The sequence below is a fragment of the Rattus rattus genome, chromosome 1 (assembly GCF_011064425.1).
Source record: "Rattus rattus isolate New Zealand chromosome 1, Rrattus_CSIRO_v1, whole genome shotgun sequence".
Classification (NCBI taxonomy): Eukaryota; Metazoa; Chordata; class Mammalia; order Rodentia; family Muridae; genus Rattus; species Rattus rattus.
In genome coordinates this window covers 199,366,604-199,437,855 of record NC_046154.1, presented here as the reverse complement: position 1 = coordinate 199,437,855, position 71,252 = coordinate 199,366,604, and the positions used below count along the sequence as shown (strand labels likewise).

The 71,252-nt window shown below is 47.9% G+C and overlaps 2 protein-coding genes across 2 annotated transcripts in view; one reads left to right on the top strand and one right to left on the bottom strand.

The window, feature by feature from the left end:
- Rassf3 (Ras association domain family member 3) overlaps positions 1-8,739 on the top strand; it is a 472,172-nt gene extending 463,433 nt beyond the window's left edge. Inside the window, exons 2-5 of the mRNA XM_032913117.1 lie at positions 3,244-3,351; positions 4,175-4,397; positions 5,766-5,875; positions 8,335-8,739. Coding sequence (XP_032769008.1) covers positions 3,244-3,351; positions 4,175-4,397; positions 5,766-5,875; positions 8,335-8,484 — 591 coding nt within the window. The 3' untranslated portion in view covers positions 8,485-8,739. The remainder of the gene's footprint in view (positions 1-3,243; positions 3,352-4,174; positions 4,398-5,765; positions 5,876-8,334) is intronic.
- Positions 8,740-24,231: 15,492 nt separating this feature from the next.
- Positions 24,232-58,034, bottom strand: Gns (glucosamine (N-acetyl)-6-sulfatase). Its single transcript, XM_032913106.1, has 14 exons — positions 57,755-58,034; positions 52,013-52,072; positions 48,647-48,853; positions 46,974-47,039; positions 46,483-46,581; positions 45,416-45,583; positions 43,290-43,372; positions 42,218-42,336; positions 40,253-40,356; positions 34,447-34,548; positions 30,477-30,584; positions 29,696-29,806; positions 28,209-28,369; positions 24,232-25,546 (listed from the first exon to the last, which is right to left on the bottom strand). The coding sequence occupies exons 1-14, from the start codon at positions 57,920-57,922 to the stop codon at positions 25,468-25,470; spliced, it is 1,635 nt and encodes a 544-aa protein (XP_032768997.1). The 5' UTR covers positions 57,923-58,034; the 3' UTR covers positions 24,232-25,467.
- Positions 58,035-71,252: the final 13,218 nt, after the last annotated feature.

Sequence of the window (71,252 nt, the reverse complement as noted above, 5' to 3'; positions counted from 1 at the left end):
TTAAAGGCTTAAACAATCTAGAAGTTTTCCAAGGTTGCCGTCCTTCTCCAGTTTGGGCCCTATCTGAAGTCAGTGTCATTTCCCGCCCCGCCCCTACCCCGTCTGTGCACCCTATCTCTGCACTGTCTGCAGTCCAACCACCTTTGTGTGCCACATACATTCACCGGGGCTACCCAGGGAACAGGCGCCTTGAGACAGGACAGCTGCATCAAGTCCCCCTGTCTCCTACCCCACCCTCCCTCAAGCACAAGCCTGTATGATTTGTTTAGAGTAGATACCCTTCCCCCACCCCCACGCACCCCCACCCCCAAATTTATTCTTTAAAAAAACCCAGCTCTGAAATGCTCTGGGCTGTCAATTTCCCAGGATTTACTGTCCGGTTGACCTTTGAATAACAGAGTGCTCAACCCAGAAGGGGTCTTGTAGGCCCTGAGCTCCAACCCTCCTGATGCTTCCTACTCTTCCTTCGGTTTAGCCTCTGAGAAGTAAAGATAACTGTATGTATACGTTCTCCATCCTCAGGTGTGGGCTATCCTGGGGTCATGGCTCTTTTGATCTTTCTCACAGTGCCTGTGGGCTTCTGGTCTGAGGGGCCTTGTCTTTGCTATCTAGCACTCCCTCCACCCCTTCCCCTCCTTTCCTTGGGATTCTCTCCCGTGTGAAGCCCCAGATACACATGCAGTGTTGTTTGTGTGCAGCCAGTGGTCTGGGGGCCCTTTAGCGCCCTTGATCCCTCACATGGAGCGCTGTCCCTCCCTTGGCCTTGAGAAAGAGCAGCCATCAGATCAGATCAGATCAGATCAGACCAGATCTTGGCAGGCAGTGCTGCTCAGAGGTCAGGGGCTCTTCAGATAGGGCCTACTCCAGACTCGTCACTTAGCAGGAAATGAGCAAACAGACTCCAACGGGTGAGCAAGCCCTGAGGCCCAGTGGTTGACTAAAGAATGTCAAGATTGGAACCTGGTCTTGCGGGAATGCTTGCAATTCTGTATTCTGTATGGCATTCCTCCAGCGGCTTCCATAGCGACCATTCCTGGTGTCTGTGCCATTGCCACACAGTGGAACAACTGCCTGTACTACCCACCCAGCTGTGAGCATGGTGCGCTCTGGCGAGCTGGAACAGGCATAGATATCTTCATACTGTCCTTTTCCAGTCTGCCCCTCAAGTTTGAATCGAAGGTACACACGTTCTTTGCATTTTCAAATGTTTGTCCACATCAGAGCCTTGGAGGCCGATTTAGGGAAAAAAGATTTAGGGCCTGGATTAAGGTAGAACTTGTTCAGGTAACTAGTGGGGACTTTCCTGTCTATACCACAGAGACACTAGCTAGCTCATTTTTCGAGGAGGCATTAAATGAAATACCCATGCGGAGAGACTTACAGGCTGCCAGACAGTTGGGTTGGTGAGCGTTGCCCGGCTTTGGGAACTAGCAGCTAAGTTTCTTCTGGCGAGTTAACTCGCTTGCTAGGACTCAGTTCTGCATGGACACTGGGTAATTTCGCCAGCTTTGTGGGTGGTTACGTGATCCAGTGTGGTGCCTGGCATCCTTGGCTCTCCAGACGCTACAGTTGGGATTATGGGTACATGGATTCATCTGTCCTAGTTAGGTTTCCATTGCTGGGATAAGACGATGGCCAAAAGCAACTTGGGGAGGAAAAGAGTTTACATTTTCTTAGAGTTTGTAGTGCATCATCCAGAGAAGTCAGTGCATCAGAGCTCAAGGCAGGACTGATGGTGGAGGCCATTGAGGTCTGCTTACTTACTGGCTTGCTGTACTGTCTGGTTCTGTGTGTCAACTTGACCCAAGCTGGCGTTATCACAGAGAATGGAGCCTCCCTTGAGGAAATGCCTCAATGAAATCCAGCTGTAAGGCATTTTCTCAATTAGTGATCAAAGATGGGAGGGTCCGTTTTGGGCAGTGCCATCCCTGGGCTGGTGGTCTTGGGTTCTATAAGAAAGCAGGCTGAGCAAGCCAGGGGAAGCAAGCCAGTAAGTAACATCCCTCCATGGCCTCTGCATCAGCTCCTGCTTCCTACCCTGTGTGAGTTCCTATCCTAACTTCCTTTGGTGATGAACAGCAATGTGGAAGTGTAAGCTGAATAAACCCTTTCCTCCCCAACTTGCTTCTTGGTCATGATGATTGTGCAGGAATAAAAACCCTGACTAAGACAGACACTTACCTGGCTTGCTTTTGTAAAGTGCCCAGGACCACCAGTCCATGTGTGGCTCCACCCACAGTATGCTAGGTCCTCCCACATCAATCACCCAATCAAGAAAATGCGCCACAGGCTGACCCACAGTTGCGGGGTGGTGGGGGGCATTTTCTCATTTGAAGTTCCTTCTTCCCTACCTCCTTCTACCCTGTGTCAAGTTGACATAAGATCAGGCAGGACACATATGCATTGATTGGGATCTTTAGATAATAAATTATTAGTGATTTCTAAAGGATCAGGAAAGAACTTAACCAGTAAGCATTTCCCCTTTTGCATTATGGGGAAAGAAAGGCTGAAGAAAATAGGGTGTGGGGACAGCATGGTGGGGTAGAGAGAGCCTGGTCACTTATGTTATTTAGAAGGTAAATACACCCTCTGGTAGTGGTGCACAGTCTGACAGGTTGGTTACTATTGCCAGTTACTTAGTATTCATTCCCTACTTTCTGCTAGTGCGTACTGTAAAGCTGTAGAGACCATGGCATTAATAAAATGTACCTAGGAGAAGCTTTGGGTGTGCCAGGCATGGTGGCTCACAACTTTAATCTCAGCAGCACTCAGGAGGCAGAGGCAGGCAGGTCTCTGTTAGTAGTTCTAGGCCAGCCTGGTTTATATAGCAAGTTCCAGGCCAGCCAGGGCCACACAATGAGGCCCTGTCTCAGAAGTAAACATGAAGGTAAACGAATACCCCTTAGAGGTCGAAGTGCCCTGCAGCCTAGCAGATGTTCTGCAGAACTTTACTTTTACAGAAGGAATCTGGCAAAGGCAGATTTGCGGACTAACATTTATTGAAGTGCTGTTTCCAGCTGCTGGTGCATTGACTTCATTCTGCTACCCCTAGGAAGACGGGTGTGAAGAATGAGGCGTGCGTGGCAGATGAACCTGGTGTGCTTGCCGATAGACTAGAGTTGCCTGTGTCTCAGGGAGAAATGCGTCTGCTGCTCTTTTGTGAAACACAGATGAAACCTGGTTTATCTGCACTTCCCCCCACTGTGGTTCTTCATGCATGATCACGGACGGTTTTTCTTCTAGGATGTGGAGAAGGAGAAGGAAACACACAATTACCTCAGCAAAGAGGAAATCAAAGAGAAAGTGCATAAGTACAATTCAGCCGTCACAGATAAGCTGAAGATGACCTTAGTAAGTACTCCTTCCTGGTTCACCTGGCTCTCACTGACAGACGGCTGGGGGCAGGGAGCTGGCTAGGGACGGGGTATGAGCATGTGTGGGTGTCTGTCTGTCTGTGCAAAAGTACAAGCTGGCAGGGCTGGCAGGTTTGATCCCTGAGACCCGTGAAAAAAAGGCCAGATGGAGCGGTGCACATCTGTAATGCCGACACTCCTACAGAGAAATGGAGAATTGAGCTTTCAGGACCATTCTCCTGGAATACCCAAGAGCTGCAGTAGCAGCAGCCACAGCAAGAACACAGTGAGGGACCCCGCCTTGACCAGGTGGGAGTGTCTGACCCACTGGGCACAAGAGTGTAGCAGCAGTGCCATCTGCTGTGTCCCCTTGCCGCTGGGAATAAAGCTAGTCTATTTTCCTAGTGTCAACACCATGCTGACTTGGGTGTCTCAGAGCCCTCGCCATGACCTTCCTCTTTGTGGAAGGTTGGTGTTGAGCACCGAGCTGAGACACGCTCCAGGCTTCAGGGCAGCTCTGGTCTGGCAGGCGCGGACCACGCAGGACAGTGTCTTCCTCAATGGGTGCTGATCCATCACAGGAAGCTTTGGAAGCACAAACCTCAGGGCTAGCGCTCCAGGACTAGCATGTTTCCTCCACAGCATCCACCCTGCAGATCTTGTATTAATCCCCCACTGAGGGAGCCCCTCTCTGCTCTCTTTGGTGAAATCGTTTTCGAGACAAAACTGGGTAAAGACTGTTCGCCTTCCCATGGGGCTTAGCTCCGCTCCTTTCCCAGCCTGTCGACCGCCCGCTCAGTATGCCTTTCTTTACTCTCCAGAATTCAAACGGGATTTACACTGGCTTCATTAAGGTGCAGATGGAACTCTGCAAACCTGCCCAGACCCCTGCCAACCCCAGCAGCAGTGGCTGCATGAACACGCTTCATATCAGCAGCACGAACACCGTGGGAGACGTGATCGACGCGCTGCTCAAGAAGTTTCAGGTGACCGAGAGTCCCACCAAGTTTGCGCTTTATAAGCGTTGTCACAGGGAAGACCAAGGTACGTGGCCACGCTTCAAATGAGAGCGGTTCCTCTGTTCCTGTCTCTCTTACTCATTAGCAGAAGGAAGGGCAGCCGAGAGATGCCTCGTCAGAGGGAGCCACACTCTGATGTCAGACCTTTATGATCGCGTTAGGCCCGAGGGGCTTTGAGGCATCTGCGTGCAGCGGGCATGCGTGGAGGATTTGCTGCTGGTATTGCCGCACAGAGGGACAGGTTTGGTGAGAGTGTGTTAGTGATGAATTTGATGCCCTTTAACGCACCAAGGAACACTTAGGTGGTTGAAGTTTTCAGGAATGATTTACATTTGAAGCTCATGCACACGTGCTAAGGCTGCAGAGGCCAAGAGGCACACGTACAAGTCATGCAAAAACCAAGCAGTGTTGACCCCAGGTCTGCCTGAGCCTACATGAATGCCCAGTGAATAGAGCGCACATCAGGTTACCTCAGGAAGCGGGATGGGATCTCCCGGGCAGCAGTTGCAATGGAAGTTGGTGTCTATAGTCCCTGCAGTAAGTAGCAGTGAGCCACTTAAGTTTTCTCTGGGAAAAGCCTTAAAGCAGCCATCGAAGAAAATGTACTGACTTAGACATGATAGGAATGTCCCTTAGCTACACAGGGTGACACACAGCTTTTCCCAAGTGTGTACATTTGTTAAAGAAAGGCTCTTTGGAACAGAAAAATAGGCAAGTCAGAAGCCACGGGCTCAGCAGCCCCTGAGGAGGGGCAGCCGCCAGGAGTCTACAGTGCAGTTGCATCTGAAGTGCTGAGGGACATGGGGAAGACCTGACGACATTTTTAGCTTGCCAGCAACTTGTCCAGCACAGGTGGACATCAGCCACACAGTCTAAAATGGCAGTGTCCTGCTGAGCCGTCACCTCACGGCTGGTAAATCCTCCGACAGGAGAGTACATCCGTGTTGTCTGTAGAGATACAGTGTGCTCACAGGACAAGCTCCTGGCCTGCTGGGCCACCCGTCCTTAATCTGCAAAGAAGTTTGCTCCTGGGGCTTTGGATTTAAATTGTTTGGTTGAGTTGTTTTCGTAGTTTTTAGAGGGGTTAAGGTCCCTCTCCCTCCCCAAAGTGTCCTTTCTGAAAGGAGGGACAGAATCACTGTGCCCTATTTGATACAAATTCATTTCATCCTCTTCAATGCACGGCATCTGCTGGGCAGTTTGTGCCCTGTGGGTCTGTGGTGGTAGCATGAGAGAACGGTGATCTAGAGGCTCGGGGAATGTGGCCTGTTACTGCCGTGTCACAGTTGTATGTGTGTGGTGTGGCCTGTTACTGGCGTGTCAGGGTGGGCTGGGAGAACCGTCTCTGGCTCTCTGGAGTCCTCTGTAACACGCTGTTTGTCTCCCTTCCCAGTGTATGCCTGCAAGCTCTCCGACCGGGAACACCCGCTGTACCTGCGTTTGGTAGCAGGGCCCAGAACCGACACGCTTAGTTTTGTTCTTCGAGAACACGAAATTGGAGAGGTGAGTGAGGGATCATTCTTGGTGACATCAGACGACACAGAACAGCTGGCCTGCTTTATTGCACCAAGGAGATGAGGGGGCAGCAAAAGAGAACCCCTAGTTAGCTACAGTATAATTCTCTTAGAACATTATATTGCCGTGTGCTCTTCAGAGGTCGGCGGAAAGAACTCTTACTCATGCAGAAGCAATGTTCACTCCATGGGACTGTAATCTAGCTGGGCCTCCTCCATATCTGCTGCTAAAAGTCTCCAAAATCTCTGAAGGGAAAGAAAGGAAACCCAGCAAGATGCAGGCCTGGCATCCGCCGCCTCCTCCGTCCAGTCAGGTGACTCAGGACTTCTGTTTGCACGCGTCCTTCTCTCTCCAGGGAGGATGTACTGGGGCGTCCATGGAAAACCATTTAGGCTGCCGTGTAGATCGTATGCCAGCTCTCAGTGATCCTGGAGCAAACTCTGCAGCCCGGGTGCTCAGACTCGAGACTGAGGTATCCCGGGAACAGTCTGCGATGCTAAGAGAACAGGCTCGCAGTCAGGGGCCCGGCTGTGGCTAGGGAGGGGCGCAACACAAGGCAGAGCTTCTGCTATTACAGCCTTCCACTCAGAAAAGGGCTAGAAAGTAACACTTTCTTAAAAATAGTTCTTATTCTCACTGTGGATGTGGGCATGTGTGCCACGGCACGCAAGTGGGGATCAGAGGACAGCCTTTCACAGCACTGCAGTTACGGGTGGGCCACGGGGAAGAAGTCGGTCTCGGGTCACTGCGGGGTTTTGTTTATTTATTTTTGTTTTTTGTCTTTGTTTTTTTGTTTTTGTTTTTTGCGTGCAGCAATTTCCTTGATATTCACTGCTTTTTAAAGAAAGAACCTTTTGTATTTTTATGCTTTTTTTTTTTTCCTCTTTTCTTTTTTTTTCGGAGCTGGGGACCGAACCCAGGGCCTTGCGCATGCTAGGCAAGCGCTCTACCACTGAGCTAAATACCCAACCCCGAAACTTTTGTGTTTTAAATTCCATTTTATTGTTTTGTGCGGATGTGGGATGTGTGAACATGCACTTGTCACCTCATTCGTGTGGGGGTGAGAGGGCAACTGGTAGGAGCCGGCTCTCTCATCATGTAGGTCCCAGGGATCAAACTCTAGTTCTCAGGCTTGGCAAGAGGAGCTGTTAACCATCGAGACATCTTGCTGCTCTCTCTCCATTTTGTGTGTGAGTGTGCGTGTGTGTCTTGTGTATCTGTCTTGTGAGTGTGTGTGTCCTGTGTGTGTGTGTGTGCCTTGTGTGTGTGTGAGCGTGTATTGTGTGTGTGTGTCTTGTGTATCTGTCTTGTGAGTGTGTGTGTCCTGTGTGTGTGTGTGCCTTGTGTGTGTGAGCGTGTATTATGTATGTGTGTGTGTGTTGTGTGTCTGTCTTGTGAGTGTGTGTGTCCTGTGTGTGTGCCTTGTGTGTGTGAGAGTGTATTGTGTGTGTGTGTGTCTTGTGTATCTGTCTTGTGAGTGTGTGTGTCCTGTGTGTGTGTGCCTTGTGTGTGTGTGTGTGTGTGAGCGTGTATTGTGTGTGTGTGTGTCTTGTGTATCTGTCTTGTGAGTGTAGTGACTGCTGTGGGATGCTGTCAGTGAAGAGAGCTTGGCCTCCAGGACAAGAACCAAACTCCAAGTAGTGAGCTGCATTCAGCTGCCATGGGCAGGCGTAGGCCAGTGAGCTGGGCTTCAAAGTGGCTCAGTGAGACCTGTTAATAAACCTAGCATTGGGTGGGACGGGAAGAGGAAAGGTCCCGGCAGCCTTCTCAGGAAGGTAGGTGTAAGCTGAGGTCTGAAGGGTGGCCAGAGGATTGATGGGCCAAGCAAAGCAAGGAGAACGTGTGCTAAACTGAGGCACTGAGGAGGCTCAGGGCGGGCTGGAAGGCAGCGCATTCCTTACCTCATGTAAACGTTCAGGGGGTGCCAACTGGATATTTTAACCACACGTGCTTACCATGGCTGTGTGTGTGTGGGGGAGGCTGGAGTCAGGGCTGAGGGCAGAGAGGGCAAGAGTAGAGCGAGAAGGTGGGGAAGGAGGCTGCAGGGGCGAGGAGTGGTGAGGAGAACTGGGGCAGCAGACATGGAGAGAGCAGGTTGGCTGCAGAACTCTGCGGTGTTGAGGTTGTGGGCAGGGAGAAGAAGGCAAGACTGAGGATGGGAAATGCAGGTGTGAGGGGCTGATTCTCTGGAGGGTTGGACTAGGAGGGGAGGACAGCCACACCTCAGTCTTCTGCGGGGCTTCGTATCACATGCCCTTAAAACCAGCACTCAGGAGGCTGAGGCAGGAGGATCATGAGTTCAAGACCAGACTGTACAACATAGCAAAACCTTGTCCTGGTGGTGGGAGGGGGACACACCCTCCTTGGTTGCGGGGAGGACACTGAAGTGATTCTGTCTGGGTCATTCCTGGATCCTGTCACGATGGATTCCTCTTTGTCCCCAACAGTGGGAAGCCTTCAGCCTCCCAGAGCTGCAGAACTTCTTGCGCATCTTGGACAAGGAAGAGGACGAACAGCTACAGAGCCTGAAGCGGCGCTATACAGCCTACAGGCAGAAGCTGGAGGAAGCCCTGGGCGAGGTGTGGAAGCCAGGCTAAGGCTCCTCCTGCCAGGAAGGCACAGCTCGGGACACATGAGAGAGCCGCATTGATTGCCTCTCTCCTCGGAGAGCTGTCTTCGTGCCCCACCGTGCTAGGGTCCTCCTCTCTCCTCTGTACACACAGTTCTGAGCCTGGTCACGCAGCAGCCTGCGCCTCACGGATTGGCACAAGGGACTCTGCAAGCTTGTTCTGTTAAGCGACGTTACCTCTTGCAAGCTGTGAGCCGGTGGGCGTCAGGCGCGCCCTGGAGTAGTGGACACATGACCTCCAGGTTGATGTCCTCTGTTTTCTTCTAGTTGCTTTAATGATGTGATTTTGGTAAGCTTCAGGGTGCGACCATGAGCTTTAAGAAGCGATCTCTGAGTTCTTGTCCTACGGGGAAACTACCTGCTTGTTCTCGTTCTCCGTTAGAGCGGACTACCCACATGAATGAAAGACACGGGAATTTAGGAACTCTGGGGGAGTGGGAAAAGATTCCGGAAGAGTTTTGACAGTAAAGAAAGTAAAGAGCATGTAGGGGAAGATAGAGGGAGGCGAGGGCCCAGGGCCCGGGGAGGTGGCTTGGTTTCTAAGTTAGTGTTAGAGGAGAAAGGTGTTTGTCTGGAAAGGAGCTGCGAGCATTCAGGGTTGATGCTGAGCTCAGCTAAAGATTGCCTAATTTGCTAGTGGTAAAACGTGAGGTCAGGGCCAAAAAGCTTGGAGCTAATAAACCCAAAGGACGGATCCACGAACTGCGGCTGACCTGCAGTAGATTTGACCTTGACCAAGGTGGCCCGTAGGTTGGCTGGCCTCCACTGGATCTCACCTGAGCATCCATCCTGCGTGGAGTGGATGGCCTGGGGTTTAGCTTCTCTGTGTAGGTGGGGCCTGACCGTGTGCTGATTCCTGTTACCGTAGGTTCCCCCTCCCCCCGCAGAGGTTGCTCTCAGAGTTAAAAAGGAGTTGGAGTAAGGGCAGCTGCTTCCGCTCAGCTGTTAGCTAGAAGCAGCAGCAAGGCCGGGCTCACAGCACACTTTGTGACAATCGTCCTCTTCCCGTTTATCCCACCCTTCCTTTTCCCTACCCCATCACCCTTTTGCCCCCCACCAGCCCCAAATCATTCTCCAAAGTTCTTATGAAGTAGAAGACAGGGATGTTGATTAAAGGCCGCATCCTTGCCTCTTAAGAGACATAACTAAGGGCCCCAAGGAAGGAAAGTCCACACCCAGCTGGCCGCACAGCAGGCGTTCATTATGGAACTGTTCTAACACAAGTATGCATGTTCCTCCCAACCAAAGAGACGCGTGTGCAATAGACAGGCGTGATGGCCTCCTTTTCTGCAGCAGCCTGCAAATCAGAGAGCGGAGGGAAGGTTGTTCCGTGCTTCCGGAGGGGCCTTACAGTCGGTCTGTCTCTAGTCTAGATAGATTGTTGTTGTTTATAAATTCCCAAGGAATTGTTAACATGGTGACACCTGACGGAATCGTTTGGAAATTCCAAGGTGCTCCAGCTCTTTGCCTTTCTATGAACCGTGCCTTTGATGGAGAGTCTGTCCCTTTGAGGTGGCTCGCCCCCCCCTGACTTTTCAGAGAATGTCACCCCGTGGGAGGCAGATCCAAGTGTGGGTAATGCTCCTGAGACAATCGGATCTTCTAAGCTATTAGGAAGAGATGGGGGGAAACACAGCTAGCTATAAAATATGAATGGCACATCTTGTTTAATTTTGCATGTGATTTCTTTTCTGTGCATCAGTGAGGTTTAGTGACATTGTCATCCAACACGCTGCCTTTGTTGTTCAGGGAATGCCTTCATGGTTCTTGTACTGGTTTTACTATTCAGACTAAGGCTTGGGTTTTGCGTACGCCGCCACCAGCCACCTGGTCCCCTAATTACTCCTCCTAGCGTGCTTAGCGTCTGCGAAGCATTCGTTTCTCCGATTAAGACACTGTTAGACCCTAAAGTAGCAGCTGATGGGTATCTGTGAATTTTTTTTTTTTTTTTTACTTGAAGTAGACTGTATGAAGCAGCACCCTCCTCTGTCCTCATCCGAACCTCGCTCCATGGCGTGTGCCCCACACCTTGTGACTCGGAAAGGTCACTGGATGGCGCTCTGTCAGCCCGTGGCTCCTGAAGACTGATGTTCTCTCCCAAACACTGGTCACTACAGCAGCAGGTTTAAAGCCTGAAGGAAGAAAAAGGCTCCCGAGGCCAAGGTCTAAGAAGAGACCCCTGGTTCAGATCCTTAGGGAGCGAAGCTTTGCCGCCGTCCTGACTTCTCTTTGGAACGTGACGATGGTACAGGAACGGCGTGAGGGAGGCGGCTGCCGAGGGGCGTTTTAGATCGAAAGTTCAGAGCTATATTTATGAGTTTAAGTTTTATTTTTATAGGGCAGATTTTTTTTTCTCCCCTGAAATTGTGTCTGGAATGGCAAAAGTGTTTCTGTTATTAAAAACCGAAGTTGTTAGTTGATAAGTTCATATGTCTTTATTTATGATAACATGCCAATGTATGTGTAGTACATGTGATAAAACATATATTTGTCACGGTTTTGGAACAGTTTTTTTTTTTTTTAAAGAGAAGAACGAAGAACACGGTTCAGTAATGTTTACGAGGATATGGTATTGGGGTTTTTTTTTGTTTGGTTTTTTTTTTTTTGTTTTTTTTTTTTTTTTTGGAGAGGGGAAACACGCTTTTCCAAGTGTCATTTTTTGTTATTTTAGCTCCATGTCTACCTGTCCTGTACATCAAAATTGTTTTCCTTGTGAAAACAAATGTATGCCTTGGGAACTGTCAAAAGCCATGCAAACTTCTTGTTCCTACTACCAGCAGAAGCAGGCAGCCCTTAGAGGCCCCGGTCCACCCCTGCCATTCTTGTTTGGCCATATTTTTACCTGCATTAGGCCACTTCAACAGCAGACCGTATTCGGTTTTAGATTCCTGCAACTGTTTTTACAAATAGATGGAGAGGTTTGCTTGGATTTGATGGTGACAGTGTCCGCCTTGTTCGGCCTCCAAGGCTGCATAAAGTGTTCTGTCTGCCATGCTGCCCCCTAGAGGCCGGGCCATGGGAGAAGTAGTTTGCCAGATTCTTTCTAAAGGTTCTGGGTAGGCATTTCAACATGATTCCTGACTCCTCACTCCCTCACCTAAGACAAATCGTAGAAGCAAGGGTTTCTCTTCACTAAGGCAGGTCATGGAAGCAAGTCTCCCTGACTCTGTCTGTCTCAGATCTGGCGGCCGAGTGGTTACAAAGTGTTGACTGCTTTTTCTGAACGGAAAGAGATCAGTTCCCAAGCATCCATACCTGGGAGCCCACAACCTTCTGCAAATAACGATCTCTAGGGAGCTCTCAGGCCTCTGTGGGCACCTGAACTTACGCCACACACCCAAACGCATGCACATAATTAAAAATGAAAACTACTTAGAGAAAAGGAAACGACCCTGGGTTGAGTCCCACCCTGTCACTATGTCAATAGTATCGTTAAGAAATATAAAAGTTGGGGTTGGGGATTTGGCTCAGGGGTAGAGTGCTTGCCTAGAAAGCGCAAGGCCCTGGATTCGGTCCTCCGGGGGCGGGGGGGGGAGATAAAAGTTAATTATTTGTCTGAAGTGTAGCACGAGACTCCATCTCAAAAGGGGTCCTGCCTCTTAGCTGTGAGAAAGCGCGGCCGCCTAAAGAGAAAGATCCACCCGGAGAGACGGGCCCTGCTGGGCTTCCTCTCCTTCAATCCCATTTCAGTGTAGCTGCTTATGTGTCACTGCAGGCTCTGTGTAGTGAAGACCCCATCCCCACATAGACAGCTTCTCGGAGAATATGGCCTCTGGTCCGCTGACTTTCTTCATCTGTATCTTTTATAATAAACCAGCACATACAGGTGGGTAGGTGTTTCCCAGCCTCCTGGGATTGTTCTAGTAAAATGAATCTGAGAAGGAGCAAAGGGAACCCAGATCTATAGTCATGTAACCCCGGACTCTGTTAGTGTGTAGTGAGTTTGGGCAGGGGGGGGGGGGACGACTGGGTACTCAGCTCTGGAGGGAACAGGAAGAGGCCATCTTGCAGGTTCAAGGCAGGAGTCCTTGCTTGCTGGTGGGGAGTTCTCACACCTTCCAAGCTCACACCGTGGATCTGTGTTGTGAGAGTGACACACAAGAGGGACAGAATTCTGAAGGGTTTTTGTTTTGTTTTGTTTTAGTATACAAACATTGCATTGGGGTGCTGTCAGATGATCCTAATTTGGTGTCTTGTTTTACTGAAAGGGGAAGTCTGGTACAACCTGTCAACAAGGTGCCACCACGTACCAGGCCTTACTCAAAATGTTTCTATTCCACAGGCGATGAGTCAACGTGACTGTTACACTCATCCACAGGCAATGAGTCAACGTGACTGTTACACTCATAGGCGAGGCACACATTGCAGTCCCAAGGTATGGTGTGAATGGTTGTCAGGCCTTTGACAGCCTGGCTTCTCAGCCATCTTGTTCTCAAGCCTCCAAAGAGTGTTTAGCAAACTGATTTTCAAAGAACAAACACTACCACCCCTCTGAGGGGCAGATTTTGAAAGCAGGCTTGTGCTGGAACAAGGGACCCTTTCATGCATTTATTTACTTACTGGTGATTGAGCTTCATTTACGGAGGTGGGTTCATTAGGGTGGTGGCTCTCAACCTGTGGGTCATGACCCCTTTGGGAGTCGGATGGCTGTTTCTCAGGGGTGGCCTATCAGCTATCCTACGTATCAAATATTTACAATTCATAACAGTAGTAAAATTACAGTTATGAAGTAGCAACAAACAATTTTGTGGTTGGGGTCACCAGAACATGAGCAACTATGAAAAGGTCATGAAGGAGCCAGAGTTGGGGTCAATCTGAGGCCAGTGGGTAAATTGCACCACAGACCTCCGAGCACCAAAAGACCCTTCCTTCCCTTACAGGGAGCAGAGCTAGCTTAGTTCCTGGAACAACTGCAAGCCATCTATCAGATAAAGCTACCTGTTACTCCCCAACCGACCCCCTTGGAAAGTCCCAGACGGCCCACTGACCATGAGTCAGTTTGAAGGTCGCTTCGCCCACCAGTAGTACCCTGCCTAGTTACCATTGTTCAAATTCTGCCCTTAGTGTTAGAAATCTGCCCCTATCAAAGGTATCTAACTCCCTGTTAGAGTCTGCTCAGGGTTATCTCTCTCTCCCGAAGTGAGGCGACCCCAGCGCGTTGGAACAATAGAGCTCCTCTTGCTTTTGCATCGATCACCGGCTCCGTGAGTCTCATTCAAGGTGTCCTGGAAGATGTTCAATTCGGACATCACAGGTCACAGCCTTAGGAAGGCTGAGAACCACTGATTTAGGGGCTAATCCTAAAATACAGAGAAGCAACCGTCTTGGGTTTCCTTTAAGGTCTGTTGCCTGGGAGGAGTGGGCAAGGCAGGGAACCATTCCCAGTGTTCTTCTTGCAATTGGTCAGATAATTCCCCGAGAACCCAGGAAAAGAAGGCTTAGGAGCGGGCCAGGCAAGCCACCCAAACTTGCAGTGGGTTGAGCCACTCAACCACCTCAAGACCCACACCATCCTTTACAAAGGAACTAAGTGTTTGGAGTCTGCCCTGGGCTGATTTCCGATGTGTGCTTAATTCGGTGTTCTAGAAAGAATCTTGTCTAAAGAGTCAGCTGGGTGGAGAGGAAGGCTGGGGAAAGCCTGAAGGAGTGGGCCAGCTATAGAGTTCCTTCCGGGTGAGCCTTGTCTGACGGCGGAGTGGGTTTAGGCTTTGGCATGGTCTCTGGTTTGTTTTCATCTTGTTTTGCCTTGCTTTTTGGCAGACCACTCTCAGTTGATTGTAGAGAGATAGGGTCGAGAAACAGCTTGTGATTTAAAACTCTGGTTTCTGCGAAGACATCAAATAGGGTTCTCCTTTTGACAAGGCAGACTTCATTTGCAATCCAGTATAGAGACTCCGCCATCTTAACAAGCTCTCAGCCACACACCTTGGCACCGAGCTCTCCAGAAGCTCCTGTCTTTGTGTTTGAGGAAGGTGAGTTAATACTTTGAAATGTTTATACACACCGAAGCACAGGACTCTGAACTCCCCCCCGCTCCCCCGGAACTGGGGACCGAACCCAGGGCCTTGCGCTTGCTAGGCAAGCGCTCTACCACTGAGCTAAATCCCCAATCCCGACTCTGAACTTAATTTTAAGGCAGTCTCTTTGTTCTGGGGAGGGAGTTACTTTAGCCAGTCAAGTTTGTGATAATTTTATTATTTTGTTTAGTCTTTTGAGACAGTTTCTACATATTCCTGGCTGCTCTGAAACTCACTCTGTAGGCCAGGCTGGCCTTGAACTCAGAGAAGTGCACCTGCCTCTGCCTCCCAAGTGCTGGGATTAAAGATGCGTGCCGCCCCACCCAGGTGATGCTCAGTGTTCCTATCACCTTGCATATTTTACCTGTATTAGTAAATTCTGGGCTTGAAAAGAAACTTCAAGTCTCTAGGTTTTATTAACTGAACGATTTCCCCTTTCTGACAGGGTCTCACTTTGTAGCCCAAACTGACCTAGGATTTAGTGTGTGGCCATACTAGATTCCAACTTGTGGCAATACTCAAGTCTCAGCCTTCCTATAGTGAGATTCCAGAGTGACCGCCCCTGCCATCAACAGGAGCTAGGAAGTGCAACAGTGTTAGGAACTGGGGGGAATATGTGGAGGGGGGGAGCATGATGCCCCCACCTCACACCTTCCTGGGAACGAGGGTGCCATCCGTGTCATTATAAACAGTCAAGCATGCTGGAAATGATCCCAGCTGCTTTGGTAACAACTAAGGGGTCCAAAGAAGTGATTTAGAGCCAGGTCTTGAAGGGGAGGGATTACCAGGAGGGTTCAGAATTTGAGGGAGTCTTCTCTAAAGATGGTGAGCGGCTTCTGGGGTTCATTTGATTGCAGCGTGTCTTGTTTTCTACTGTTCTGAGGTCATCCTTGGCAAGGGGCACATTTAACATTTGTGGCAACAATTGCTTCCAAACTTGGTTGCCTGTTGTTTGTTTTCCTGTGAAATGGAGACGAGTTCTTAGGAGACTCAATCATGGTCCAAACCCTGGGGTCCATTTCAAACTCCACATAGCCAAGTGTGGAGGTCCGAGACTCTCTCTTCCAACACTGGAGAGGTGGAGGCAGAGGGATCAGAAGTTCAAGCCACTCTCCTCGGCACAGTAAGTTCACGGCCAGCCTGGGCTCCCTGAGACCCTGCAAGGATAGAACTGTGGGAAAGGCAGGGTTTGTCGGTCACTTCCCCAGGGCTGCTGTGAGGAGGAAGTGGGGCAGCAGATGTGGAGGTGCCCGCATACCTCGGAGTATCGGGGTCCCATCAGCTGCTATTTTCTCAGTCCTCGTTTGGCATTAAACATCCTCTCTGTCCACCCCCAGGAGGAATCCCTTTCAAAGCAGGAAAGCTTTTGTTTAGGCGTCAAAACATCGTATTTTCATGTTCAGCAGCATTTTGCAGCGTGCAGCATCCCTTGGATTTTAGATTTCATCTCCCTCCCTCCTACCTCTTATCCACTGCTGATTGTCTACGTGGTGGGGTTTAGAAGACCATGAAATACACCTGGATGAGTTTGTGTGAGGAGATTTCCAGAAAGATTCAAGCAAGCAGAGAACTCCATGGATCTGTGGTGGCCCGGGCCATCCCCGGCGCTAGGTTCTGAGGCTGGGCCATCCCGGGCACTGGGCCCTGGGGGCTGGTTCATCCTGGGTACTGGGCGCTGGGCCCTGGGGCTGGTCTGAGTAAAAGGGAGCAAATGAGCTGTGGGAAGGTAAACATGAAAGTTGGAGTTTGGATCCAGAGAAGCCCCACAAATGCCGAGTGGGTGTGACAGCTGTCTGAAATTCCAACTTCAGAGGGCAGAGCTGGTCCCCAGGGCTAGCTGGGTATGGATTAGTCATACTGGAACCACAAACCTTGGTTTCATTGTGAACTGTCTCAGCAAATAAGAAAGACTCCTGGCCTTTAATCCTGGCAGAAGCAGAGACAGGTGAATCTGTGAGTTCGAGGCCAGCCAGGTCAGCTAAGACTACACTGTGAGACCTTTTCTCAAGTAAATGAGTACCATAGAAGAATAAAGACACCTGAATCGACCTTGGAATTCCAGATAGTTTTTTTAAATTTAATTTTTGAATATTCAAGATAGGATTTCTCTGCATAGCCCTAGCTGTCCTAGAACCTACTCTGTAGACCAGGCTGGTCTCAAACTCAGAGATCTGTCTGTCTCTAACCTACATACATGCATGTGTGGGCATGCACATGCACACACCTCCACACATGTTCTCCCACACGCAAACACACACACACACACACATACACACACACACACACACACACACACACACACTTTCCTCCTCTCTGCAAGCCTTAAGTCATTTCCCTAATGTGAAAGGAATTTGGTTTTGTGGCATGTGGGCTTGAGCCACAGGTCTCAAGCAGGAGAAGCCTGCGTCCTTCTTTTGAAGGACACAGCCCTACCTGCAGCCCTACCTGATTATGCAAACACTGTGCATGTTGAGGTTGAGTTGCTAAAGGAACTGAAGACCTGGAGAGGTGGCTCAGTGGTTAGAGAGCACCTGCTGCTCTTCCAGAGGACCAGAGTTGCAAGGACCCAGGTTGGGCACCTCACAACTGCCTGTAACTCTGCCTCCAGGAGAGAGGGCACCTCCTTCCCGGGCAGCTGTACACAATGCTTGTACAAGCACACAGACACACAAATAAAGGTAAATGTGGGTGGTTTGGTTTTGTTTTTTGTTTGTTTCTCTGAGACAGGGCTTCTCTGTGTCCCTGGCTGTCCTGGAACTCACTCTGTAGATCAGGCTGGCCTTGAACGCACAGAGTTCCACTTGTCTCCGTATCCATCCCAAACTCTTGTGATGAATGGATCTTTTAGAAAGAGCTAACATAAGGTAATGCTTGTGGGGCGAGTGCAGGGTGCAACCTGGTGATTTATATTTCTTTGCAGTCCACCCATTTTGTCTCTTCTCGTACCCCCTTTGAAAGCTTGCTTTTTCTCTTCCGTTTCTGTCACCTTCAATTTTGACTTGAGAGAATTTTTGATCTTGGCCTTATGGGTTTGGCCAGACATGTGGAGGCCAAGCAAGGTGTTCATGCCAGAGGGAATTGGATCGGTGGCGTGGCCACTGCCAAGTGTTCTTGTTGGTATTTTAAAAATTTATGCCTACAGAAGGAAATTGATTTAAACATGGAACACTCGAAACTGTTGGGCGATTGGCTGATTTACAGCCTTCTGCCATGTTATCATAGAGGCAGTTACAGACATGTTCGTTCCTGACAACTTAGATCAGGGGACCTGGAGCAGTGGGGCTACCAGACTCTTGTGTCATTTCAAGGCCAAGGTGATGCTGAACGATCCAGACCACAGCTGGAGGCCAGGGTTTCCGTGCCCTTAAACTCTCATCCCCTCCCTAAGCAGGAGCATGGAAGCTTAACGTCTCTCACCACAGCACTCCTGAGGCCGAGGCTGAGGCAGGAGGAACATGGCTTCAAGGCTAGCCTGGGCTTCAGAGTGAAGTCCTATCTCAATAGCTCTCAGGGATAATCACAACAAAAACAGATGGTGACATCCTTGAGGCCAGACATTATTTTTGGTGCCCTTGCCGTCTTTCCTAGCGGGGGACTTCCTAAAGGTGTGACAACAGCTTTGTGGGCAGCTTGGAGATAGAAGGATCTGCCCTGGGCACACCCAGTTACAGCTTAAGGCCTGTCCCGCTGCAGTGTTTGCCCCTGGCTGAGCTCCAAGCAGAACTTTGGGGGCACTGTTGTCAGGACGCAGTTAGCCAGGATCATGGGCCTGAAGCTTCCCTGTTCTCATTCTGTGAGAGGATGCTCTGTGGCACTGTGGGCTTTGTTGTGGAAGTGCAGTAGAAGACTGAGGCTGCCTTGGGAGATGGCACAACCTTAGTTGACACTCAGTCCAGGTCCCTAGGAAGAACCCAAGGTGTCATATTGACCGGAGTCCTTATGTGGGAGACACCAGAGATGGAAAAGCCAGGGCACAAAGCAGCCTAAGTTGTAAGGGTGTGAGCAGACTAGAATCACCAGAACTGCCTTCCCAGCTCTCGAGGAGGCCACGGCGGTGCGCTGACAGGTGCTCCCCGCCCTGTAACAGCTTTTGGGAGCTTCAGAAACACACTGGAGAGAAGGGTGGTCTGAGACAAGCTGCCAGCCAGGGATCCCATTAAAATAGTTTCCGACATGTGCTGGGTACATTTAGCAACCAATCCACAAAGACACACTGACTCTCTTTAGTAACAATAGGTGGGGACGCATGTTTATTTATATTCCTGGGTATGTAATATGCATGAACTTCGTGGGGGCAGTGCTGGGGATTAAACCTAGGGTTTGGTGCACAGTGGGCAAGCGGTTGCATTGAACACCATCCTCAGCTCTTGGTTTTCTGTGAAAAGTTCTGACTACTGCAGGCTCCTGGAATGCTCTAGCTGTTTGGTTTTGAATTTTTTTTTTTTTTTTTTTTTGGAGCTGGGGACCGAACCCAGGGCCTTGCGCTTGCTAGGCAAGCGCTCTACCACTGAGCTAAATCCCCAACCCCTGGTTTTGAATTTGTAATCCTCCTGTCTCTCCTGGAAGGTACTGAGGAGGAAAGACCACCAGTGGTCATCATGCTGGGAGTACAGGGACAGGCCACTGAACCTGGACAACATAGTCTGTCCCCTTTGGAGATAAGTTGAACGTTTACTATTGGCTGGCTTTGCTCTGCTGCAGGTGCCCGTAACTAAAGAAGCCTTGGCCAAAAGGAGGGACAAATCCTGCAGGTTGCAGAATGACCAGAGCTTAGCAGAAAGCTGGATTGGGGCAGGCTGCAGCTCAGTGGTGGAGCAAGGACTTAAAATGTGTAAGAGTTCAGTCCTAGCAACCCTCCTGTCTTGGTCTGGGTTTCTGTTGCTGTACTAAAACACCAAGACCAAAAGGAGGAGAGGGTTTGTTTCATCTTACAGCTTCTTGTCCATCTCCAGAAGTCAGGACAGGAACTCACACAGGGCAGGAACCTGGAGGCAGGAGCTGATGCAGAGGCCATGGAGGGGTGCTGCTTACTGGCTTGCTCCCCATGGCTTGCTCACCTTGCTTTCTTATACCAGTCAGAACCACCCACCTAGGGTTGACACCGCTTGCTTTTTATACACCCAGGATTGTGGTACCGCCTCAGAGGCTGGGCTCTCTCACATCCATTATCAATCAAGAATATGCCACGGGCTTACCCACAGTTCATTCTGGTGGGGGGATTTTCTCAGTTGAGGTTCCCAAATGACCCTAGCTTGTGTCAAGTCAAAACTATCCCAACTTGGGTCTAAACCCCCATCTCCACCACCACCCCCCAAAAAAAGATGGTCTAAAAGGTTCATTTCCCCCCCCTTTTCAGACAGTTTTGCTATGGCCTAGAACTCACTACGCAGCCCAGCCTAACCCGGAACCCACAGCAGTCTTCTTGTCTTGACCTCTCAGGCGTGGGGATTACAGGTGCAGTATCCTCAATCCCAACGTTAAACCTGGGTCTTTGAAATCCTGACTTCCATCTTCGATATTTTACTAAGTAGCTTTGTGAGCTTTGAAAAATTTAGCTGGGGGGAGGGATCTGTCCAATGAATTTCATTGTTTTGAGACAGGTACTTACCATGTAACTCTGGCTGGCCTAGATCTTGATAATGTAGACCAGGCTGGCCCCAAATGCACAGAGATCCACTTGCTTTGGCCTCCCAAATGCTGGGACTAAAGGTGTGCACTACCTTACCTGACCCTGACATGAGATTTACAGGTTAAAAAAAGCATAGGTGCTTTTTATTTCAATATGCTCTAGGAACCTATTACCTTCAGTTAGAGTTGTAGGCCAAGAGGACACACACACACACACACACAGAGACAGACAGACAGACAGACAGAAAGAGACAGACACAGAGACAGACAGAGCTCTAAAGTGAGCAGCTTGGGTTTCACAGGGAGGTAGGGGGTGTTGGTCATAAAATTTTTTGTTACACAGTCTTATGTAGCCCAGGCTAACTTCAATCTCAATCCCTAGCTAAGCCTAGCCTTGGACCTGTGATCCCCTGGTTCTACAGTCCCTCCTGAGTGCTGGAAATATAGGGATGCACTGCCATGCCTAGCTCTACAGTCTTCCCTTTAAGACAGAGTTCTTTTTTTTTTTCTGGAGCCGAGGACCGAACCCAGGGCCTTGTGCTTGCTAGGCAAGCGCTCTACCACTAAGCTAAATCCCCTACCACTGAGCTAAATCCCCAACCCCTTAAGACAGAGTTCTAAGAACTCTCCTGAGCTATGGTACTGTAAGGGTTGGTGCTCATATTTCATACCCCCCCATTTGTGTGCATATGTGCGTGTTTGCTGTGTGTGTGTGTGTGTGTGTGTGTGTGTGTGTGTGTGTGTGTGTGCGCGCGCGCGCGCGCATGTGGACACCTGACGCTGACATTGGGAGCCTTCTCAATTACTTGGTTGAGGCAGAGTCTCCCTCGGCTAGCTTGTCTCAGGATTTCTCTCTGCTAGGATCACAGCTCAGTCTCCACACCCACGACGCTATTAGGGATCTAGTCTCATTCCACACACTGTGCTTGTCCAAGGGGCCATCTCTCCAGATCTTTGGTGGTTGTCGTAAAGGGTCTTGCTATGTAGCTAACACTGGCCTTGAGAGAGTCACCCTGAGTGTTAGAATTGTAACTGTTACCTGCCACACCTGGTCCCACTTCTTTTTTTCTTTTCTTTTCTTTTTTTTTTTTTTTTTCCAGAGCTGGGGACCGAACCCAGGGCCTTGCGCTTGCTAGGCAAGCGCGATACCACTGAGCTAAATCCCCAACCCCTGGTCCCACTTCTTAATCTTTTCTAATTACACTGACTCCTAAGCCACCAGGAGACCCCAGTTCAGGGGTTTTCAACTGTGGACTCTGTGGCTTATCGACCAGACTTCATTGTATACATATGACTGGTCTGGAAGAAAGGAGGGGAACAGAGACCCCTGTAGGGAATCTGGCTCCAAGGGACAGCTACCATCCAAGTTAGTTAGGTCTTCTCTGGTAGAGTCTGCGTTGACTGCTGTCATGCCAATGAGATAGAACTTATTTCCTGTTTCCTAAAGGATGATTTGCATGGCTTCCCATGCTTTTGTTTGGTTTTTCTAGGTGGTTTGTGATCATGCTGCACCTTTGTTTTCTGTTTAGAACTAGGTATCCCCTCAAGGATCTGACCCAACATTCTCTGCTGACATTACACATGGCCGAAGGAAAGAACGTCCAGAAATTGTCCTGACCTGCACATGTGAGCACACTTGGCATACATGTGCATTTATGTACTCACAGATGCATGACTTACACACACACACACACACACACACACACCACTTCACCTTAAATGCAGAGTTAGAAAGCAGCTCTTCTGACCACATCACGTATCACAGCAGTTGTGGATGGCTGCTCTGGCTTCTAGACTCCACTGGGTAGGACAGGGAATACATCCAACCAGGTGACCTCCTGCTTAGCCAGCTGAGAGGCGTTGGGTAAGAGCTGATTATGGCCCTGAATAGTTTGAGACTCATTTCTAAGGCAGATGAACAACTTTGATGGACGAGGCAGTCTTCCTCTGGGGCAAAGGACAGGCTTGCTACCAAACAGGTTGCTTCTACCTAGTGTTTCTCATTTATAACAAACCCACCATGTGTGTCCCCTCAGTGTGGGAATTACCTGACACCCACAGGGGTTGGGGAGGGACAGTGGGGTGGGGGTGGGAGACTGACAGCCTTGTGGTTTCATTCGTGGGCACAGTACCCATGGAGACCAGAAGAGGGTGTTGGATCTCCTGAGGCTGGAGTTACAGGTGGTTGGTGCTGGGAACCAAATCTGGGTCCTCTCTGCAAGAGCAGTATGGGCTCTTAACCTCTGAACCATCTCTCCAAATCATCTTTTCCAGACAGCAATCTGTTAATTTTTCCATGCCTCACATCTTGGTCTATAAAGCAACTCACGATGTCTGCGGATGGCCATTTGTGGCCAATTTGTTTTTCTTTTCTTTTTTTTTTTTAAACATATATTAATTAATTAATTTTATTATGTATACATCATACAGCTTTCTGCCTGCATGTATGCCTGCAGGCCAGAAGAGGGCACCAGACCTGATTATAGATGGTTGTGAGTCACCATGTGGTTGTTGGGAATTGAACTGAGGACCTCTGGAAGAGCAGTCAGTGCTCTTAACCTCTGAGCCATCTCTCCAGCCCCCAATTTGTTTTTCTACATCGGAACAGAGCTACCATTATCTACCAGGATTCAGTCTTTCTGTAGCCGAAGCAGCCTCACCACATTAAATTTACTCGAAGGGGATGGAACCCAGGACTTTTAGGCATAGAGTATAGCTCCTGGCTATTTTCATGTTCCACCAGCAATGTAGTTGTGACAGACTAGGATTCGATATCTGCCCCTTTAAGAAGTTTGACTCCTGCAAGATATCATTTTTCTTCTAGGGAAAAGGGTCAATCCCTGGGTTACCACAGTAATGTACTGTCAAAGGAAAGTTAGTCTGTCTTCTTAAAAGCTGCTCAAAGAGGCTGTAAATCATGGTTTTTTTTTTTTTTTTTTTTCCTTTTAAAAATAGTTTACGACTATTTGTGTGTGCAGGAAGCTGTGGGTGTCAGAAGAGGCATCTGATTTGCTGAGCTGGAGTTACAGATGGTTGCTAGGAATTGGGGGTCCTTTGTGAGAACAGGTGTTCTCGGCTACTGAGCCTTCTTCCCGTCCTCGGATAACTAGCAGGGGCTGGTATCCAAGAGCTGTCCAGGTGCAGGGCGTACACGAGGAGGAGGTGGTCCCTTCTCACTAGGTTAGTGGCTAATCCAGCAGCCAGAAGGTATATGGGGGGGGCAGTACTGACCCCAATCCTTTAATGACAGCCCTGGGTTTGGTCCCTAGCACCACAAGGCTGTAGAACTCCATGAAGCAGCCACCTTCTTGTACCTTGTGAGAGCTGCTACTTATGGACTAAGACAAAGGACACATTCCCACTAGAACAGAAGTTAAGTTTTAATTCATTGAAAAGTGCAGCAGTGAACAGGGTCTGTTGAAGGGCACTTTCTAAGTGAGCGGCTGAGATGACCGGTCCAGGGCAGAGGAGCTTCTACAACAGGTGATGCTAATAAAAGAATTTACAAAGTCCATTGAGCGGAAAGTGCTGGTGAGCTAAAGAACCCCAGGACACCCGTCTGTCCCGGTGGTGATCAGCTGACACTCCTTGCTTTTTCACGAGGGTTCTGGGCTGCCATCTTTCATTAGAAAAAAATAGGAAGATGAAGACGCTCCTAGGTTTGAGAACACTTCCCACAGATGGAGGTGTAACTTCCATAGCCACTCCTACTATTTTGATACAAAACCCTGGCGCTGGCAAGTCGAAAGGTGTTTGCGACAGTACCGCTTGCTGAACTCAGACTCTAATGTGTACCCCACATGGACCGGGGCATCAAAGGAGATGTCTAAACTGTGAGTCCAGAGAACGAGGCCGGCCTGCTGCAGTCTGTTACAAGCTGAGGTCTACTTGGATGTTTGCAGGGACGTTCCTTAGCTGGGAGGTACAGAGGATCTCATGTTCCACCACCCACTGTGTCACCTGCTTTGCGTGAGGGCATGGAGGTAGGAACACCTACTGCAGCTGATGGCTGTCGTCACTCTGACGTCACCTGCTCTCAGGAGCAGCCTTCAGACTGAAGACCAGGACGCACGGTCCGAGGCCTGGCAGGAGCTGCTCACTGTTACTTGGGAGCAACTGAGGCCAACTTCACTATTTCACTGATGACGTTTAGAATCCGAGTGGAGTGAATAATGCCACTTAGCCACAATTTTGTAACTTTTGGTTTAAAACTTAAAAATTTTTTCCCTCTAGAAGTAGCCACAGCAGAGGTGTCCATTCCATGCCTGCTGGCCTCTCTGTATCACCAAAGTTGCTGGGGTCACATGAGGTAAAGGAATAAACTCGGTGGCTGTCACCCCAACATGGCCTCTGGAATTCTGAAAGTGACTTCTAGCTCTGTCTTAAAAGTTAAAGCTGGCAGAGGCTGTGTAGCGCTAAACTCACTCACTGCCTAGACAGGCTGGAACCAGGCCCTCCACTCTGCTGTCCTGCCAGCACTTAGCCCTCTGTGGAACTGGACTTTAAGGAATAGAATGTCTGTGAGAGCAGGGGAGGTGGGATGAGGCAGCCGGTCCTTCCCACCACCAGGAAACACTAATATTTTCAATGACAATGTCAGCTAATTGCAGCCAAGCAGGATGACTTGTGTGTGGCCTTGATACTCGAGAACCGTCCAGACAGGCACTTCTAAGTGCAGCCCTTCAGCCCACTGATCCAGAGCCCGATCTGCTAGCTCATCTCCCCCTGGCGGTTCCTTCTCCATAGTGCTTCTGGGCTCCCTGTGGTTGGAGCCACTGAAAAGCTGAGGGCATCTTAGGGCAGAGCTTGGGTGCCGAGTCGCACATTTACCACACCACAATGGATGTCGTGACCGTACTTTCTCTACATGTCCTCGAACAGCAGCTCTTCTCAGGGCTCTGTGTGTTTGATGGTGAGGAGCTCAGTGTGAAATGCTAGAGAGCGCTTTTGATTTGGGGGCTAGCTACATGCCGAAAGGCTTTATCTCTCTGCCCTAAAGTATTGCCGTGTATCAGAAGAGTTTTACAGATTCAGACTTGACCACGTGGGAACTCATATACTGTGCCCAGCCAAGATGAAGGGACAAGGAGAGGACAAAGACCTCAGGAGTGGTGGTTGTCATTTGAGGAGAGACAGGGTCAGCCACTTCTGACGGGGGCAGATTCACAGTACGGAAGTCAGGTGACTGGGTTATTTTCAAACAAGACTTGAAACAGCAAGGCCAGAGCTCCCCCAGGTCTGGGCTCTTACTCCGACTACTTCATCGGAAAAGGGTGTGCAAGGATCCAACTGCAGAGGCACGGCTGCTACAGAGGATGCTTCGAGAACCTTCTCATTCTGACGCTGCCATGATTGCTGAACATGAGGCGCAGGTCAAACCTGTATCTGAGGGAAGGAAAAGGAAGATGTCACACGAACTCTGGCTAGCCATGGAGACTTCAAAGGTATCTCCTCCAGCAGAGAGCTGGCAGGAGGGACTGACGCACACACAGGGAGCCTGGTCGGAAGAAGCTGTCACATAAACGTGGTTTCAGTAGGTGAGAGCATTTCCAGCCAAGCTGTGAGCCGAGGAGAACAAGGTTAACTGTAAAAAGCAGGAGGGAGATTCCTTCAGACAACAGCAGCAACAAAACATCACTACCTGGCTTTGGCTGGCCTGGAGATTGCTGTGCAGCCCAGGCTGGCCTCAAACTCACTGGTCTACTGAGTGCTGGGGTTAAAGGCGGGCAGGCTAAGGGAGGAGAGGCAAGTCTCAGGTCTAAAGCATCCAGACGGAAAAGCTGACCCTCACTTAACCTCACTGCAGTTCTGAGACCTCTTCCTCTTTTATAGCGGCTGTCACTTTGGAGCACACACGGACGCCGGTCTCAAACGTGTGTGTGTGTGCCAGGCTCATGAATTTAGACAACTCCAAATTGTCTCTGGCCCTCAAACAGGAAGGTGTTCAGGTAAAACGTATGGATCCCTCAAAGTAAGTGCTCAGTGGGACCAGTGGCGTTTGTGACTATAACGAACACTGACTGGCCGGACATGGGCTTCCCATGTGCTGAGCAGAGCACGGCACTGGATTCACTCGCTTCTACCCCCGGCTGATCTCTGCAGATCTCTTTACTTTTGTAAAGAGCCAGAAGCTATGATCGGGGCTGTGGACCATCCAGCCACAGACACTGCGTAATAAATGTGTGTGGCTGGATTACCAGCCCCTGCCTACAGGATCCAGGCCGATGACCCCTGCAGAGGAGCCTGGAAGGCCAAATGTTTGGCAGAAAAGAATAACCTGGGATGATAAATTAAAAACAAACTCAGTCGGTGTTTACATTCGCAGGCTAAGGAGAGCACATAACCAGCATCTCATTACTGAAGCATCAGGGTTGAAAATAAACAAAATGCTGGAGAAACAAGACCATGTGCAGCCTGGGAGCCCGGGGCAAATCGTATGTCTAGTTATGATGTTGACATGCATGTGCTTAGGCTCCGGAAAGCCCACAACGGATCCAGATGCCCAGGGCAAACAGGACAGCACTGGAAGCCACCCTGCTCTGACTGGTCATCCATGCGGCAGGCCAGTGTTCCAGCTAACCCATCAGGGATTGCTGGCCACAGGCCACAGTCCTGGGGATTTCTCCACTCTCCTGTCAAGAGCTTAGTTACAGCTTCAACTCCCAGAGCCAGCCTAGAATATGCGGCTAAAAGCATCAAGTCCATTTGGTTTTGATAAACACTGGGAGCTGACGTCTGTGAGACATCAGGGAAGGTGAAGGATGGATAAAGAAAGCGATGGACCACGACACTCACTCCATTCAAACGTTACTTGGTTTAAGCTAGATGAACTGACGTATTGCCCTTCTGTACAGTTGCCTATTTAAAAAGTTTCCCACCGTAGCAGGGCACGGTGGCTAAAACCTTTAATCACAGCAGCACTTGGAAGAGGCACTCTGGTCTACACACCAAATTCCAGGAAAGAGACCTGTCTCGAAATTTCCAGCTCGGGCCTAAACTGAGGGGATCCTGAGCAGATGTAGGGCCTGTGTGTGGACTGTAGCAGCCCACGAGCCATTTCTCTACTCGTTCACAGCCTGAGCTCTGGCCGTGGCAGGCAGTGGTCTGCAGACGCAGCACTGTAAGCCGATCGGGAGGGAGGCAGGCTGAATTCTGAAATGTGAATAGAATTTCACATTTATTTATTTATTTATTTTTTCTTTTTTTTTTTTTTCGGAGCTGGGGACCGAACCCAGGGCCTTGCGCTCGCTAGGCAAGCGCTCTACCGCTGAGCTAAATCCCCAACCCCGTTTTTTTTTTTTTTTTTTTTACTCTGATGCAAAACCAAAGATCTCACTAGAGCAGAGACTGATATAACAAAAGGTCATGGAAAGTGGAGTGGGACATGCAGGACGCGATGTACAGACCGGGGCAGATCACTTCCTTTAACGTGACACTACGTTGTTGCTGAGGAACATATTTAAATTAACTCTGCAGAACTCAACTGAAATGTGGCACAAACATGACAATTTCCAGGCATTGCCTTCAAGGACCTCCCACTGGATGGATCTGTAATCTCTAGACTTCGGTGTGGGAAGAATTACAATTCTTTGGAAGAATAAAAAGTTCACTTTTGAAATTTCACAGAATTTTAAGGCCAAAACATAGTGGGTTCATTTCTCTTCATTTCCAGGGACAATTGATACTCTATTGATATGCAGGCTGATACTCAATTGATACGCAAGTGAGCAATGTCAGCTCCATTTAACACCTGTTTTCCTAAGCGCTTCGTGCTCTGAGAAATAAAGCAGTGAGTTCTCAGACCAGGGCTGGGCGGGCCAGAGCTATCCCGTGCCACCGAGCAGAACCGGGACAGGAAAGCAGGGCTGACTTCGCAGACAAGGCAGCCACCGAAGGTACAGGGCTCTTTTATTTTCCCAACAAAACAAGCTGATGCGGCAGGAACACAGCATTCTCTCAATAAAGCAGAAGAATTAAACACCGCTCAAAGCAAAAAGGAGCCTGGCCTCAGGAGACGATGGCAGAGTCACTGAAGAAAGATGCTTACCCAGAGTCAAAGACCCCCGGAGTGCGACAGGTTGGCCCGGAACAGGACTGGAGCATCATCAGCCGATAGTTCATCTTTCCCAAAAGCTCGGGGTCTATACTCTTAGCAATGTTGGTGATCTGGTCTGGATCTGCAGTTATGTTATAGACTTCTACAAATACCTAGAGGCAAAAAGGAGGAGGAAAGAAGAGAGCAAAGGTTACACTGAGGAAATACTCTTGTGGCCATTATTTATAAACGAAAAGGAAAGAAGTAAGGAAAACACCAAGGCCTGTCCATCATGTGGTCTAAGGCTCCAAGATCCACACACAATCGCATAGTGTCTGTGCTGGGGACACCTGTGTTAGACAGACAGTCCCATGCTGTCTACCCTACATCTTCAGGAAAGTAACCTATGACCTTTAGAGCAGCAGTTCGTTCACCACTGGTGTTTCACAAGGTCGCTTAAGACCACTGGGAAACACAGATGTTTACAATTCCTAACAGTAGCAAAATTACAGTCATGAAGTAGCAATGAAATAATTCATGGTTGGGGTCACCGCACCATGAAGAACTGTATTAAAGACTTGCAGCATTAGACCACTGTCCAGGAAGGTGAGCACGGGGCGAGCCCCCAATGGCCTGGCCTTAGCAACAAGACAGCACTGCAGCTACCCTGTGAGGGGAGCGCTGGAGGCCACATTTTCCCTCAGAATCCTTGGACTTAAGCAACAGGATGGGAGAAGCATCCTGATTGCTGGCACATGAGTCATCCCCTGTTATAGGAAGCAGTCAGGATGGTCTGCGCGGGCAGAAGGCTGCAGTACTCAGACTGCGGGGCATCAGCCCTTTCCACAGTATACTGTTCCAGGATGCAGAGGTAAACGGTGGCTCTAAGGTCTTTAAACTCGGCCACTCACATTATCAAACAGACACACACAGGGCAGGACAGCTCAGCTGCCGTGATGCTTGCTTTCTTGCACCATGCGCTTCTGAGCTGTAAGGAAAGACGGGTCCATTCTGAAGAACAATGACGAGCATGTGTGTCATATGGTAAGACGGTGGCAGGCAGGACGGGAGTTCCTGCGTGAGGCTGCACCCTGGCGTCCACAGAAGCCTTCCAATGACCTGTGCTTATCAGTGAGGCTCAAGCACCACCTTCTCCCGGACGGCCCTCCTGGGTAAGTCAGGCTGGCCAGCCTGTTGGGAATGCCAGCTCCCCTCTGTAGGCGCTGAAGCACCTCCCTCTTAGCCCTAGTACAGCAAGTGACATTCTGAAAAGGCCAACTGTGTGGAGGTGGTGCTCAGAGAAGACTCCAGTGAGGAAATTCAGAACGAAGCTGCCCGTGAGACTGACCTGCCACCTTGGGAGCTGCAGGAGACCCAGTGGAGCACAGAGTTGAGACACACCTTCCCTAGGTAGACTCTGGGGTCATCTTATGCCACCAAGCCCAAGCAATAGGTGTGGTGTGGGGGTGGAAGGGGTGTCCAGACACCTGTCTCCTTACCTCCTGGTCGTCGAACTCACAGTACTGTAGGTTCCACATGGATGACAGTGTCCTCACGCAAGCGTATGTATTGTTGTACGCGTCCTCACACACACAGTCGGGGAAACATTGCTGGAGGGACAGTTTACAAGTTAACTGAGGGTTGTTCTGACACAGTATCAGCATCTCAGCTGGCAACACAGGTACAGGCTGGCTGAAGCCAGACACGGGGAAGGAGAAAACTAGATATCAAATGGGCCACTCTGGAGGACTACCTGATGGTCATCCCGGAGTGAGAAGAAAAGCAGAGGCCCATGCTCTCCACAGCACAAAGGACCAAACTCCGTGTTTTCCACAGGCTCTGCTGGGCCACAGGTTGTTGTGCTGTGTCCTTTAGACACACAGAGTTTAAACAAAACAGCCTGACTCTATTCCCTGCTGGCCTGGAACTCAGAAGTCACCTGCCCCTGCTTTCCAAGAGAGTAGGTGTGTGTGCACCATACTGTGCTGGGTCCTTTACCCAGAACACTTTGCTGTCAGGAGGAGTAACATGGCTGTTGCCATCTTTGTGGCCTGCCCGCCTGCCACCAGGGACAGCACAATCATAGGACAAACCCCACCTCTCTTGCTGTTAGGAGGTGGGGAGTGGGTAAGGGAAGAAATGGGCGGGGGTGGGGGTGAGTTTGGGTGGGCATGTCTACACAAACGGGATGCCTAATGCCAGCAGTGTCACTCAGGTAACAGAGGTGACAGCATCTGCTGTGTGTGGTGAGAAGGTTGTGGCCAAAGACAAGCTACTCACAGACACTCCAGGACTCAAAGAAGGGCAGGTCGGGTCGGTGACATTACGGCCTTCTCCTTGATATTCCACCAGGACATCTGACCTCCAGGTTAAGTTACTGTCCCCTTTCTATAAGAAGAGCACATGTGGTTCCTGTGAGGCATGGACTGTTAAGTGACCAGCAGTCCTCACCGTGCTTGCTCTGTAACTAAGGGAGTGGTAGGCAGGAAGTGTACGAAAGCCGCTACTGTCGTTCCGGGTGCTTAAAAGCACAGGTGTCTTTAAAGCCACAGTTGAATGCCTGGAATGCTTTACTGCTCTTGTAAGCACAGTACGTGAAGCAGAAGGACGAAAGCTAGGAAACGGGACTCCAAGGCGGTACTGCAGAGATGGCTTGGTGGTGAAGAACACTGACTCTTTATCCTAGAGGACCCAGGGTCAACTCTACATTTGCATGGCGGCTCACGAAAGTCTATAATTCCACCTTAGAAATAAAACCATTTTCTCTGTTCTTGTTCTTTATTCTAACACATTAAATCACCATTTAAAAACAATCCACGGTGGTGCAGGTGGCTCCAGGTCAGGGGCAGTGTGCACGATGCCTAGCTCGGCAGAGGCTCTGAGTGCCCTGGGCAGCCGGAGAGAGAGACAGACAGTGCTGGGGGTGAAGGTGCAGGCCTTGAGATGAACGTACAGCGCATACATCATGCTTACTCTGTGACACACAACAGCTATGTGGAGAAAGGAGGCAGCATTGGGACACATTTGGGACAGGCGTACACACTCCGGCAAAAAGAAGGCCTCTAGGACACGGGCAAGTTTGGGATTAAAAGCAGAATTCAGGACAGTAGGGAACATGAGCCCAGCATCTAAGAGGAAGAAGCAGGAGCCTCAGGAGGCCCTGAGCAGCAGGCAGCCTGGGCCAGCGACATGGCCGCAGCACCACCTGCTTGGGAGGCTGACGCACAAGGACTAACCCCATCTCTGCAGAGCAAAAGAGGCAGAAGCTGGGCAGAGAGGGAGGACGGGTTTGAGTAGGAGGTGCAAGGTTGCTCCAGACCCCAGCCAAGGACAGGACTTAGAGCAGGAACAGAGAGGCTGAGGGGTCTTTACATCAGGGACCCTACATCTCACACCCTCCTCAGCAGCTGCCCTGGGTCGTCTCTGCTGCTAGAGACTGGTGAGGTCTCACACAGGACAGCAAGCACAGGAAGCTGAGCAGCGCTGCTCCCGGGTGTCTACGCGTGCTGCTAGATCAGCGGCAACACAAACCCCCAGCTCTGACTCATTAGGTCTCAGCATCCACGGTGTTGGTCTGAGAACCGTGCTTATAAAGGACACTGAAGCTGGGGCATGTAGCGGGGAATGGGTGCTAGCTTCTATAAGGCCTTGAATGCCAAGAAAGGGGAAGGAAGACCTTATGTGTACATTTGTGTTTATGCAGTGGTCTGCAGTATCTACTTATGTTCTGTACCGACATGACCTGTGACATCTCAGCTCAGCACTCCCAGGATAAAGAATGAGTGGGACTCCACTCCAGTCTAACTTCTCTTTCAAAGCCAGGGCTGGGTTAGTTCTGGTCCTGAGGTTGTAGTCTGTGAGCTGCTGGTCTGGCCCACAGGACAAGGCTAACCCAATCCAGGAACTGATGACTCTTCACTGCATTTCAGTTCATGAGAGGCTAGAAGACACCATTTCCCCACCTGATCTACAGAGCTCTGACGTATTTCCAGCCCCAAACCCGGCATCCACAGGTAACCCAGAAGCCGAGTCTAAGGGTCGTATGGATGGAAGGTACTTGGGTTCCCGGGAGAGTAAGGCGGTGGTAGACCTTCATACAAAGACTCCGTTACTCAGTCTGAAGGCAAAGCGGCACAAGGAAAGGTCTGTGGGTCTGAGGACAAACCCAAGTATCTACAGAGAAAACAAGATTCTTGACCAATGAAACCTGCAGGGAATTATCCTAGACACACAGAGAGGTAGACACAGGAGACAGAACTGTAAAATTTATAGGAGAAAGTCGAGATCTCCCACATCTGATGTGGGCGAGTTTTATAAATAAGCAATGGGAGGTCGGGCTTGGGGGTGGAGGTGTCTGTGGGAAAGCCCTTACCATACAGCCTAACAATTTATGTTCAGACCCCAGAGCCTGGTTAGTACCGTAGGCACCTACCACCCCAGCATTCCCTACAGGAAGACGGGAGACAGGCGACCCCCCCAAAAGCTCACAGGCTGGGCTCCACAGTGGCACTGAGGCTATCTCAAATAGGGAGGAAGGTGGTGCCCAGTACCTGAGGATTGTCTCTGACCTCGCCATACATGTCCACACCTATGTATAGGTATGCTTGCTGGTGTATACACAAAGAACACTGACCATGAGAAGGAATGACCACTGGAAAGATGTTCACCAGCAGGCACACAACAAGGAGCCCAGTGTGATGACAGAACTGCAGTGAGGACCACCAGGGGATGAAGTAAGACTAATCAAGTGTCGGTGAGGCTGGTGACAAGGTAAACTGTCTGGTAAAGCTGCCAAGTGACCTAGAGCACAGAGAGCTGCAAACACGTCCAGAGACTCATGAGTGTTCACAAAAGGGTTACTCAGAATAGAACCTACACATGTATATGATGGACGGACAGACAGAGTGCCACGTCTCCCTGGGAGTGGGGGAGCGGGACTCAGCAGTTCAGAATGAAGTACAGATACAGACGACAGAGAGCGGAGGCACAGACCGCATGGCTCCACTTGTACGTGTGGTAGACAACTCCTCAGAGGTAAGGGGGTACAGGCTGCCTGAGGGCCAGGGGACGGAGCAGCGGAGGGGTGACCCACGATCTGGGATGATGGGATGTTGTGGACTTAGATGGTGATGGCCAGACAACGCCAAAGCACCAGAAATGAGTGAACTGTCCACTCTCGTGCGCTGTGTGGCATATGAAGGAAGCTTATAAAAAAGTGGCTCACCTCACTAACAAGGAAACGCAAAACAGAGACCAAATACTGTTTCCCACTCACTCGGCTGGCACGTACTAAGCGGACAGTTCACACAGAACAAGGGGAATTCTCATCTTGATGAGCATTCAGGTCACTGGGGACACGTCTTTGACAGCAGCAGTGCTAACGTGTCAGAGCTAGACCAGCAAAGACACTACCTGGGAGAGACAGGCATCCAGGTCATGATGCATTTAGGTAATGGAGCACCAGGTAGCTGAGAACAATATGGCTCCATCTTGGAAACAACACTGAATCTTAAATGCCTAGAGATCTAGTACAGTAGCATGTGTGCGTGCATGTCTGTGTGTGCGTGCATGCGTGCGTGTGTGTTAAGCTCAAAGAAAGACCCAAACTATTTAAGGTAGTATATAACTACCAACAGAAGGGTGTCTGTATCAATGGGGTAAGAACACTGGTCTCTCAATCTTTTTCCTTTCCTTCCTTCCTTCCCTCCCCCCCCTTCCCCTCCCCTTTGGTACTGGACGCGGAGCCCAAGGCTTCTGCATGCTCTGCCGTGCTCTGCCTCAGCTGCGTCCGTAGCTAGCGGTTGGGTGGTAGACTATCTGCTGGACTCCACCAACAGGGTGCAAGCAGTTTCCGTCCCTCAGATGTGGGACGGTGGCTACTAATCTCAGTCCTTGCCGCTCTGCAGCCGGCACAGTCTTCCTTTACTTCGGCATTTCTTTGACTGACACTGAGGTAACCCTTCCCCATCCTGAGTCTTCTGAAGGTTACTCACTGCTTACTCTACTGGGACGGCCACCTCTACTCTCTGATTGCACATAGTTTTTCCTGGGAGGAGAGGGGGAGGAGAATACAGACGGCTGAAGGTGACGCGTGAGCGGTCCAGTCAGACTTTTCCTTGAGGGAACTGCTTCCCACCACAGAGCCAGAGACAGATCCTGTTCTTTGCCTCTCAGATTTAGTAGCTTGTCTCTGACCACCTGCAATCAACTTGGGAGCTGGGCTCTGGGTTGGCTGTGGCTTTATACTCACCAGGATGGGCAGCAGGGATGTCCCGTCCATCTGTGTCTTGTTCAGGTCATAGCCAGCGAGGTCCAGGATGGTGGGACCCAAGTCAATATTGGAGACCAGCATCTGCGTGAGTGAAGCAAACTGTCTGAGGCCCAGCTGGTCTCATGCTCCTCTCCCACCCAACTACAGCTCAGTACACGGGCTCATGGGTCACACTAATGCCGTGGAACGCTGTACTTCCCAAGCCCACGCGAGAAGCCTCTGCAATTTTCTCATTGTGAACACAGGGGCGCAGGGACTCCTCCTGCATGTCAACTGTTCTCTTACTTGGGGCATTTACATTTGTGATTAAATCTGACCCTACATGCATTCCTTAACATTTTTTAAAGATGCACGTACTTTTATTATTATATAATTATATATAATATTATTTATTATTATATATATTATATATAAAGGCAGGCTTATTGGGAAGCTGCTCTCAGGTGGGTGAGTTCGCTGGCCCCAAGGATGGAGGGTTGGCAAGTTGCCATGGGGAAAAGGGAATGGGGGAAGTGAGGGAGCGAGAAAGAGACAAAGGGCGTGTGTGCAGAGAGAAGAGACACTATTTATGTGTTATTAAGTGTAAAAATGCCTGCATGTATGTGAATGCATCACTGGCACACAGTGCCCACAAGGTCTTCTCCCTCCCTCCCTCGACAGGGTCTCTCTATGTAGCCCTGGCTGTTCTGGAACTAACTCACTATGTAGACCAGGCTGCCCCACCCATAAACAAACCAAGGAAGATGAGCTCATGTTATAGTCTTCAAAGTGACAATATTACTACTTTGTCCCTAGTTTATTTTAAACAGGGTATGCCATGTAGCCTAGGCTAGCTCACACTCATGATCCTCCTGCTTCAGCCTTTTCAATGCTTGGATTACAGGTGTGTTCCACCTGCCTGGTCTTGCAGTAGGCTGTGAAGGCTGCAGAAAACTCACTCTAATTGATCAGCTAATTTCCTTAAATAGCACAAAACACTGCTTTAATGAAAACACTCTGGCCCAGAGGTTAAAAGTCACTAAGCTTGATGACCTAAATTCAATCCTGGGTCCCACATAGTGGAAGGAGAGTATCAACCCCTCCCCACAAGTTGTCCCCTGACATGCACACCATGACACATGCATGCACACACATGCACACACATGCACACAATAAAATAACTTTATCTACTTACCTATATTAAGACAAACATTCTAGAAACCAGAAATAAAAGTTTTACATTTTCACCTCAACCTATATTCTCTTGGTTTGGAAGATGGCTTTCCTTCTGTGTACACTACTTCTAAGGACCTAAACCAGCGTGGTTCCATTTAAATACAATGGGGACTATGACAGTTTTAATGTAAAAAGACCTTTAAATTTTGTGTGTGCGTGCGTGTGTATGCATGTAAGCCCGAGGACCTCAGGTGTCATTCTAAGACAGAGCCTCTCATGGCTGGCTTACTGATAGCAGAGGGAGGCTGACCAGCCTCACAGAGCCTCTGGCTCCTGGCTCCCTTGTGCTGGAACCACAGGCGTTTCTCAAGTGGGTTCTGAGAAACAAACTCAGCTTCTCCTGCTTATGTGGCACTTAGTGAGCTCCAGGCTAGAGAGCCCTTGGCTCAAAAAACAAGTTGAGAAATCAGGCATGATGGCTCAGGTCTTTTATCCCAGCTCTTGGGAGGCAAAGGCAGGAGGCCCTTTGGGAGACACCAGCCTTGTCCACACGGTGAGTTCCAGGATAGTCGGGGCAGGACCGTCAGGGAGAGGCAGTGAGACCCTATTTCAAAGAACCCCAAAATCAAAAAACAAAAACAACCCCCCTTTTCCCCCAAAAGAGAACACAGTGAAGGACACGACAGGCTGTCCTCTGGCCGGTGTGTTACACACAGAGTACGTCTTTGAAACATGGAGAAGACTTTCTTTAGGCAGACAAACAGGGAGATTGAAAAGATCAAGTAACTGTCATTTTTAATTTAAAACCAAATTGGAAGGGCCCATCTGACAGCAGGAGCAGGGCACTGCTGGCCAGGCTGACAGCCAGTGACACACAGCCTGCCTCTGAGTCTATTAGTGCGTCTCGGCAGCTGTCGTGGGTCACCGTTCCATGGGGACCATTCAGGGGCAGCAGTCCGTATGTCACTGGAAAGTGCACCAGAGCTGTCTCCAGAGATTAACCAGACCCACAGACGCGGGTCGGTTTCCTTCTTTTAAGAGCCCCGGGTGAGCTGAGCAGCTTGGCTCACAGTTGGTAAGTGGATGTGCCTAAGGGAGAGATCAGCACAGGGGAAACACGAGACTCGAGGGTCCAGGAGGTGAGCGGAGGAGCCCGCGCCATCGGTACTAGGGAGTCAAAGCAGGGTACAAGACCAACTGTACGTGCTAACGCTAGAAAAACCCAGAATGAAAACAGTGATCTTATGTCTCACCAAAACTCCTTTTAAACACCAGGGCTGCATGATAGGAGACCCTGTCTAATGCCTCTGGCTCATGGACAAGCATGGCGGTTCTGGTACAAACCATGTCACTACAAACACATAGTGCGTGTCCTCAGGATACTTTCTTCACACACACACACACACACACACACACACACACACACACACACACACACACACACACACGTCTTCTCTAAATAGGGCTGGAATTAAGAAGACCTTATGTGGTTAGAGATTATGAGCAGAAAAGTCAAGTGGGACTTGTCTACCCTTGGCCTCACATAGACTTCTGATTAGCTGTGCAAACAAGGTGAGTCCTCTCAAAACACACCAGGCTTCCAGACACTAAAGCGCTGCTATTAACCAACCAAGGAGGGCACCTAAGGCAAGTCACACAGCTTCCCAGGATCCAGGACCCCATGCAGGGCCACTTAAGGCATGGCATACAGCACCCCAGGATCCAGGACCCCATGCAGGGCCACTTAAGGCATGGCATACAGCACCCTAGGATCCAGGACCCCATGCAGGGTCACTTAAGGCATGGCATACAGCACCCCAGGATCCAGGACCCCATGCAGGGCCACCTAAGGCATGGCATACAGCTCCCCAGGATCCAGGACCCCATGTAGGGCTACTGCAGGCAAGTCGCACTGCACCCCAGAAGGCACCAAAGGGTCCATTTGCCAGAAGAGCTATGAGCACCTGAGAGAGTCTAGCATCAGCAAAGGCTGAGCTGCTGTAGGTGGATCTACCCTTAGCTTCTGTACCTAGGAAGAAGCCGGGCATCACCCAGTTACACTAAGAGATGAAGGCAGCTGGAGAGATGGCTCAATGGCCGAGCACTGGCTGATTTTCCAGTGAACTTGCGTTCACTTCCTAGAACCCACATGGGGTGGCTCGTAAGTACTTCTACTATAGTTCTAGGGCAATGGTTCTCAACCTTCCTAATGTTGTGACCCTTTAATACAATTCCTCGTGTTGTGGTGACTCCCAGCCATAAAATTTTGTTGCTACTTAGTTATGTTGCTAACTGTAATTTTGCCGATATTATGAATTATAATGTAAATATCTGATATGAAGGATCTCTGATATGTTGGTGATTGGTTCTAATGTACACCAGTATATGTTACACCCGTGAGCCCAGGAAGTGTGGCAGAACACCCACCGTAATGACAGACACAGCTCTTGTCAGTCCTGACTCTACTTACTACAAAATCTGTTTTACCAATGTGGGTGTACCCCATTGTGGGTAGAGGGTGAGGTGGTCCATGTTTAGAGCACCCCTCTTTTTAGGGTATTGCAGAAGAACAAGAAGTAAACTCAGCAGATGTGAAGCCAGCTGAGAGTGAGATGGATCACACATGGGGAGAGTGTGAAGACACATCCTAGGGGAACCCCAAGCCAGAGCCTTTAAGGACAAGCAGGCTGAGGGGCTGAGAGAGCATTTCAGTCAGAAGCCGCCAATCATATCAAGGCCAGGAGGAGAAAAGGCCAGGAAGAGAGAGACCGTCCACTTAAGAGGGGAGAATGGTTAGCGCAGATGCTGCCTCCTGCCCTCTGCTGTCTGGTTCTAACGTCTTTCCTTCTCATTGCTCTGCTGGGTGCTGGACACACAGACTGGGTAACTCCATTCTTCTCAACATTGTTGTCTGTGCTCCAAAGCCCAGACCTCTCCTGCTGTAGCTAAGCTTCCCTAACACAGGACTATGAATTAACCTTCCCCTGCTGCTCCCTGCTACGCCCAGGAGTCCGGGTGTGCAATGCCAACATAAGGCACTGGATGGACACTAGCTGACAGGGAGGGTGGGCTCAGCTACAATGACTGAATTCTAAAGCAGGGCTCTGCTGCTTTCAGTTGTGAGTTTAGATAAACCAATTCACTCAATCCCACAGGCTCTTCCTGGATAGCATGGGGGTCATGGGACCTGCTGGGTTCTGGAGGTTGGGTGAGTTATTCACACAGCACTCAGACCACCACCTGTTGCTATGGACTAGCTCTGATGAACTAGACACCATTTCAGTTGCTTAGGAGAGGCGAGGCCTCCAATTTTACCATATACTTGGCGTGATTAAGCTACTGAGAAGAATGGCTTGTTCCTCCCACAGCTGACAGAACATGCAGTCCCAGGCTCCATGTTTCTCAGAAGTGCACCGCCTGCTAATATGGACTTTGCACTCAGGTAAAAACCTCAGGAAGGTACACTTAGGATCTGCTGACTTCCCAGCCGGCCTGCTTTGGAAGGATAGACCTGTTCAGAAAGTGCCAAAATGTGTGGTGGAACATGGGCCTTAGGAGGAAATGTAACTCAGATGACAGCTATGAAGGCCGCTGTATCTTTCTTGGACAGTTTAACAGTGAAGCACCAAGAGCGCTGGGACAGGAAGTAGAAGAAAGGTGGGGAGTGAGGAGTGCCAGCGCCCACCACCAAACACAGGCTGCCCAGAGTACCCACTACCCAGATGCCTGGGTCATCTTGCAGTTTAAATCCAATTATGTGTTTGTTCCTCTTCTCTGGTCTCAGAGCTTAGGTGTTGATATTGAATCAAGAAGAGAGAAGACAGAGCTGGGATTTCCTACTGTCATCTCCTGACCAGTAGGGAAAAGTGTTTAGGATCAAGGTGGCCAGCACTTCTATGAACAAAGTACTCCAATGAGATAGCCAATGGGGGCAACAGAGGATGCGGAGTATCACAAGCCAGAAGGGAACCAGAAAGGCTTATGTCAGGAAGGGGAAATTCCTAGATAGTATGCTCTCCTGATGTGTGGACTCAGGAACTTGAGAAGTAAGGGTCTGCAAGTTCAGGACATGGTGAGGTTCACAAGCTACTCCCCTTAGGGTTCATATAAACAAGCAAAGCAGGTGGAGAGAGGAGTGTTGGGTGGCGTGGTCTGCTACCTGAGAGGGCCCCAGCAAACTGCCTCTCACGAACCAATGCCCATTTGTGAGTCAGTATGAAGGGTGATCACTGAGATCAAGAAGACATTTTCTTAACCAATGAAAATTAGAAGAACCTTTCTCTTTGTTCTCCTTGAGTTCCTACCTTGGGCCTCTACATGTATTCATATACATGTACACACATATGCATGTAACCGCCTACATCCATACACAGAACACACATGAAAACTGTTAGGAAAATCCAGTTTCAGGCAGTGATTCTGAGAGAGTCACTAGTGCTGGAAGTACACCTTGAAATGAACCACTGAGTGGAAATTCACAGGGGCAGCAGACAGCTGCAGGAGAAACAGGCCACTCCTTCCAAGGTTCGCACACGGAAGAGCATGTGGCCAGCCTTCCTCTCCAGGAGGGACAGCCACTTTCTCGAGCCACATGCCACACATACAGGATCAGCTGCCGTCGGGCACCTACCTTGCTTGTCTGGTTTGGTTTGATCCCAGGCCCTCGAACCAACAGTGGAACTTTGATATCAAACTCATAGAGTTGTCGTTTGTCTATTGGCAAAGAGAACTGCCCTGCAACAAAACACACGGAGTCAACACAGAGCCAGGACAGCGTGCGGCACACACGCCACTGAGGTGCTGAAACACTAAGATGTCTCAATTGGCTTTTAAGATTTATTTTTTACTCATGTGTTCTCTCTCTCTCTCTCTCTCTCTCTCTCTCTCTCTCTCTCTGTGTGTGTGTGTGTGTGTGTGTGTGTTTAATGTACGTCAGGAGGTTTAGAAGGAGGTGTTGGGTCTCCCAGAGCTGGTTATGGGCAGCCTGGAGGCACCTGACATGGGCACTGAACTCGGGTCCTTTGGGTGCACTCTACTGAACCCGAAGCCATCTCTCCAGCCCCTTAACTCTAGTTTTGTAACAGAGAACTTACCCTTGCCTAGGTTTCTTTTCAACACAGGGCAGGAAAAATAATGAGCTTACCTTCTCTAGATAAATAACTAAGAAGAACGTGTTCTAAACAGGACAAATGAAGAAAAAATAATGTCTGGAAAGGAATGAAAGACAAATACACACTCATTTATGTGTATGTGGCCAGACCCGGGCAGATGGTGTCACCTCAGACAGTGCCAAATAAGGGAGGACCGTACCCTGTCCCCCTGAGACCCTGTAGTGGCAGGCCACAGAACGAGAACAAACCTGAGGAATTCCAACAGAATAAGGAAGGACAGAGCATGGGTGTCAACGGCTGGCCAAGTTCAGTCTGAGGAAGTTTTAACTTGCAGAGGGAATCACAAGAACAGGTTTATAGAAGGGACCAGGTTAGACCCCATGACCCACCCATCAACACTGGTACCCCAAGTGAGACAGCCAGACACGGTGGGCCTCACAACTTGAGATGCTTGGTGCAGCTCTGCACCACTGAGGCAGCCTGCTGGCCTGAAGGTCACCCACGTCAGGTCTCAGCTCTCACTCCCAGGCTATACTGGGGGGAATGAGCAAGCAAGGCCTCACAAGACAGCAGCTAGCCAAGCCAGAATAAGAACTGCTGTGAGGATAAGAAGCACTCTTTTCAGTAGATCAGTAGCACCCGAGACTTAGAGGCACTCAAAATTCAAGACTCTCTGCTTGACAAATTACATGGGCCTGGAAACATTTGTTAACTCGTAAGTGCCTGCGAATGCTTCAAAACGTTTAGAAAAACAGCCAGACCCCATGGTACTCGATAATCCCAAGACTCTAGAGGCCAAGGCATCAGGGTCACAAGGTTAAGGCCAACCTAAGAGATGAAGCAAGACCCCGATCGAACACCCAAAGGCTGGGGATGTAGCTCAGCAGTAGAGCATTGCCTAGCGTGTACAAGGGCCTCAGTCTAAAGTCAGCACGGCAGATCCCACATGCCTCCCCCACAGCACCCCACCACACACACACACACACACACACACACACACACACACACACACACACACACACACACACACTGAAGGCAGGAAGAACACTGCAGCTGAAAACTTGAGCGGGAAGATGGTTTTTTGTTGGTTCTCCCTACCACAACGAGGCAGGATCTATGCTGACCAGACTGGCCTCAAACTCGAGGGCTCAAGCACTCCCCAAATTACAAGATTAATAATAAAACTGTGCTTGCAAGAAAACTTTGTTTCCCATCTACAACAACACATTCCCTAAGTTCCACTTGTCCTACAGACGCAAGATCTCACTTTTCCCACAGCTGTCTCTAACTTCATAAATGATTCTGTGCTCCTGCCTGAGATCAGCTAGCTTAGCATCTCAAACAGCGAATTATGAAGCCTGGCTTCTTGTGTGCAAATGCTTTCTACCTGGGGGGTCCTGAGATGAGAGCCTCGGCCTGGTGAGTGCACAGCTGTAGAGTGCTTGATTGAGGGTGTGACAGCACACATCCTGCCTGCCGCTCACCTGTATGGTAGCCATTGTCTGAGGTATAGAAGATGTACGTGTTGTCCAGCTCGCCAGTCGAGTCCAATCTCTTCACCAGTTTCTCCACAAGATCATCAACTGAGAGCAGAGTTTGCCACCTGGAAGACACAGGATGGAGGTGACAGACGTCAGGGGCAATGGCAGCACAGAAACACTCATCCCAGTAAAGCAGACAGCTAATGCTCAACTCTGTCCCCTAGACTCCATCACTGCAAATTCTGCAGCACAGTAAGTACTTCACCAAGTCTGTTTCCAAAGAATGCGCTAGTTTTACTGTTCACAGCTTGCTGTGTGAGAACAGAGCTAATCAGAAAGGGAAGATGGTAATTCAGAACAGAGTACTACAGACTGCACTACTGTTTAACAGTCCGAATACTAGGCACTGACCTATAGGCAGGAGGCCAAAGTTGGTTTTGTCTATTGCCTGTTTTTATAAAGTTTTATTGGCACGTAGCAATATTCTCATATTGCCTAAGGCTGCCTTTGTTTTGGGACACATGGTCTGCAGTCTTCTTTTTTTTCTTTTTTTTTTTTTTTCGGAGCGGGGGACCGAACCCAGGGCCTTGCGGTTGCTAGGCAAGCGCTCTACCACTGAGCTAAATCCCCAACCCCCATGGTCTGCAGTCTTACAACATTTACTTTATTATTATCTGGTGCTACAAAAAATGTTTACTGACCTCTGGTCCAAATTCTAAAAGAAAGCAGTGAACTTTTAAAAATTGACATATCACGCCCTACAAATTCCAAACATCAAATTTAAATACTTTCTCCAATATTTGGGCTGATTTTTATATAACCTTTTCTTTAAGCATGGGGAAATTCTCAAGCAAATAATTCCAGTTTGTCATATTCTTTACTAGGTCTTCCCATGGATGGCTTAGTCAACCTTGGGGTCCAAGGGTACCTCGTGCAGTTGAACATGAGGCGTTCTGCGTGCTTCTGAGGCGGCAGGCCCCACAGCGTGTCTCCCACTGAGCTGCTATTGTTGGCTCAGGACAGATGTCTGACAACAGAGCCCCACACTGCGAGCGAGCGGAGTGGCAGTGCTTACCTCCTTCTGAAGGCGTCATCTAAGAACTTTATTGAGGAATTCGTCATGGGAGTCTTGGCTTGCCTAATTAACCAGTGCTTGTTCTAAGATTCAGAAGAAACAGTCGTTAACAGCAAGTCACCACGGTCACAGCAGAGATCCCTAGAGTCCGTAAGCAAAGGATCATTCACCCGTTAGCCAACTGCCTAGAACTACTGAAGCCATGCTAGACTATGCCAGGTTGCCTTCTCCTCCTGTGCTCCTACAGCGGCCTCGCAGATGAACGCCATCTCTCCACCAACCTCTATTGGGAAGCACCGTGACATTCTTCTGTTGGGTGCAGCGATCAGAGACTCTAGTGAGCACCCCCATCCCCTCCCGCCACCAAGCTGAAGTGAGATTCAGTTGGTAACTCTGATCCTACATCAACTATGGCTACAAATGGGCAAGTACTAACTTACCCCTCTCTATTCTGCCTGTGAGCCCCTGCTTTCCACTGATCTGTCAACTCAAGGGACTGGTATCCCTGGGGGAAATTCTGTACTCGAATTTAAAGCTTCAAGTTCTGCACATTCTGGAATAGCAGAGTGTAGAAGCTTGGTTCCCAGCACCCACACCACAAGGGACAACTGCCTGTTCTAGGGCAACTGGGCCCTCTTCTGGCCTTCTTGGGTACTGCGCTCACACAAACAAACCACACCAAAGACAAGACACATACATGAACGTTTAAAACTAAAAACGAAATCTTAAAAAATTAACAAAACCTCCTTCAAGTCCAGTTCTGGAGGGTCCTTTTATTTACATAAAAGCCACAATTTAGTGACAAAAAGACCTCCAGATGCCATCAGCTCTTCATGCACTCACAATAAAACTACATTTCTCCAACCATTCTCTGGTTAATAGGCTTTAGAAATTTGTTCTTAAACCCTCCTGTTGGAGGCTCCTATCAGCTCGCATGTGACCGGAACAGCCTATTGTGGTCACTTATCTAACCCAAGGATTTCAGTATTGCTGCCCTCAGTAATACTGAAATATTAAAATGTTTCCAGTAACTCTTTGTGGAACACAAAATTGAGACCAGTCCACTAGTTTAAAATCAGCTTCTCAACCCGATTTAAGAAGCACATGCCTGAGTTGTGGCACAGAGTACAGCAGCTGTATCTCTACATTTTAATCATTACCGTAATCAAAGGCTCGAGACCTGCCACCTTAGGGAGGGCAACAGGAGGGCAAGCATCTGGTCATCACACAGGCAGAGCCTGATGCTTCTGCGTCTGAGTCAATATGAGCTTCGTGACTTCTAGGGAAGACCCAAGCAGTGGAGACCTGCCCACAGCCTTAGCCAAGGGAAGCATAACTGCCTGACTGAGGAATACTTTGAGGAGGCACAGACCTCTGATCCCAGCCCAGAGGTTAGGAGGCAAAGGCACGAAGGCCACTGTGAGTTTGAGGCCAGCCTGGTCTACAGAGAGAGAGAGAGAGAGAGAGAGAGAGAGAGAGAGAGAGAGAGACAGACAGACAGACAGACAGACAGACACACACACACACAGACAGAGACAGAGACAGTGTCTCACAAAACAAACTAAGGAACACAGTTTGGGAGACAGTGAACGGAAGGAGAGAATGGTGTGTGGGGGTGTTTCTGTTGCTGAAAATCTGACTTCTGTTTAAGGGAGAAAGAACCCTCATATGTGGACTTATGGCTTATTAGGCGAATTTAAGGGACAAGCGGTGTTAACTGAAGAGGCCCCTGCTTGAGCTGTGGCATTTAATCATGCACCCTGCCACCTCCACACTATGCTGTGCCTCTCCTCTCCATCCTATGCCTTAGGTGAGAGTCACCAAGGCAGCTGCAAGTGCAAATGTCCCTAGGGGCTTGGCTTAGCTTCTTCTAGAACAGAGGAGGTAGGAGACATGCTTACAGTCAATCGGGAGCGACAGTGCCTTTACCGTTCTAGGAATCTCTTCTAACGGCCCACTGGATGTGTGGTAGGGACTTTATCTGTATCTTTAAAAACATTTCTACCATCTGTTGTACAGGTACAACAGTCCCTCCAGGAGAGCTCACAGGAACCCCCTTCCAAGGCTTGAAGCTTCCTGACCAGCAGGTTACAGTGAGAGCGGCTTACTTGAAGGATCAGACCTACCGTCCCATGGATGTTGAAGTTCTTGTTTCTTGGTGCGATGACATTGGGGAAAGCCTTCTGGTACTGGGGTGCGGCTGTCCACGGTGAGTGGGGCGCTGGAGTGGAGATCATCATGAAGAATGGCTCCGAGTTGGACTTGTAGTCCAGGAAGTCCAGGGAGAGATTGGCCTGACACACACAGAGAGCTGTCATCGCCTACCCCTGCCTAGCAACTGTGCATCCAATAGGGAAGCTGCTCTTGGTAGACTGAGAGCACGCAGGGTCAGCGTGGATACCAATCTCAGACTTATTCACTTCGTGGTCATGTGCAGCACACTGCTGGTATAATACATCAGGTCTGACCACGCCAAGGTCTGAGCCTTGAGAAGTCCACCAAGAGAGTAACTGAGACCTCAAGTTTATAAGACAGAGATTATGTTTCCCAAATAGTAAGGAATAGTAAACAGTCCATTTTAATATTAATATTAACTTATAGTAATGATGCCTTAAGGAATGGTAAGAGGACCAGAGCTCAGTCATGCTGCCTACCCCTCATCCAAACATCAGATCTTCAGGTTTCTGCTCAGAAGCTACCTATCTCACCTACCGAATATTCTCAACTACAAATGACCGTGTGTACAGAACCACGGCCCCGCGCACATGTGAGATTCCAGCCGGGAAGATGTCGCCTTCCACGGACCTGGCTTTGCCCTTTCCAGGGAACCACTCCTGGGCTATGTGCTAGACTGTTTGGTGAATGAGCCCTCAGCGGAGGGTTTCCCTTAGAAACACGTCAGGAGGGAAGAGTCTGCCTGACTCTGGCGCTTACATGCGCACAGCCTCGTCCACAGAGGCCTGTAAAGGACACCACAGTCGCAGGCAGAGGCGTTTACCTCTGCAGAATAGGAGATTCGAGTCTTGGCTTACATGCAGAGAAAATCAGCCTAGAGGTCTTTAATAAGCTGGAACTATTCTTTGGCAGACAGACCAGGTCACTGTGCACTTCTGTTTGCTGGTACAAATTGGACTCAGTTGCTGTCTAGACCAAGCAGTCCTGTGTGAGGCAGGGTCCTGGCCTCAGAACTTACCAGAACGTCTGTCAGGTAGTCCACGCTATAGTTCTCGCCATGTCTGCGTGCCTTCCCGTTGATAGAGAGGGTGTAGTTATAGTATTTAGAATTCTTTTCCTACATGAAACAGGAAGTAAAATTTGGGAGGAAGTCACTGTACAAAGCCAAAGTGAGACCTCCTGCTGGGCTAAGCACACTGTTTAAAGGTGATAAGGCAGAGGGGGACAGCTGCCATGTCAATACTGAATTGGGTTTGAGGAGCATTACATAGACTAGCAGGATTTCATTAATCCACGCTGTTTTAATGCTTTCCAGATGTGGGTCAGGAAGATCAGGGAGTCACGTGGCTCGGAACACTAATGGCAGGAAAACACCTTGGACAGGTGACTGTCATCACAGAGGCAAAGCATTTGCCGGAATACTTGTGGTGGTATGGGGCTGAGTCAGAGGATACATGTTCGGTGTCTCTGGGCTGTGTCTAGTTCTCTCTCACCGCAGCACTCACTTACCAAGGCATACCAGTAACTCCAGCCCAGAGGCACGTGCTCCAGTCCACCCGCATCCGGGGCTCCATACTGAAAGGACAGCAGAGCATGGTGTTAGGGCTCCTTAGAGTCCAGACAGGAACAGGCAACACAGGAAACCTTTCAACCAGTGCCTGAGACAACGGGTGTACAACCTCCCCAAACATACAAGCTAGGTAAAGAGAAACGAACTGTGCAACCCAAGCCCTCTCTTCAGCAGTCAGTACCTGTGTCACTGTGCTAAGCTGGCCTGCCACTGTCTTGAATGGCCAGTGTGCATTCAGTCATTTAAATGTACAAAGCTGTCTTGTGAAATGTGAGTGCCGCAGACCTCAGATGTCAGTGCAGATGGCTTTGTTTGTACACAGCCAGGCAAGCTCACCATGGAGTGCCCACAGCTGCATCTCTGCTATGGTGGCCCTGGCTGTAGCTCTAGGAGACGTGTGGCCTTTAAGCCCAACATCTGCCATCTAGCTATTACAGGGAACCTAGTCATGGGTGAGGGCCGTAGAACAACTGAATAATCTAAATGACACTTGGCTGTTTACAGCCAAGAGAAGCAGATGCTTGCCTATTGCTTCGGTTGTCCTGATAAAATCTACTTCTGAGACTCACTTTATTTGGTAAAATGATTAGAAGAGACCACAGCACACTATCCTCTACCTAAATACACTTTAGTATTGTCCATTTAAGGCAGAACGGAATCTCTGAACACTGTCTCTGCACTAAACAGTTCCCCTGAAATGACCGTCAATGCAAAGTAGTCCAAGTTCCCTTATGACCATCGAGTTGCCCCGACCCTGCAACAGAGCGTCTTCCTGCTTCTCATGATTCTTTCAAACTGACTCATCTTGCCTCAAGCCCACAGTTCACAGTCCCCCCAATGACAGGAAGGAAGGAAGAACAGAAAATTCATGTGACATGAAGACCTGTAGCTATGACAGGAAAAGAATGTCAGAAAACCTCTTTATCCAGCACTCCAGTTTAACTATCACTAGAGAGAACCTCCAACCACACCCCCCCGCCACACCCAATACATAATTTCCTTTAAGCACAGAGTCTAAGAAAACTGAGACCAAGGTGGTGCACTTGGGACTATGAAGCCCTGAATGGCAGCCCACAGTGAGGCACCACACCCCATGCAGGCCCACGAGGCCAGCATCAACCGCCCAGACACAGCCTCACAGCCCATGGGGCGCTGTCCTCTCCACAGGCTGGTCTCACTTCTAGTCTGTCCTCACTCTGCAGGTCAAAACATGAGTTGTACATTGAATTGTTCTAATTCAGAGATGATTCTAAGAGACCTGAGCAAATCGTCTAGCCCTTCCCCCTTGACACTGGAAAAGGGGAAATGGAACAAAGCCACCGTGACACCCACATGACCAGAAGAATCCCAGATGAAGAGGGGGGAGGGGAAGGGGTCCTAACACTTAGGACAATTTGTAACTAGATGTGGTGGAGGCTGTGTGGGAAAAAAGTAACCACAGAGCCAGGCACATAATGTGTTTGTCCAATTAATGGGCAGATCAGCAAAAAGCTACTTAGAACCAAACCCTTGAATAGTGTGACTTGAAAAATGGAGAAAAATGATTATCAGGAGATAAATTACTTCCCATTTTAAATGCTGTTGTAAGAAAGGAAAAGATCGTTCGACATACCTCATTTAAATACTTCCCAGCAAAAAAGGTTTGATAGCCGCACACCAACTTAAGGATCGCTGGGAAGGTGTATGGCTCCTGGATCTTCTGCCAGGACTTGCTACTGCAGTTCCCCTCCAAAGTGTTGTTGACGACGTGATGGTTGTGTGGGTACTTCCCAGTCAGGATGCTGGCTCTGCTGGGGCAGCAGAGAGCACTGGGCACATACTAGAGAGCGGGTGGGAGGCAGAGGGTGAGATTCACTGAGGGGGAAGAGGAAGGCACAACGCTCTGTTTTCATTCCAGCCTCTCACTGAGCAGAGATCGTTCTTTATATATGACACACACCAGAGCCGCTTGAGTCACTCGTCAGAGACCACACAGCAGATTACAAAGTAAAGTCAGTGAACTAATTGTTACTTGAGGAGAGGGGACCAGGAGGCAGGGAAGAGAGGAGGTGGGACTGGATATATATGTCACAATTAAACCCATCACTTCTGGATGCCTACATAAAAACCCATCATCCGTGATCCATGTTGGCAGCGTTGTCACCTTAAGTACTAAATTTGGTTTTGCTGCTGTTTTTCTGCTTTTCAAGTTGGATTTAACCTTTTCTCCCCCTTTGGTGCCTGGACTTAAAAATCAGGACCAAGCAAATGTTACACACATGTTCCACCACTGAGCTAAGCCTCCAGTTCTGACTGGCACTTTAAGATACTCGTGAGGGTGACACACAACAATCAACTCCCTCCCCCTCCCCCTTTAAGTCATATGTTATTTGTCCTTTGCAATTCTTTTTAAGTTTTCGCTTTAAAATATGTTAGTTCTGTACGCATATGTACGTGTCTTTATGAGTGTCTGTCACTTGTGTGGGGGTGCACACATGGAAGCTAGGAGAGGGTGACATTCTCACAGTGGGGCCATCGGCCTGCTAATGGTTGATGCTACACGCCAGTCTTCAGGATTGTTCAGCAAGCAGCTTTAACTGCGGAACCTCCTTTCCTGCCCCGACTTCTACAATTTCTACGTTGACCGTTCCTCTTGCCTGGCCTTGGCAGCTTGAACTGTTGAATTGGTGCAGCCTAGAGTCGCCCAAAGTGGGAGTTTCAACTGAGGGACTGTCCAGATCAAACTAACCTGTGGGCATGTCTACGGGGGACTGCCTTGATTGTTAATTGATGCAGGAGGGCCATGCCTGTTGTGGGTGACGGCATTCTTAAGCAGTTGGTACCGGATTGTATACGAAAGCTAAATAAGCCATCGAGGTGACACGCACCGTTAGTCCCAGCACTTGGAAGGCAGAGGCAGGTCCATCTCTGAGTCCGGGACCAGCCTGGTCTAGAGCGTAAGTTCCAGTGCAGCCAGGACTACACAGGGAAAACAAACAAACAAACAGTAATAAAAGCCTTGAGTCAGTTGAGCATGGGCTTGCACAGAGCCCACAAGGCCAGCAGGCAGTCTTCCTCTCTGGCTTCTGCTTGAGTCCGGCCTGACGTCCCTCAGTTATGAACTGTGACCATATGTGTACCTACTAAAAGTTTTCTGCCCCAAGCTGCCTTTGGTCAGAGCGTTTTACCACAGCAGAAAGGAAACTAGAACATTTCCCTTTCTGCTTTTTGACCTTTTATGGTCAGTGCCACATTATTACTGAAGTTTTATATCTCATCTTAGTACTGCACTAAAGGGTTTCCTCTCTGGTGCTGACAAAACCCAACTGACCTTGGGCCTGGGTCTAATCCATTGGATGAGCGTGTACACAGCATGTCTGATGTCCTCGTACCAATCCCCAGCACCAAACAAGAAATACTGTCTTAACTATTCTTACTTAGATTTAGAATCATCTAGTTGGGTCTTGACAAAAAGTCTTAAAACTTTAATTAGAAGTATATTTTATAATAGTGTCTTTACATAGAAATGATGTGTTTAGCAACACAGCAAGCATTTTCTCAAAAAAGTACTGTGGCTTGTATAATTTTATTTATTTAATTAATTATTTTTGCAATAGGATCTCACTATGTAGCCCTGGCTGGCCTCAAACTCACAAAGATCTGCCTGCCTGTGCTTCCCAGTGTTAGGGCTAAAGGCGTGCTCCACTATCCTGGCTTACGTGAAGAAGTCATAGCCATTTCTGGCCACCTACCTGTTGTTCCTAGCGTGAATTTTTTGCTGCTAAATGGAACTTTTTGTTCTTCCATATTTTTCTTTCCTTCCTTCCTTCCTTCCTTCCTTCCTTCCTTCCTTCCTTCCTTCCTTCCTTTCTTTCTTCTCTAAAGTCTCACTATGTAACCCCAGGCTGGCCTGGAACTTGAACCCACAGAGATCTCCCAGTCTCTGCCTCCTGAGTGCTGGAATTAGGGGCGCGTACCACCACACTGGGTTCTATTTTAAGTTGGACTGAGTTTTCCAGGTTAAAATGAACTCTTCCTCCCTTCAATTACTCCCTCTGTGGACAACACCTAATCCACGAAGAACTTGCTGTGACCTCATCCATCATGTGCTGATTCGTGGAGTCCCAATGACCCTGAGGACTGTACCAACTTCAATTAAAGCGGGGAAACCAAAATCCAGAAGGGAGTTAGGAGCAGGCGAATAAAGAAATAAAAGTGTATTCAGAACCAGGCAGTCTGGCTGCGGAGTCTATGCTTAAACCGGAGCACGGCACTGTGTTTCCGTTCGGTGTGTCTCCTGGTGCGAGGCCACCATGCCATCGCTTATAGAGTTTTGTGTGAGGTGAGGTCTGCTTTGGGATCTCTGACTCCGTGCAGGCTCTGTGTGTGTGTGTGTGTGTGTGTGTGTGTGTGTGTGTGTGTGTGTGTGTGTGTGTGTGTGTGTGTGTGTGTGTGTGTTCTCGGTACCATGACCTTTGTCAGGGTTAGCTAGCAGGGCTCAGGAAGCTCTTACTCTGTAGCAACTTACACAGCATAAATGCTCTTGGTTTGTACGAGTTTCAACCCTCAAACACTAAGGACTTCAATAACATTCCCAAGTTATGTAGCACTGTAGCTTAGAAATTACCAGCAATTAGTCAGGTAATCAGCACATGCATTCAATCCCAGCACTTGAGAAGCAGAGGCAGACATATCTCTGTGAGTTCAAGACTAGCCTGGTCTACAGAGTGAGTTCTAGGACAGCCAGAACTACATAGTGAGACCTTGTTTCAAAAAGAATAAAAATAAAAATCAGCAATTTATCATTTCAATTAAAAAATAAAACTCGTCAGACTGGGTATTTCATTAAAAAACAGAAACAAAACAAACAAACAAACAAACAAAAAACAACACAAAAGCAAAAATCTACCCACATAAACCACACTGGAACTCAAACATGAGGTTTCTTTCTGGGTTGTGATATGATATCTAACGACATCACATTGGCTTCTAAACTTACAGCGCTGGAGAAAGTCATCCCCTTCTCTCCGATGAGGGCCTTGGTTTTCTTTAGTGGGGTCTACAAAGTAAACAGTTAAACAATTGTTAAACAATGTCTGATAAAATCCAGAAAGCAGAATTTATGGTTTGTTACAACTTAAATTTTTATTTTATCTTATGTGTATGGATGTTTTGCCTGCCCGTGTATGTCTGTGCGCCGTGCGCATGCGTGCAGGGCCTGCAGAGGACTGAAGAGGGTGTTAGATCCTCTGGAAATGGACAGAGACATATCGACTGTTAGTGGGTCTTCTGCAGGAAGGGGTACTCTTAACCTTTCTTCCTTTCTTCCAGCCACCTCTGCAGCTCCTTTCCTTTTATCCTAATCATTTATTTCCAAATTCCAGCTCTGACACAAAGTTGAAAGTAATGATTCTGGAGATGAACCAAACAGGTTTGGTTACAGTCAGGTAAACCCTGTGCAAGCAGGAAGCAAAAGTGCATAGCTGATAACATTGTTCCGTCTATGGGGACTGCAGGTAATGAAATCACAGTGCTTTCTTATTTGTCAATAACCCCAAGGCATGGACTAATCAGCAAGGAAACTTCCAATCATTAATGGGGAAGTAAGGCAAACTTAAGATTCTGAAAGCCAGACAAGGTCGCCAGGCTCACAGCCTGCTTCCAACCTTACACATTCAATGATGGATCCCCGCCCAATACCATAAGGACTCTACTGGCTAGTCCCCTGCAGTGGCACCTGAACCAGATGATAGCATGTGTATAGAGGTGCACACAGACCCTGTCAAACATAAACATAATTACTGCAGGGCTGGGGATTGAACCCGGGACCTTGAGTTCCCAGGCAAGCACTCTCCCAATTGAGCTACATATCTAGGCCTACTGGTGTATTTCATCTGCACTTCTCATCTTTTGTGCATCCCCCAAGATTTGAAAAAGGACAGGGGGAAAGTTAACTTCACCCCAGAAGGCAGTTATGTTAACTACCTGTCGAAGGCACACTGGTCTGTCTTCACTTCCTGGACAGCAAAAACTAACTACCAAGGATGAGGCTCATGTGGGGGCCCGGGAGGATTCTGAAATACGTTTCAGACCCAAGAACAGAATGTATACGGTCTCATGTCCACCTGGCGCAGTAATTCCTTAAAGACTGCACCTCCGGATATATGCCCAGTTAACCAGAGTCTCACTTTCAGCAACATGTATATAGCTTTTCCCACTGACTATAAGCCTAAGCTGCTTGTAGGCTCCACAGGACAACAATTCCAAGTTGTTCTAGTCAGGCTTTGATGGTGCCAATAGTGGACCCTCAAGAGATGCCACAGAAGGTCTGTGCTAAGCTGCTGAAGCAAGGGCACTGGCTGTCCTTACCACTGGTGCCAAGCTCAGGAAGCAACAGTGGCTTAGCCAGGGACCTAAGTTACCATGAGGCAATGGACAGAGACTACACATGGGAAGTGCACCCAGAGCAGCGGTCTTCAACCTGTGGGTTGAGACCCTTTTGGGGGGCGGGGTGGTGTCACACATCAGATATTCACATTAAGGTAGCAAAATCGCAGTTAAGAAGTAGCGACAAAAATAATTTTGCAGTTGGGGGTCGCCATGATGAGAGGTATTAAAGGCCGCACGCAGCATTAGGAAGACTGAGAACCAGTGGTGTAGAGAAAGAATGAGAACCGAGTGGGATTCGTTATCAAATTGATAAGCATGCAAAACTACAGACAGTGTTATGTTTACAGGCGGACCCTGGCGTATCATGTGCTAATCTCAGCAAACCCTGAGCTGGGCGAGGGTGGGTAGGAAGCACTGTCTTACCCGCCCTTGCCACTGCTTTAGGACCTGAGCAAGGTAACCAATGACCTCAGTAACCAATGACCTCAGGTAGTGTGGGGGAGAGAGAGAGAGAGAGAGAGAGAGAGAGAGAGAGAGAGAGAGAGAGAGAGAGAACAGCAGGCGATGTGACACACATGGTGGGGAAAAAAGCAGGAACCAACCAGGAAGGCCCTTACAGCAGGGAGCCTTGCTGAGAACCCCAGAGGGAGGGGTAAGGTCACAAGGACCCAGGAGTGGAGCTCGCTGGCTGCAGCCAGCAAACTGCCCAACCCAGCACACGGGAAGAAGCAACTGTGGAAGAAATAGCCCGAGAGACGGAAGGGGAAGAGTGGAAGACGAGGCTGCCCGGGCATTAAGGTTTAGAGCTTTACGTTGTCATCTACGCATGGTTGAACAAGCAAGAGAGGGCACCATACTGAAAAGAACTTTCCACGCTAATCTGAAGGGACGGTGACTGGTCAAGTGGAAGCCATGTGACGGAATTAAGAAACAGCCACTTTCACTCTCAAGAGCAAATGTGTGACTTTATTTACCCTAAGCAAATTCCCTGTTCTAAAACATCAAAAGACTCCCTGACTTTCCTGATCCCGATGATTCCCGTAACTCAGTGGCCGACTTTCATCTCGCGTTAGGCAAAGCAATGCCATATTTATTCTTTCCCTACATTCCCGCATGGCCCCTGACCAAACGCCCCCTTCTCCTAAAGTAAACGTCTTAAATGACAACCTGTGCTTTTGTGAGTAATAGTCCACCACACCATCATTAAGGTGGGAGTGGGGGGGTGGGTGGGAAGCCACATCCTGTTAAAATGAATAAAAGCTGAGTCTCTCAGATGACACACGGGGCCATATGGTGGAATGTTAAACGTGACAGGTGAGGTGACAACAAATAAATTAATAACTGATAGGCTGGAGAGATGGCTCAGGAGAAAAGAGCACTGGCCGCTCTTCTGGGGGACCCAGGTTTGATTCCCGGCATCCATACGGTGGCTCACAACCCACTCTAACTCTTGCTCATGATACACTCCTGTGGCCTTTGCAGGCAGCGGGCAGTAACACGTGTCTGTATGCACATACATGGAGGCAATATTTTCTTTTAAATGTGGTGCATGTCTGTAATCTCTGCTCTTGGGAGGTAGAGGCTGGAGGTGCAGGAATTCAAGCACGACCTCAGCGACATGGATACAGAGTCACCCTGGACTCTGCTGAATAGTTTTAGAGACAAGCTAAATTCATCTGAGGGTAGGGGACCTCTGTTGAGAAAATGCCTCCATAAGATTGGGCTGTCAGCAAGCCTGCATGCAGAGCGTCTTATTAATTAGTGATTGTTGGAGGAGGGCCCAGCCCATTGTGGGTGGAGCAAGCCAGTAAGCAGCATCCCTCCATGGCCTCTGCGTCAGCCACTGCCTCCAGGTTCCTGCCCTGTTTGAGTCCCTGTTTGGCGTCCCTGGATGGGCTGTGAGACTATGGACACGTGGCCAAACAAACCCTTTGTTCTTCAAGGTGCTTTTGGTCGGGGTGTTTCATCGCAATCATAGAATCCCTAACTAGAACTGTCTTGAAAAAAAGGAGAAAATAAATCACTTTGAACAGAAATCACAGGCTATCAACTTTTGACCTGAGCCAGTGTGGGTGCGTGTGTATGGACACCAATTACTGTGGCAGTCTGAAACACAGTTCCTCTCTCTGGCAGAGAAACCATATATAAGGCTTTATTCATAAATCAAGTACTGTGGGTGAACCCCACTGACGACATTCCGGGATGCCACTGAAGACTCAGTGCAAAGTGCCTATGTGGCCTTGAGGATTCCAGACAGCATGTGGTGAGACAGGGTTACCTATGTGCAGGGGAGGGCTTCTGTGATGATAGAAATACAAACAGAAGGTGCCCCACGCTCTGCCTGGCACCAAGAAGTTCTCATCATCCCTGTCTCAGCTCTTCACTCTGTTTGACAGTTAAGTGTCAGGACTCCAAAAGGGGACACAAGGAAAGTCAGAACTCCCCGAAGTGCCAGGGCCGCAGCTTTAAAACAAGCAAGCACCATTTCCTTATTTATTCAGCGTCCACGGCACTTGTGGGACCCAGGGAATGTGTGGGAAGCTATGAGTTTCATTTGTTCTAGTTTCTCTGGCTACTACAAATACTTAAAAAAAAAAAAAAAAAAAGAACCTAGGGCCATGGAGATGACTCATGGGGTCCAAGTAAACCACTGCCAAGCCTGAGGAGTTCAGCTCCTAGGACCCTCATGGAGAATGAGAGAAACTGTCTTCTAACCCACTCCATTCAGGCCACTGTGGCCTGTGCACGGACGCTCCCCCTAAGCATACATCTTTCTGGGATAAAGAAGCAAATAGAAAAAGAGAGAAAGTTCTCGAGGCAAATACCATTAACACAAAAGTGTAAGACCTCGTCTTACACAGACAACAGCTGTGCTAAGTGACAGTCACTGAGCTGGGGCACCTTATATGTAAGAGGAGAATTTGGTTTCCAAAGGCTGTATTAATAAGGCTGACAAGTTGAGTACCACTGGGAGAGGCAGCATTGTTTTTCCCTGAACAAACACTTTTTTTTTTTGTTTTGTAAAGTTTTGAAATCCCAGCAGTGGTGAGTTTGAAGATGGATCTTTGTGAGTTCAAGGCTAGCCATGGCTATGCAATGAGACCAATCTCAAAACAAAACAAAACAAAACAGACAAACGAAATGAAAAAAAAAAAAGAAAAAGAAAGGAAAGAAAGCTATGGGAACAGTTGGGAGTGAAGGTAAAATCTAAGAGGGAAATTAAGTCAAGGCTTCTGGTACAGGGGGTGGGGGCTAGCTCTGAGGGACAGAACTGGCTCAGCAGGCAAGAGGCTTTGGAGTGCCCTCCAGCACTGCCGGGGTGGGAGGGCGAAGAGATTCATCATCCTTGTGGCTCAGGGGAAACTACAACAGCAACGAGACAATGGGGGCCTATGTGGATAAGACGAAGGGCCAAGGGACTGGTAACGCAACACCTAAACACCATCTAGAAATCTAGAAAAAGACCGTCCACGGAAGGCAAAGCGCATGCTACTTCCCAGCCCAGAAATATAAGGCTCTGCTTACTATTATCACATGTGACACACGGAAAACCAAAAATGTTGGCAGCTACTCACTAGACTGATTGCACAACTCACTGACCAGCTGGGACCAACAACTTGAAGGACATGAACTAGAGTTAACTACCACACAAGAAAGCTACAGCAGTCAGCTGAAAGCGGAAGGAGAACCGAAAGAGAGAGTAGAGACTTTTTTTTTTAAAGTGAGTGCAATGCTGACCCAGGACGGAATACCACTGGAGGGTTGGTCTTAATCTGCCTCCTCCTGCTTCAGTGCTTTGGGCAAATCTCTTGAGCACCAATGGAAGGAGGTTGGCATGCATGTTCCCAAAGGTCAAATTCCGGAACCTCGAAAGAGCAGAAGCGACTCTGGGAAGGAAATGTAGTCTTCATGACAACACCCCTTAGACATAAAGTGGAGCCCTGGCAGTAATGGTTCAGCCAGGTGTTCGATTAGGCTAAATGATTTTGTTTTTGATGCTTCTTAAGCAAAACACTCTCTCTCAATAATAGCTCGACAGCCTACAACCCACTTCCATAACCATCACAGAAGCACAGATGCTGACGTCCCAAGTCCTCCGTGAAGAGGGCCGATGTAGCCCCGGATCACCCTAATCAATCACTGGCCTCCACAGGTTTGCTCTGAGCCGTGAGTGTACACTGCAGCAGTAAGGTCCAGACTGGAGGCACCGTGCCCACTGTGCGAGCATGTGGGTGAGCTCGGGTGAGGGAGACCGGTCCAAGCTCACGGAAGATCCGGAGTGACCGCGCACACCCACCCACTGCCAAGCCGCTCAGCAAAGGGGGACAGGGAGGGCGTGGACGGGAGTTACCATGCCGCCGAGCTCCGCGTCCTGGTCGTCCGTGAGCAGGAGCAGCACGTTGGGCCTGCGAGCCGCCCCCACGAGCCCCAGGCAGCCGCTCAGCAGCGGCAGCAGCAGCAGCGCGGGCAGGCGGCTGGGACAGCCCGGCCGGGGCCCGGCTGCGGACGGGAGCCGCATGGCCGCCACGCTCCGCGGGAAACCGAGAGCTGCGCAGAGACACCGGGTGAGCACAGGAGATGCGGGTCAAGCTTTCTCTCCCTAGGCACGATCACGTGAGCCGGGGGCAGAGGGCGGGGCGCGCCATCACATGACGGACGGCCGTAGGCGGGGCCTGGGGAGTGGCGGGGAGTCCGGGAGCTGGGCGGCTGGGCTGAGCTAGGACCGCGCGGAGCCTGGCCGTGCGTCTGGTCAGGCCTACCCCGATGCTGGAGGAAGCTCGACAGCGAACTGGAGATGAAGTCAGGAGGCAGTCGGCTCATCTGCTCTCCAGAGAGAAGCGACGCACGTGCTGCGTGCATAAGATCAGCTGCTGGTTAAAGTCCGGGCGGGTCCTGGGGTTAATGGACAGCTCTTACTGCTTACTTTGACTTTTCACCGATCAAGATGAGGTTCTCATTTGGCCCAGCTGGTGTTATTCTACTTCCCTCGGCTGGCATGTAATTTCAAACAATTTAGGAACGTCTTAACTTTACACTAGGAGCTATTGGCCAACGTTTCAAATTTTAATTACACTTTAATTTACATTGTGTGTGTGTATATATATGTATGTATGTGTGTGTTTTCCGCGTACATTCCGCGGCACGTGTGTGGAGGTCAGAGGGCATCTTGCTGGAGTCAGCTCTTTCTGTGGAGTGAGTCCAGGGATCTAACTCAGGCCCTCAGGCTTGACCCCAGGTGCCTCGGCGTGCAGAGCGATCCTGTTGAGTTTTTGCAAACCTTCTTGGAAGCTGTTAGAATATTCACGACCAATAGCAACACATCCATTGTTGAATAAAGCCTCAAATAAATATTTTAAGTTAACTGAAAAGTTAAATTGCTGTTAGGGATTCCTGTGAGGTCAATGAGCTATATACCAAATAAGTACTGTTCTGTACAGAAAAAAAAATAAGTCACAGCCATTTGCCACTTGGTTATGTGTTGGACTTATACCTTTCTGATTTTTTAAAAAGATTTATCGGTATGAGTGTTTGTCTGCATTTATGTACGTTACTATGCCTGCCTCGTTCCTGGGGAAGTCAAAGAGCGCATCTGACCCTTGGGACTGGAGTTACAGATGGTCATGAGGCCCCGCGTGGGTTGCTGGGAGTTGACATGGGCCCTCTGTAAGAGTAACATGTGTTCTTAACCACTGAGCCATCTGTCAGACAGCTGGGCACAATATCTTTTAGGTATATTTTTCTTATTTTTTATATCTAAAATAAAGCAGATATTTTGTAATAATATACATATATACACAAGTAATATACAATAAAAATTTATAGGATCTCTGTGACTTAGGAAACACAACGATGTAGTCCACCACTCACAGAACAGGATTTAGGGAAAGAAGAAATAATATTTTAAAGAAATCATAGCTAGATTTGGAGAAAATAAGATCCAAGAAACTCAACCTCATGCAGAAAAATCAGAGACAGTTTTCCCCCAGTCATGATGGCAAATACCTATAATTCCAGCCCTTGGGAAGCTGGGGGAAGAGGATTACACATTTGAGGCTAACCTGGGCTAAGGCTATAAGAACCTGTCTGTGATGGTTTGTCTATGCCTGGCCTAGAGAGTGGCACTATTTTAATTAATTAATTAGTTAAAGACCCATAAATAGACTTGTCATAGTAAAAAAAAAATATGTTGAAAGACAAAGGAGGGAAAGCAGCAAGAGGAACATGCTCACCCATTACAAAAGACTCCAAGAAAACCAGCAGATGCCTCAGTGCAAGCCCCCTCAGCCGCTGCAAGGCCCAGCTTTTGCAATATGGCGTTGAGCATGGGAGTTGAGCTGTAGCTCATGTCAGACTTCTCATCAGTTGCCATGCTGAAAACTACTCTGGGTCTAGTGTTGCTCAGATGTGATCCTTGGGAAGTTCATTCCTCTCGGTGAGGTTCAGTCAGATTATCCATATATGCTTTCAGTGATCTGGATTAAAAAATGTAGAGTATTTCTTTAAATACAGTTTTACTCAAAAGCTAGATGTCGGGCTGGAGAGATGCAGGCTCAGTGGTTAAGCACACCATCTGCTCTTGCAGGGGACTGCACACAAACTGCCTCTAACTGCTGTTCCAGGGATTCTGGCATGGCCTCCTGGCCTCTTCAGATACCCACGTTGTGTGTGTGTGTGTATACTCAGAGAGGTATACGTATAAATACACATAATAAAAACAACTCATTTCTAAAGGTTAATAACAGAAATTAATGAAACAATAGAAAAATCAGGGGAAAATGAAAGGATCAAGAGCAATTTCTTGGGCAGATAAACGAAACAGACAGGCTGCTGCATGCCCGGCACATCCCTGCCCGAGGAGGCGGGCTGGCCCCAGCAGAAAGGATCCTGGGTGTGATTATTATCTCTCATGATCTCAGTCAGCAGGTGACTGCAGGAACTCTGTTCCATGGAGTATCTCTGCTAGGGGAGATAAAGACATGCTCAGCTAATCACAAGGTTGATTTGGCAAGTAACTTCTTATCTACCTCAATCATGAAAGGGATTCCAAAACAGTTTCTATTTGTGAGGATGTCACAGCCAAAGTTATTCAGTTTGCTTTCAAGGTGATGTGAAGGATCCCAGCTGTAAGAGCGTGCCACTGTGTGTCATAATACAGTTCAACCAGACGTAAGCTTTTGTGCGTCCTATGGAACATCTAACTACCAATTATCCTGATGACTTTGTGCTGGTCATTCTGGCCAAACAAGAAAGACTAGTGTGACGGTGTTATATGCTCCAGGAAGTGGGAAGCGGACCCTATGAAATACAGGGATTAACACATCACCAAAGTTGTTAGAAGTCCCAAAGTATCCCAGGTTCTACTGAAAGGTAAAAGTTTTAAGGTTGCCTCCCCCCCAGACAAAGGTTCAGAAAGAAAACCGGTTAGGCCCTAGAATTGTATGTTCCAGGAAGCCCCTCCTAGGGCTATAGAATAGGTAATTACATCTGCTGGTTCAAGCAGCTTCTCTCAGGAGCTAGCGGACCATAAAGTTAAACAATCTTGAGAAACAGGGAGTTTCTCCTTGTGATTTTTCACTGGTATTCTTGTGATTTTCCAATGACACCACCCCTGCCCCCTTGGGTTGTGGCTTCTTCCTTTAAATACCCTTTCTCCCAGCCTCTTGGGGTCGAACTCCACTGCCCCTGCGTGGGATACGAGTCTCGACCCCAGTGCACTGGTTCCCGTTAATAAACCTCATGTGATTACAAGGACGGTCTCATGTGAGTTCTTGGGGGGTCGTGTCATCCTGAGACTTGAGCGAGGGTCTCCCTGCTCCGGGGGTCTTTCACTACCTTCAGATGAAAAACCAAGTGGCTGCATCTTGAATTCCTTACATCGGAGGCTCACGATGCCTGGTAGAAACTTTAAATCATAGCCTTGAGCCAGGCTGGCAGCTGTGGTGGTGCACACCTCTAATCCCAGCATTCCAGAATGCAGGCAGATCTACAGAGGGAGCTCTGGGACAGCCAGGGCTATACAGAGAAACCTTGTCTGGAAAAACCAAACAACTAAAAAAATAAATAAATCACAGTCTCAAAATTTTCTACACCTAGGAATATAGCTGTAGCCAGGAAGACTGTCAGCTCTGAGTGAGGGTTGGCTGGAGGAGAAAAGCATGTGGTGCCAGGCAAGGCTGGCTACATACTCTGTAGGCTGACGTGAAGAAGCAAAACATAGGGCCCATTTTGAAAAAAAAAAAATCAGTGGGAAAATGCTAACTGTACTGTTGTGGTAAAAATTAAAAGATCGTTTGCTATCAGTTCCTGAACTGGATCCACTCTCTGGCTGCTACTCTGATTCGGTCTGTAAACCGCCCTCTTCCAGGTGGTTTTAGCCACCCGCTCCTCAAGGTCCTCTAGGCGGTAGTTACCACGACACACGCACACACACACACACACACACACACACACACACACACACACACACACACACACACACACACATCACATATCTCATTCTGTAGGCTCTGTGTGTTCTCACTCTGTGCTGGCAACAGAACCAGATCCGCACGCTCCCACTGCCTCTCAGCCATTTCTTTTACACACAGTCCTCTTTAGCCCAGTAAATCAAAGTCCCAGAAACTTGTAATGTAGCAACTAGATTTATATGTTAAATTCTCTTTTTTTTAATTTTATTTTTTATTACAGTACACTGTAGCTGTCTTCAGACACACCAGAAGAGGGCGTCAGATCTCATTACAGATGGTTGTGAGCCACCATGTGGTTGCTGGGAGTTGAACTCAGGTCCTCTGGAAGAGCAGTCAGTGCTCTTAACCGCTGAGCCATCTCTCCAGCCCCTATGTTAAATTCTCAATCCATAATTCATCCACACAATAAATTCACTGCCAGTTGATAAAGATATAAACCGCCCACCTAGACAAGATAAAATCAATCTAGTTCACCTAAATCTGAGCCATCCTCCTCCATAGACTCCATTTGATCTCCTCCTTCCTCCTCTCTCCCGCCTCACAAAAACTTTGTCCCTGCCCCACTCTCTACTGTCCAATCATGTGTCACCTTGACATCAACCTACGCTGTACTAAAACATAAATCTAGTCTAGGGCTCAGGGAGGTTGAGGCAGGACCGTGGTGTAAAGTCAGCCTGAAATCCTACTGCAGAAAGAAAGCAAGATAAACCTCATAAAGCTTTTTGCATTTTTAAAGATTTATTTCTATATTATGTATATGAGTGCTCTCTCTGCATATAGATGCTTGCATGCCAGACAGGATCTCATTACAGATGGTTGTGAGCCGCCATGTGGTTACTGGGAATTGAACTCAGGACCTCTGGAAGAGCAGTCAGTACCCTTAACCACTGAGCCATCGCTCTGGCCCAAAGCTTTTTATTTTAAAAATATCTTATTGCTTACAAAGTATAACAAGGTTGGAGGCATGGCTTAGCATTTAAAAGCTGTCACTGCGCTTTAACAGAGGGCCGGAGTTTGCTGTAATACAGTGTGGCTTACAAGAACCAGTGATGCCAGCTTCAGGGAATCCAATGCCTCTGGCTTGCAGGGGCGCTTTTGCTCATGAGCACACATCTATCCTCATTTAGATTTTTAGAAAATAGATCTTTAAAAAGCAATAGGTGTTATAATGGTGTTATAATAAACACTTAGGGTATTATGATTTTATATACTAGAACTAATAATGAGACTTTATAGATATGGTACTCTATAAAGACTCTATGGTCTAAATCTTGTGACTCTAAGATTTCTCTGCAGATTCATTTCTCACCGGCCACCACATCTTTCTTGCAAATTCATCTTCAGTTCTTGATGCAATAGAAAGCAATCCTAGTCACTCCTGGAAAATGCAAATAATTTCTGAACTTTGACAAGTCTCTGCCTGGAGCTGACGAGAGCATTTTGTAGGCTTTTTAATAATGGAATACACATCTGACAGAACTTCAAGATGCAGATTTTTGTATACACCATGTTGACAATGCCTGTAGGAAGGTTTTCTGAAAACCGCTTAACATTTATTACAGATCAGTTCTACGTATGTCCGAATTTAATTTCAAGTACTTTATTATCATTTTATAATTGTAAAACTATAACTGGTGTGAGGAGCTCATTGTAATGAGCTGGAGAGAATTGGGGGTTGAGAACACACATCACTGCTCTTCTACAGGACCTGGGGTAGATTCCCAACACCCACATAGAGGCTCACGCCTTCTAGAACTCCTCTTCTAGTGGTTCCAATGCCCACTAACCACCTTGACAAGCACCAGGCACATACAAGGTGTGTATACATACATGCAGAAAATTTGAGTTTAGCCTGGTTGACACAGAAAGTTCCAGGTAAGCCTGGATTATGTAGAGAAACTGTTTCAAAAAAAATAAACAAAAATATTTGTGCAAATGCTGCAGAGAGAGGCAGAGGAGAGCAGGCTTTTAGCATGGCCTTTCCCTACTCCTGCCGTCTCCAGCCCTGAGTGTGGGTATGGCTACAGTAAATTCAGTCTCTTATCCCCATCCTGCTGACACTGTTGCTACCACCATCTGGAGAGTCCAGGGCCAGCCAAGCCCAGGCTACAGAGTGAGATAGGAGGGGGTAGGTGGAAGAGGGGAGTGCAAGCTCCCTATATACAGAGCCCTGAGAGACTCTAGGTCACAAGGCACCAAGTGACTAAACTTTCTGAACACACACACACACACACACACACACACACACACACACACACACACACGCTGGGGACAGCATACCATGACAAGGACTGCCTGCAGCAGGCTGGCCCCAGACAACTGTTATATAGATTTCATTTGTGCATGACTGCCTTTCATTTGGCTTTGGTGTTCATAATTATTCTATTTTATTTGGCTTTCCTATTTCTCCTTCTGCTTTGGTGAGTTCTGTGAAACTAGATGTTCCTTGATGTAAGGATTCTTTTTTTTTCCTTTTCTTTTCTTTTCTTTTCTTTTCTTTGGAGCTGGGGACCGAACCCAGGGCCTTGAGCTTGCTAGGCAAGCGCTCTACCACTGAGCTAAATCCCCAACCCCTGATGTAAGGATTCTTAAACAATTAGAAATGAGGCAAAGGGCACAGCACAGCACAGTCCCAATGGCCCAGGTGCATGCTGTGTGTTCTCCCTTGGAGACAATGTAACAGCTGCACAATGGTAGTTTCCGATTAATGCTTGACTTGCAAAGAAATTTTGAAAAAAAATTATCAGAAAATGAAATAGACCCAACATTGGGACCCTGAGAAAGGGAAAAAAGCTATTGAAGTTATGAAATAAGTTTTGCACAACATTTGAGAGTAATTCTTGGTCTCCTTTGGATATGTATGTATAAGAAAGTATAGAATGCATAAAATTATATACTAGTAAAACTAAGTCAAAACACTGGGACTCTGAGAAGAGCCATTGTGTGCAATGTGCAGAAGCAGGAAGCTATCGGAACTACTGAGTTAAGGGTTAACTTGATTCTTTCTGGCCACTGCCTGGCAGCTTTGCCCATGTCATTTATCATTAGAGCTTCACAGAAAAATGTAAGTAGCTGACCTCGGAGCTTTGAGTTCTGAAGTATAATAAGTCAAAAGTTAAAGTTTAAATAATGATAAGTTTGCAATTATTATTATTTTGGCCAGAGATCTGGGTGTAGGGGACGCGTGAAACTTTGGGGAATAATTGTAATGATTCTTTGTGGGATGTGGTTATTCTTTTGGATTTGACTTGGCAATGACTATACAATGTCTTTTTGTCTTCCTGCTTTTGGAGTATCAATAAGAGACTGGGGCAAGAAAAAGGAGAGTGAGGTGTGCATAAGATGTGCACGAGGTGAGTGTGGAGTGAGTGAAGAGAATGTGAGAGAAAGTGTGAGGCAGGAGTTCGAGAAAAGAAAAGCACACAGGAGAAAAGCAGAGTGTGCAGAAGAATTCAGAGTGTGTGTAGCCTCAAGCTGTAAGCCAGAGAGAGAGAGAGAGAGAGAGAGAGAGAGAGAGAGAGAGAGAGAGAGAGAGAGAAAACAACTTTAAGCCTTGAAAAATTGCCTGTCAGTTTGTACTTGAAAAGCAGTCTGTACCTGTTTAATATATGCCTTCCAGGTATCCCTGCTTCCGTTGAGAACTCTGGTCCTGTGTTGAGGCTGGACCCCCAACGTGTGTGTGTGTGTGTGTGTGTGTGTGTGTGTGTGTGTGTCACACACATATGTTATATTAGAATGACTTGTAGGCTGTGTGGTTCAGCTAGTCCAACAATGGCTGCCTGTGCAAGGAAGGTACAAGAAAACCTTTGACCTAAGAAGAAACACAGAGACTAAGAAGGAGCAGAGACTGAGGGAATTGATTGGCCCAACTTTAGACTCGTCAATGGGCAAGCACCAATCCCTGACAATATTAATGATACTCTGTTATGCTCGCAAACAGGGACCTAGTACCCAGTGTAACTGTCCTCTGAGAGACTCCCCCAAGCAGCTGACTGAAGCAGATGCAGAGACCCACAAACAAAGATTGGACAGAGCTCAGGACTCTTGTGGAAGAGTTGGGGAAGGATCAAGGGACCCACAGGGAATAGAAACTCCGCAGGAAGACCAACAGAGCCGACTAACCTAGACCCTTGGAGGCTCCCAGAGACTGAACTACCATCCAAAGAGCATACACGGGCTGGACCTACGCCCCCTGGCACAGATGTGCAGCTTGGTCTTCATTCAGGTCCCCCAACAACTGGAGTTGGGGCTGTCCCTGATTCTGTTGCCTGCCTATGGATCCTGTTCTCCTAACTGGACCGTCATGTCTGGCCTCAGTGGGAAAGGATGTGCCTGGACCTGTAGTGATTTGGTGTGCCAGGGTGAGTTGGTATCTGGGGGTGGAGCTCCCCCTTTTCAGAAAGGAAGGAGAGGGGGAGGGAGGAACTTTGAGGGGGGCTGCTAGCAGGGGGAGCTTCAATCAGGATGTAAAGTGAATAAATAAATTAGTGGAAAGAGAGAAAAAGAATGCAGTAGTTGTTTGTTCTACAAGGCTCGAGGTCTCAGCCGGCCAGCACTATACGTTTGGATATGAAGAAGTAGCTCTAACGCCAGTGAAGGAATGGACTTGCTAGAGAGGTGAGAGCAAGCAGGCAAAGAACCAAGTTTCCTTCTTCTATGTCCTTTATATGGGCATTCAGCAGAAAACATGGCCCAGATTATAAAACCCTTTGCTAAAGACCTGGATTAAAGGTGTGTCAAAGACCCAGATTATAAGTGGATCTTCCCACGTCAAATGATTTAATTAAGCAAAAGTTCCTCACAGCTGTGCCCAGTCATTTTTTGGGTTTTCATTCATTCCAGATGTGGTTGATGACCAAGGCAGCCACCACAGAGGGTAAACAGTACAGAAGCAGGACCAGAGGACACAGACAGGTGCCACCTCTCTGCCCACCAAATCCCCCCCATCAGACTTGTTGATCCAGAACCTTACAGCACAAGTATACATACCAAAGGCCTACCACACCAGGACCATTGAGGTTAGGCCCCCTCCCAATACCTACTTCAATAGGAACATCCATGAATCAAAGCCATCTAGATGGCTAAAGGTCCTTGAAAGAATTCAGTCAACAAAAACCAGGACAATAGAACACCTTCAGAGCATAGCTACCCCACTACAGCAAGCCACTGGGTATCCTAACACAGCCAAAGCACAAGAAAATGACCTTAAATCCAATCTTATAAAGATGATAGAGGCCTTTGAAAAGGAAATGAATAAACTCCTCAAAATATACAGGAAAATAAACCAGACAGGTGAAGGAAATGAACAAAACTGTGCAAGACCTGAAAGTGGAAATAAAAGCAATAAAGCAATAAAATAGAAGCAATAAAGAAAACACAAAAATGAGGGAATCCTGGACATGGAAAACCTAGGGAGGAGAACAGGAACAGCAGATACAAGCATCACCAATAGATACAGGAGATGGAAGAGAGAGAATCTCAGGCGTAGAAGATACAATAGAAGAAATTGATACATTGTCCAAAGACAACATTAAATCTAGAAAAGTTCCTGACAAAAAACATCCAGGAAATCTGGGACACTATGAAAAGATCAAACCTAAGAACAATAGGAAGAGAAGAATATTCCCAGTTCAAAGGTCCAAAAAATATTTTTAACAATATCATAGAAGAAAATTTCCCTAACCTAAAGAAAGAGACACCTATAAATATACAAGAAGCTTACAGAACACCAACTAGACTGGACCAGAAAAAAATCCTCGGAGTTGGGGATTTGGTTCAGTGGTAGAGCGCTTACCTAGGAAGCGCAAGGTCCTGGGTTCGGTCCCCAGCCCCAGAAAAAAAAAAAAGAAAGAAAAAAAATCCTCTGGACACAAATAACAAAACATAAAATCAACAGAACAAGGAAAGAATATTGAAAGCAGTAAGGAAAAAAGGCCAGATAACATACGAAGGCAGACCTATCAGAATAACACCTGACTTCTCCACAGAAAGTCTAAGAACTTGAAGGACCTGGACAGATATCCTGCAACCTCTAAAAACCACAAGTGCCAACCTAGACTACTATACCCAGCAAAACCATCAATCACCATGCATGGAGAAAACAAGATATTTCAAGACAAATCCTAATTTAAAAAATATCTATCCACAAATCCAGCCCTATAGTAAATACTAAAAGGAAAACTCCAATCCAAGGAAGATAATTATATCCAAGAAAACACAGGAAATAAGTAATTTGATACCAGCAAAAACAAGGGAAGCACACACGTGCATGTACAAACACACACACACACACACACACACACACACACACACACAAACAAATACAACCAACATCAAAATAACAGAAATTAGCCATCACTGCTCATTAGTATCTCTCAACATCAATGGACACAATTCCACAATAAAAAGACACAGACTAATAGAATGGATGGAAATAGGATCCATCGTTCTGCTGAATACAGGAAACACACCTCAGCATTAAAGATGGACATTACTTCAGAGTAAAGAGCTGGGAAAAGTTTTCCAAGCAAATGGACCTAGGAAGAAAGCTGGAGTAGCCATTCTAATATCTAACAAAATAGACTTTCAATCAAGAATTATTAAAGAGACACTTCATACTCTCAAAGGAAAAAAATCTATCAAGATAATATCTCAATTTTGAACATCTATATCTCAATATTGAACATCTATACCTCAAACACAAGGGCATCCACATTTGTAAAAGAAACATTGTTGGGGGTTGGGGATTTGGCTCAGTGGTAGCACAAGCACAAGCACACTGAGCTAAATCCCCAACCCCATGTAGTCAGTCTTAAATCATGCATCAACAGATAAAAGAAAATTGAAATAACATATTGTATCCTATCAGATCACCATAAATTAAAGCTGGAGTTCAACAATAACAGAAACACCAAAAAGCCTACACATGCATGGAAACTGAACAATTCTACTCAATGATCTTGGGGCTGGGGAAGAGATAGAGAAATAAATCAAAGACTTTCTTGAATTCAATGAAAATGAAGACACAACATACCCAAATTTGTCACACACAATGAAAGCAGTGCTAGGAGAAAAGTTCATAGCACTAAGTGCCTACATAAAGAAATTAAAAAGATTTCAAACCAGCAACTTAACAGCACACCCGCAAGCTCTAGAAAAAAAGAAGTAAGCATAACAAAAAGGAGAAGGTAGAAAACAACCAAAATTAGGGCTAAAATGTAGAAACAAAGGAAACAATGCACAGAATCAATGAAATCAAGAGCTACTTCTTTGAGAAAATCAACAAGATAGACAAAACCCTGGACAAACTAACTAAAACACAGAGAGATAGTATGAAAATAAAATCAGAAATGAAAAAGGAGACATAACAGGCAATGAGGGAATGCAAAGAATCACTAGGTCTTTCTTCAAAAGTCTGTACTCCACAAAACTGGAAAATCTTAACTAAATGGATAATTTTCTAGACACATACCACTTACCAAAGTTAAATCAAGGTCAGGTAAACTATTTAGACAGATTTATAATCCCTAAGGACATAGAACCAGTCTTTAAAAGTCTTTGAACCAAAAAAAAAAAAATCCCAGGGCCAGATGGTTTTAGTGTAGAATTCTATCAGACTTTCAAAGAAGAGCTAACACCAATACTCCTCAAACTATTCCACAAAATAGAAACAGAAGAGACATTTTATGAAGCCACAGTCACCTTAAAGCACATAAAAACTCAACAAGGAAAGAGAATTTCAGACCAATTTCTCTTGTCAACATTGATGCGAAAAAATTACTCAATAATATACTTGGAAATTGAAATCCAGGGACACATCAAAGACATCATCCACCATGATCAACTAGGTTTCATCCTAGGAATGCAGGCATGGTTCAATACAAAAATCCATCAATGTAATCCACCATATAAGCAAACTGAAAGAAAAAAAAATCACATGATCACTACATTAGATGCTGAAAAAGCCTTTGATAAGATCCAACACCCTTTCATTTTAAAAGTCTTGGAGAGATCATGGACATAGTCACATACCTAAACACAATAAAGGCAATATATGGTAAGCCAATTGCCAACATCAGTTTAAATGGAGAGAGACAAAGCAATTCTACTAAAATCAGGACATGACAGGCTGCCCACTCTCTCCCTATCTATTCGATATAGTACTTGAAGTTTTAGTCAGAGCAATTAGACAACTAAAGGAGATCAAGGGGATACAGATTGAAAAGGAAGAAGTCAAAGTATTGCTATTGGTGGATGATATGATAGTTTGTATATATAAGTTACTCCAAAAATTTTACCAGAAAACTCTAACCACTAAACACCTTCAGCAAAGTGGCTGGATACAAAATCAACAACAACAACAAAACAAACCAGTAGGGAAACAACACTCTTTAGGATAGCCACAAATAATAACTTGGTGTAACTCTAACCAAGCAAGGGGAAATAGCTATATGACAAGAACTTCAAGTCTCTGAAGAAAGAAATTGAAGAAGATATCAGAAGATGGAAAGATCTCCCATGCTCATGGATTGGCAGGATTGACATAGTGAAAATGGCTATCTTACACAAAGGGAATTTACAGATTCAATTCCCATCAGAACTTGCAACACAATCCTTTACAGTCCTTGACAGAGCAATCCTCAACTTCATATGGAAACACAAAAATCCCCAGAGAGCTAAAACAACCCTGAACAATAAAAGAACTTCTGTAGGTATCACCATCCCTGACCTCAAGCTGTACTACAGAGTAATAGTAATAAAAACTGCATGGTACTGATATAGGAACAGACATATTGATCAATGTAATCAAATTTAAGACCCTGAAACATACCCACATACCTATGGACACTTGAGTTTTGACAAAGAAGCCAAAATCATACAAAGGAAAAAATGAAAGCATCTTCAACAAATCGTGCTGGTCTAATTGGATGTCAGCATGTAGAAGAAAGCAAATAGATTCATATTTATCACCTACCCGAAACTCAAGTCCAAGTGGATCAAAGAACTTGATGTAAAACTGGAGGACAGAGATCAAAGAACTTGATGTAAAACTGGAGGACAGGATCAAAGAACTTGATGTAAAATTTAGTAGGGCAGAGAGTGGGGATAGCCTTGAACTCCCTGGTACAGGAGACAACTTCCTGAATGGAACACTAATGGCTCAGACTCTCGGATCACCAATTAATAAAGGGGACCTCATGGAACTGCAAAGCTTCTGTAAGGCAAAGGACATTAACAATAGGACAAAACGACAGCCTACAGAATGGGAAAGGGTCTTCACCATCCACATATATGACAGAGAGCTAATATCCAAAATAAATAAAGAACTCAGGAAATTAGAGACCAACAAGCCAAATAATTCCAATTTAAAAATGTGTTTCA

Excerpts from the sequence above, each read along its gene's own strand:
- Gns (XM_032913106.1), bottom strand. The coding sequence starts at position 57,922 with ATGCGGCTCCCGTCCGCAGCCGGGCCCCGGCCGGGCTGTCCCAGCCGC. Across the intron at positions 43,373-45,415 it reads ACTTCAACATCCATGGGACG|AACAAGCACTGGTTAATTAG; the intron begins GTAGGTCTGATC and ends TCTGAATCTTAG. Across the intron at positions 29,807-30,476 it reads CTTTGAGTCCTGGAGTGTCT|CAATGTTTCCCCGACTGTGT; the intron begins GTGAGTAGCTTG and ends CTGTCCCTCCAG.